Here is a 72,089-nt window from a genome sequence, read left to right as displayed (position 1 = left end):
GCAAAGACCGCCATGGCAAAGCACCGTTGAACAGGGCAAAGACCGCCATGGCAAAGCACCGCTGAACAGTCCTGAACCGGCATGTGAAAGCACCACTGAACAGGGCAAAGACCGCCATTGCAAAGCACCGCTGAACAGGGCAAAGACCGCCATGTCAAAGCACCGCTGAACAGGGCAAAGACCGCCATGGCAAAGCACCTCTGAACAGGGCAAAGACCGCCATGGCAAAGCACCGCTGAACAGGGCAAAGACCGCCATGGCAAAGCACCGCTGAACAGTCCTGAACCGCCATGTCAAAGCATCGCTGAACAGGGTAAGCACCGGGTAGGAATGAATGGACATCAGGCATCCTTATCACATGTGCAGCTGGGACAGTGACAGGACACGACCTTTCACGGGGAGACTCATCCAGTCTGGGCACCAGTCCCCCCCAGTACCAGTAGAGACCTGCATCAACTTGAGAGACTGTGGCTTTGCACTCCCCAGGATGGCACAGTGGGCAAACCACCCACTGTATAGACTTGAGAGACTGTGGCTTTGCACTCCCCAGGATGGCACAGTGGGCAAACCACCCACTGTAGAGACTTGAGAGACTGTGGCTTTGCACTCCCCAGGACGGCATAAATGGGCATGGAGCCCCGTCGTGGATCTGGCTTTGCAGTCATCCGGCTGAGGTGCCCCCCCTTCCTTTCCCCCTGAGGTGCCTGTAGTATTTCTATCTGATGCCCCGGCAGTGTTCTCTCTGATTGTGGTCAGGTATCGTTTGTGGGCCTCGCCCATGCATTTTTGGACTGATGGTGCATGGACATTGTTATGTACATATCTGCACTACTTCTAGTATTGTATATACTTATGACTGATTTTCAAATATGTATCTGTATATTTTTGTATGACATGTATATTGGCACATTACATTGTTTGACCGATTTTCGCTTTGTGTTTTCATTCTTCCGGGGGGATTGTGGGTTGTTACTGTGATTTTTTGTGAATGCATTGGTGTGTATGTCGTAATATGCGAGGGTGGGGGTGTTTGGTGGGTGTCACCCTAACTTTTGCCTCCCCCTTCCCCCGTGTCGTAGGTGCAGTACTCACCGTTGCCTTTGGCGCCTACGTAGCTGTTGGTCATAGAGGAGCAGAAACACAAGGGCAGGGAGTATTTGGAGTTCAGGCTCCATGGAGTCCTCGTTCCTCGTGGGATATGTTCAGGTTAGCGTTTTCCATTAGCAAAAGCTGTTTCCGCCGTGTTTTTATCCACGGTGAATCTGCCCCGGAAAAGGTGGCGGATTGGCGGGTTGTAATACTGTGGGCGGTACATTGTCTCCCGCCTGTCTGTTGGCGGTGGCCGCCGCGCTGCTTGTCTGTACCGCCGTGGTGGGTGCAGTGTTAAAGTGGCTGTCTTTGTTGGCGGTTTCTGCCACGGCCATAATTCCCTTTTTTTGTCCGACAGCCTGTTTGCGGTATTACCGCACCTTTAACACCGTCCGTCAGGGTTGGAATGACCCCTATAATCTTAGAAATAGAGAAAAATGCCTGCCAGACATCAATATACTGATACACGCCAATCTTGTTCCTTTCAGGACTCACCATAAAAATGCAGTTAGAGAGGTGGGCAGTCTGAGTAGCGAACAGAGTATGTGAAACTGAGAAAGGACTCACAACACTTGTCTGAAGTTTCTGTTAAGAAAGATACAAGATACTTCCCCAACAAAAACCCCAGTTTAAAAGGATAAAAAGCAGCAGTTGCAATACGACATGCGACTCAAGAAGATGGCTTTACAGAAGAACAGGAAGTGGGCACTAGCCCTGCTAGACAGTGCGGCAGAGGTCACAATAGTTTGCTCGGATCTTCAATAGCATCTGGAGGTGGAAGCAACTGATGACTTTTTACAAGTTGAGACGGCGGACATGCATATCTCCACATCCAAGGTGTGTAAAGTAACTATGTAGTTGAAGGGAGACATTGAACGCACAATAGACACTATGGCCCTCATTACAATTCTAGAGGTCGGTGATAAAGTGGCGGTAATACCGCCAACAGGCTGGCGGTAACTACCGCCAAATTATGACCATGGCGGTGAGAACGCAGATAGACTGCCACTTTACCACACCGACCGCCAGGGCGGAAACAACAGCCACCAGTCAATATTCTGACCACTGTATTAAGATACAGGAAACCGCCACCTTTTCCGGGGCGGTACCAATTACAACAAAAGCATGGTGGAAACACTGCACAGAAGAGAAAGGACTCACCTTTAGAGACACAGGGAAGAACCACAGCGCTGTGGAGCCCGAATTGCAAATATTTCCACCGATTTTCTACGTCCTGCTCCACCATGAACACCAACGGTGGCAGAGATGATGATGGTGAGTACAGCCGCCTAGCACAAGAGGAAGGGCGGGAAAGGAGAATGACACACACACGCAACACCCCTACCCTCACCATCACCCCCAACAACATGCACATAATCAAATGCAGTAATAAAACATATTTATCCCATACCCCTGAGGAATAATGCAAGGACAACAGGAATGCGATACAGGGAGTGTAATAATAACACAGTAGAAATACGACAATGCAATGTAATGGTATATACATATGTACAGTTCAATGGATACTGCCCTCATTGTGCGTGGGCCACAGGCCAAAGTCCAAGGCCCCACTTGCACCAACACGGAGAGAACACTGCAGGGGCATCATTAGGAAAATAGCAGGCTCCACAGGGGGACGGGGAACAGGGGGCAACTCAGCCTGCAGATGGAACAAGACCACTGGTTCTGGAGGGGGCAACATGCCCTGTGCTTGATCCTGGGAGTGCAAGGCCACAGTCTCTCAAGTGGGTGACTTGCCTACATGCACTGGAGGGGGCAACATGCCCTGAGCTTGATCCTGGGGAGTGCAAGGCCAAAGTCTCTGAAGTGGGTGACTTGCCCACATGCTCTGGAGGGGGCAACATGCCCTGTGCTTAGTCCTGGGGAGTGCAACATCACAGTCTCTCAAGTGGGTGACTTGCCTACATGCTCTGGAGAGGGCATCATGCCCTGTGCTCTTGATCCTGGGGAGGCTGGGGTTAGCGGGTGTCTTACCCACTGGTTCTGGAGGGGTCATCGTGCCCTGTGCTCTTGATCCTGGGAAGGATGGGGTTGGTGGGTATCTTACCCGCTGGTTCTGGAGGGGGCATTGTACCCTGTGCTCTTGATCCTGGGAAGGCTGGAGTTGGTGGGTGTCTTACTCACTGGTCCTGGAGGGGGCATCGTGCCCTGTGCTCGTGGTCCTTGGGAGGCTGGGGTTGGTGGGTGTCTTACCGACTGGTTCTGGAGGGAGCATTGTGCCCTGTGCTCTTGATCCTGGGGAGGCTGGGGTTGGTGAGTGTCTTACCCACTGGATCTGGAAGGGGCATCATGCCCTGTGCTCTTGATCCTGGTAGGCTGGGGTTGGTGGGTGTCTAACCCACTGGTTCTGGATGGGGCATCGTGCCCTGTGCTCTTGATCCTGGGGAGTGCAAGGTCACGATCTCTCAGGTGGGTGTCATACCCACTGGATTTGCAGTCCATGATGCAGGACTATGTACCATCCACCGGCGGTAATGGCTGCTCAGTGGTGGTAGTGGTGATGTGTGTGGGGAGGCTCCAGCCCATGCCCTGCAGCCTCAGATGGCTGCTCACTGGTGGTGGTGCTGCTGACGGTGGTGGTGGGGGGAGGCTCCAGCCCATCCCCTGCAGCCTCGGATGGCTGCTCACTGGTGGTAGTGCTGCTGCTGGTGCTGCTGGTGGTGGTTGGGGGAAGCTCCAGCCCATCTCCTGCAACCTCGGATGGCTGCCCACTGGTGGTGCTGCTGCTGCTGGTGGTGGTAGGGAGAAGGTCCAGCCTATCCTCTGCAGCCTCAGATGGTTGCCCACTGGTGGTGGCAATGCTGCTGGTGTTAGTGGGTGGCGGCTTCAGCCCATCCCCTGTAGCCTCGGACAGCTGCACATCCATGGTCGGTCATGGGGGCTCCGTCTGAGTCCCTGCACCAGGCCCCTTGTCATTCCTGTGTTCTGTTGTGGGCACCTTGCCCTTCCTGGCAGCAGCTGGGGCTGTCTCCTTGCCCTTCCTGGCAGCAGCTGCGTCAGGCACTCTTTCCTTGAGGCTGCCTGGTGCAGGCTCCTTTAACCTCTGGACAGTGGGTATGGAGGCTACTGGGTGCCTGGACTGGGTAGCAAAGGTGCTTGCCTGGGTTTTTGTCACCCTGGCCAGATGTGAAGAATGGGTGGAAGAGGTAGGGAAGAGGTCAATGGTGTATAGGAACAGTTTTTTAGGGACATTGGGGCAGGAAGAGGGAGAAGGTTTGGGAGTGGAGGAAGAGGGAGTGGTTGTAGGAGGTGTCTGTCTGCTGTGTTTGAGTGCAGGTGGATGGGCTGGATGCTGTTGTGAGGTGGATGGCTGTTGGGTGTCTGAGTGCTTGCGTTTGTGTACTTTGGGGTGGGGGCGACAGACACAGTGGGAGAGGACTCAGGGAACGTGCACATAGCTGTTGTGGAGGTGTCTGCCAGTGAGGTGTGTGTTCTGCTAGGTGTGGCTGTGATGCTGGTAGTGGATGAGGATATAGTGCATGCAGATATGAGTGTAGACACAACTGGGAGGGAGGCGGAGGAGGAGGAGGGGGGGGAGTGTGGAAATTGTGGATGTTGGTATGTCTGCATCTGGATGGTGTTTGTGTGAGTGCCTGTGGGATGATGTGCGGTGCTTATGTTTGCCTGTGCCACTCCTGTGTTGTCTTGTGTGTATGCTTGTCTGCCCGTGAGCTTGGGATAGGTTAGGGTTGAGGGGAATGGGATTGGGAAGAGGAAGTTGGAAGGGTAGAAAGGAAACAGGGACAATAGCTGCCATCAGAGAGGAGGCCAGAGCCTGGATTGATCTCTGTTGGGCAGCCAAGCCAGTGTGAATGCCCTCCAGGAATGCATTAGTCTGTTGCATCTGGGCTGCCAGTCTCTGGATGGCATTCACAAGGTTGTCTGCCCTACAGAGATGGATCTCAGAAGGTCAATACCCTCCTCACTCAGGGCAGCAGGGCTAACTGGGACAGGGCCTGAGGTGCCTGGGGTGAAGGAGATGCCCACCCTCCTGGGTAGACGGGCACGGGCAACTCGATGAGGGGCTGCTGGTAAGGAGGCGCTGGTACGGGAGTGGCGGCTGTAGCTGGGGAGGGCACAGAGGTGTCTGCCACCACCAGGGACCTTCCATCAGAGGCGGTATTTGTGTCTGAACTGTCCCCTCCAGTCTCCGCTGTGGTGCTCCCCTTGCCCTCTGTCCCACTGGTGCCCTCACCATCGGTGGACTTTGCCTCCTAGTTCCTGTGGGATGCAGCGCCCTCCGTCACCGTGCCTCTGATCCTCTGCCAGATGATGCTAATGCACATAAGGACAGAATGACAAAACAAGAAAGGGGGGAGAGACAAAGGATACACTGGGTCAATGGCTGCACCAACACCACCGTTGGCGTACACAGCACCATCACACACATGGAACAGCCCTACGCACTATGCATTGCACTACCAGTTATAAGGCTAGCCACCAAGGCATGGGGAGGGGCACATACCTGCAAATGCAGCACACCTGGGACAAACACAGCCCTGAGCAGTTGTGGATGCCTACAAGCTAGGTGGCAGAATTATCACTTCAGAACCCTGGCCAACATGGGACCTACTCTGCAATGTCTGGCCTGGTCTATGGGCACCCACTGACACACATCCCCCACCCGGGTATCCCCCACTATGCCTAGGTTGTAATGATGAGCACAGTACTCACCACCTTGTGGCTGCTGTGATGCTCTCAAGCATCCATCCAGCTCTGGATAGGCCACTGCCAGTATGCGGGCCATCAGGGGGTCAGGGTTTGACCGACACCCTTTCCTTGTTGGGAGCCCTTCCCCAGCTGGGCCTCCACCGTATACCGTGCCCAGTGTCTCAGGTCCTCACACTGTTTCAGACAGTGGGTCCTCCGCCTGCCATAGACCCCCAGGGTCTTGGCGATAGCATGCCATATACCCTTCTTTTGATGGGCGCTGACCTGCAGAGAAATACACACAGGAAATGGTATCAGTCAGATCGTCCTGCCTGTTACACTCATGATCCACCATACCCCTTCAAATCAGCATTTACACACACATGGCCCAGCACACAACCTGTACGGCGCCCAGGGGACATACACCCACCCCCCCTGCATGAGGCCTTCACACACACCACTCCGTGCATTCATGCCACATGCACTGTGCTCAATGTGTACTCACCTGTTGGTCTGGAGGCCCATAAAGCAGTCCGTATTGGGGTAGGACCCCATCCACCAGTCGCTCCATCTCCGCTGAGGTGAAGGCAGGGGCCCTTTCCCCAGTCACACGAGCCATGGTAGGTTCCAGACACAGGTCACAGAGGCACATGCAGTGTAGGTCCTCTTCTATGGAAGGTCAGGTAGCAAGTGAGTGATCAGATAGAAAATGGCAGTCATATCTGCGGCGGTGCATACCATCACCGCTGGCGTACATCACCATTGGCCACTGTACCCTATAGGGCCCATGTTAACCAATGTGGAGTCGCACAGCAGTTCCCAACCACCTACTGCAATGGTGCACAACGTCAGCAGAATTACCTCACTTCCACCTGTCCCTCCACACAGGACAGGCAGACGCCTTTTCATGGTGGTGGGGCAGGCCTTGGATAATAACTGCGTCACAGTTAAAAATAGGACATACAGGACAAATACCACCTAACCATTACAAATTAACAACATGCATTGTACTGTTGTGGCTCAGATGTTCAGTTTGTGACCGGCTCCTCTCTCTTTTGTCCCTTAGACTGCAACCGCTGCGGATGAATAGGCTATGAATAGGCTATGGAGACATATCCCTGTGTACAGACCCCTGGTGGACTTGGCAACACTGGAGGACAGGCACATTATCCTCACCTATAGACTCGACAGTGCCACAATCACAGAGCTGTGTGTCCAACTGGAGCCTGACCTAATATCTGCTATCCGTCACCCCACTGGCATCCCCCTCTTGTGCATGTTCTGTCAGTGATCCATTTCTTGGCAACTGGTTCTTTCCAAGTGACAGTGGGCTTCGCAAAAGGAATGTCACAGCCAATGTTCTCAATAGTGCTGACCAGAGTGTTGATGCCCTGATTAATCACATGTACAGCTACATTTCCCCCCATTTGGAGGATTTGGCCACAGTGAAGGCTAACTTCTATGCAATGGGACATAAACCCCAACATAAATGGGGCGATAGATGGAACTCATATTGCATTTGTCCCCCCCTGGCAAAATGAACAGGTGTTCAGAAATTGAAAGACTTTCCACTCCATGAATGTACAGATGGTGTGCTTGGCGGACCAGTACATCTCCCATGTCAATGCTAAGTATCTTAGGTCCATGCATGATGCCTTTATCCTGAGGAATAGCAGCATCCCAAATGTGATGGGCCAACTACAGAGCCACTGGGTGTGGCTAATAGGTGAGCCCTGGTTCCCACCCAGTATATGTTGGTGTATGGACAGGTGTGGGCCATATAGGATAGTGTGTTGCTAAATGTTGTCCCTCGATATTTGCAGGTGACTCAGGTTACCCCAATTTATCATAGTTACTGACCCCTGTAAGGAATGCCAGGACAAGGGCAGAAGAACGTTACAATGAGGAACAATGAGGCACATGGGCGAACAAAAAGATTAATCAACGACGTTTTGGACTCCTGAGGGCCAGGTTCAGGTGCCTCCATCTAACTATGGGATCCCTGTGCTACTCACCCAAGAAGGTCTGCCAGATAACAGTGGCATGCTGCATGTTGCACAACCTTGCCTTGAGAAGCCATGGGCCTTTTCTGCAGGAGGAGGAGGCTGGATATGGCCGTGTGGCAGCAGTGGATCCTGTGGACAGTGAGGATGATGAGGCAGAGGATGAGGGTGAGGACAACAGAACAGCAGTGATACGACAATGCTTCCAATGACACAAAGGTAAGACAGTGTTACTTCACATTTCATTGTCATTATTTAGATTATCTTTGGCACTGGCATGCTGTTATTTCCCTCTGCTATGTCCGCCACTGTACTCTTTGGCAACTCATTTTGCAGATGGTGGTGCCCCACTATCGCCTCTGGTGTGATCACTGCAGCCAACTACAGGTCTTTCCTGTGTGAACATTACTGTACAGTTGAATTGCAATGTTTAAACCTGGTTATACGAAAACATACTGAAAAAGATTGACATATTCCATACTTGTACTTTTTTTGGAGTGAGTTTATTGAAGTGTTAAGAAGAAGCGGGATAAGTGCATTGAAGTCCAGGGTATTGTTCCAGTCTATTTGTAGCACAGGTGCATTGTCTAAGGGGACATAGGAAGGGGAGCAATGGCAGTTCAAGGTGGACAGGATGACTGTGTAGGACACAAGGGTGACAATCAGGAGAGTCTCATTACCTGGTGGGGGTCTTGGCAATAGTCTCCGGCTTCTGCCTGGATCACAGGGAACGTTTACGTGGTGGCTCACCTTCTGCAGGGAGAGGGGTGCTGGTGGCCTAATGGTCCTATGGCGGGGCGTCCTGTCCACTAGCGGCCGTGGTGGGGGACACATTGCTGATTGATGTGTCCTGGGGACAGAGGTATGGGTGCTGTGGTGGTGTTTCCAGGTGGGGGTGGCTCTGTGGTGGTGTGTGACTCTGCCTGGGTAACCGACTGTCCAGAGGTCCCTGATGGGCCAGGTTGGTCATCCAGATCCAGGCGACCAGAGTTGCGGTCATCACTGTGGGCCTCTTCAGTTGGGGAACTGGAGAGTGCTGGCACCTCTTTTCCGCTGACATTGGGATACCTGTGGGGATGTAAATGCTGTGGTATTGTTTCTGTGTGTGACAAATTGTGCATTGGTGGGTGGCCCTCTTTGTTTCTATTTGCCCTGACAGCTTTCACTTGTGTATGTTGGTGTATGGTGGGATGATTAGTTCTCTCTAGTGTGCATGCTTTAGTGATAGGTGTCCATGCAGGGCTGTAAGTGGTGTCCATGCATTGATATGGCATACAGGGCTTGGGATGAGTGAGATGTGATGGTGGGGAGTGTGGGAGGTGGTGGAGTGATGGGAGTGAGGTTGAGGGTGGGGGTATGTGATAGTATGCAGGTAGGGGGGTGATAATAGTATAGAGTTGACTTACCAGGGTCCATTCCTCCTGCTACACTAGCCAGGTCCTCAGGATGCATGATTGCCAAGACTTGCTCCTCCCATGTTGTTAGTTGTGGGGGAGGAGGTGGGGGTCCACGGCCAGTCCTCTGTGCAGAAAGTTGGTGTCTTGCTGCAATGGAATGTAACTTCCCCCGTAGGTCATGCCACCTCTTCCTGATGTAATCCCTTGTTCTGGGGTGCTGTACCACGGTGTAGGGTGATGTGTTGGGGTGTGTGATGTGGGGTGTGTGGGTGGGTGGTGTATAGGTGTAGGTGGTGTGTGGCTTTGGTTTTGTCTGTGGTTGTGGTGTCTGTCTCTTGGATTTTTTTGTGTTTGGAAAGGGTTGTGGGTAATGTGGGTGTGTGTTTTATAGTGGTGTGGGTGTGGTGCATGTATTGGTGTCAGGTGTGTGTTATTTAAATTGACCAATGTAGTGTTGTTTTGTATGTGTGTGTGTATTTTGAGCACAGCGGTATATACTGGCAATGGTTTACCACCATTGAGTGTCCGCCGTGGTGATTCATGGGTCATAATGTAATGGGCATTGTTCTGTTGCCGTAACGGTATGGGTTTTGCTACTGCCAGTTTATCACTGACCTTTGGTGTAGTGGACTTGTGTCTGTGGCAGAATAGTGAAGGATTGGTGTGTGTGTCATGATATGGTGAACGTATATCCGCGGTGGCAGCGGTATGTTGGCGGCAGTCAGCATGGCAGTAAGTGGGATTTACCACCAATGTCATAATGAGGGCCTATATTTTACTGGCCGCAAAAGACTGGCCAGCAGAATTTGTCCCTGATCTCCCATATGGAGAAGAGGTTATTGACAAATCCTTCCCGCCCCTTGTTCCTATAAAGCTGATGGAAGTACACACCATTGATTGGATATAATGCAGGCACCTGCATTATATCACAACCACATAGAATGGGATAAAGATTGCCCCATCATGTAATACCAATCAAATCCCAACCTCAACCCTAATATCCCCAGAAATATGAAGCTAAAGCACCCATGAGGGAGATCCTCAAACAATTGAGGGCGTAACTGAACCCTGTGTCTCACCAATGAACAATCCATTGTTTCCTGTTGCTAAACCCAGCAATTCATATAGAATAGTCTTAGACTACAGATATTTAAACAGTCATACATGCACATTTGCTATACAAAATGCACACAGCACAACATTTATGAATACAAAACTACCCTGGATGTTTCCAATGGGTTCTTCTGCCAGAACAGCACCTTAAAGTAGGGACTTAACCATTTTCAGCACGTTAGGCTCTCAGGACAATTCTCCTGACTCCCACAAGGGTACAAGAACAGTGCAGGACTGTTCTCAGCTCTTGTTACATCTGTTTTACACAACAATAAACCTGACGCTTTGTCTGGAAAGTCGAACACTCATGCATTCTCCAAACATTACAAAAAGACATGCTTGAAGCAAAACATCTACATATAAGGGACAACAAAAAACACCTGGTCATCAGAGTAATTGCTGGTGCCATTGGTTTCACCTATGTAACCTTCAATGAGGGTGAGACCGTCCCAATAGCATACAAATCACATTTGTAACCCACAGCTGAACAACGATTTGCTCTCACTGCTCTTTAAATAGCTGTGTTTAAAGAGATACCCCTGGCCCGTGGGAAACCTATCATTGTGGTATCCCCCATCCCAGTCCTTGAGGTTGTCACCAAAGCTAGCATTCCTAAAACTAAAGCATTACATCCATGTTGTATCCAATGGCAACGTCTCTGATGGCCACTGATATAGACTATATTTTTGACTCAAAATTACCAACCCAAGAGTTTATGCAATATGAACTTGAACATTCAGTTCCTGCAAACATGTTGCCTATTGAACAATATCAGACAGTTTTGTAAATTGATGGTTCAGCCCACCCAGGTATAAACACCAAACATCAATATTTTCTGCCATTTGTGCAGTCGTGAGTGGATACACGAAAGATGGAAAGTTCCATCCACAACATACTTACACATAGACCCTAGGGGATTGCACTGCACAAGGTGCAGAGCTTAAGGCTCTGGTGATGACATTGGAACATATGGATCCTGAGCAGATGATGCTGGTTGTCTGTGATTCATACTATAGTGTCTAGTCCTTCAATGAATATCTGTATTATTGGCACCAGAATGGGTTCAGTGATTCAAAAGGAAACACAATTAAACACAGACTTCTGTGGGGGAAAGTAGCAGATCTGAAAGAAACGCTACCCAACGTCCATGTTGTAAATACACTAGGACATCAGTGTGTTGGAAAACACGTTTCAGGCAACACCTTGGCTGATGAAGCAATCAAATCAGCAGTAGCTGTAGCTTCTGTTGCTGCAGTAACTAGAAAAAAAATGAATGATGAAACACTGGCAGCTGTGACAGTTTCGGCTGACGACACGCCCTTATGAAAAGCATACCCTGCTAAATATTCCTACTGCATATCATGCCTCAATACAAACCTAGCAGTTATACCAGGGGTGGGATTCCCAACAAAGCCCAAAGACTAGTATTGATCAAAGCAGCGCATGAGGGAGTTACTTCTGCTCATGCTGGTGTGTGGTTCTAAAAATTCTGGACCCATGTAATTTACTTTGCCACAGCAGTACGATTTTAGTATCAAAAGACCGATAATGACTAGTACACTAAGCATGAGCATTTTAGCTCAATTCCAGCAGCGTTTTCACCTCGAAATCGCCATTTTCGTCCTGCACTCGTGGCTCCCATTTTATACACGGCAGCCATTTTAAAAGTTGCCCTCACATAGGCTTATAATACAGTCAGATTTGATTCCAAGGACACGTACACCTTGATTGACTTTTCTCTGACCTGGGCAGGCTGGAACCATTGCCTCAGGCCAACCCTGTTTGGTCAGTCCCTCTCCCAGTGGCCGAATCAGATAGCATCAAGGCACACCATGCCATAAAACCCTTATTATCGCTCACACACCCTGCCTAATCTTGCTCACACCTGCACCTGCTCTTTTCTTCTTCTTACTTTACGAGGGGGAGGTGCCCGTTTTTATTGGGGGTCCACACTTATCTGATGTGAAATTCTAGGCCTTGCCGGGTAATTTATTATGGGTTGGATGACATGAAATATGAGGTTTCATCATGACACTGTTTTTTCCTTTGTAGTGAAAACATGTGAATGACCAACCAAAATGTCAAGAATGTTTGCCTGAAGCTTAAAAAACTGTATATAAGGAAACCTGATTTTGCATTGACAGACAGTCTCCTGAGAACATACAAACCGTGCTGTTGTACTTCTAGGACGCTTGTTACTTGGTTGCAGCCAATAAATTCGATCTTTGACTTCACCTGGAAGACTCTGAGTTTCTGTGGTCTGAATCAGGAAAGTACCCGAGGTCTTTGGGTGTACCCTGGCACCACTAGGTTACCGGATCAGTACCGGTTCTGAAAAACCCAGTACCTCAGTTGGCGCCCAACGTGGGGCGATACCAGCGGTACCGGTCCAAGCCTGAGGTCCGTGAGGAGCTTCGTGTGAAAATTCTGGAGGAAGGCCGCCACTTCATCGACCCCTGCATGTCGACGTGGTCCGAAAGTCTTTGCTGCGAGGTTCCCCGCTTCCCGACGGCTACGAAGGACTGCTGCCCTGGCTATCGCCCTGATTTGGACCCTTGATGTTTGGTAGAGCGAAACGATAAGACGAGTCTTCTGGTGACGTCATCGATATTTTCAGTTAAGTATAAGTGTAGCGTCTCCCAGTCCTTAGTTGGACACTTGGTTTGGTCCTTAGTTGGACATTTGGTTTGGTATCCCTTCGGGATCACTTTGATTTGGAACTTGCAAGTACCAAAGCCGAAGGACTCGTGTATTCACGAGACTATCGTAAACGATAATCCTTTGAAGTTTGAAGCTAGACTAGTGAGCGAAGATGCCTGGTCTTAGCAGACTTGGAAATTTGTTTTGTATTGGTTGTAAAAGGGACTCCCGGTTGGAGGACTCATGTCCGGTTCCTCCGATTGGAACTCCAACCTATGAACTATATGTGAAGCACGGAGTAGGCCCCATCACATATAATGAAGTATGGATCCGTTACACCATAAAAGATGGTGTTTTAAAATGGCCCCAAAATGGTAGCTTTGACACAGAAATCTTAGATAACCTCAAAGTTAGACTTTTTAAGAAGAAAGCCCGGCCGGCAATGTTTGATTCTTTCCGCTTATGGCGTAAGGAAGCCAAGCAAAAGGAAATTAAATTAGCTAAGAAAAATAAGAGAGAAAAAGGTATTTCGATTATGCAAGCTGCTATACAGTTTAAAGATAACGAGGTAGAACAGTTGAATGAGCAGTTGCATAGGCGACATAAAATTACAATAGATAAATGCTATCCAGTTTTGCCGCCTCTTCAGCAAGATGCAGCAAAAGACTCTGAAAAAGATCCCCTAATGTCGCATTTGCTAAGTTCGCCACCACCCTATGCGCAGAATGCCACGGCACCTCCGCAACCTCTAGTTGCACAACCAGTGGTTGCATTGCCTCCTGCTCCTCCACAGCACCCACCAGCTATTCTTCAGTTGGTTCCTATTCCTCCGGTGCAGCCTCCTCAAGGGCCACCGGCTTTGACATCTGCTCTGCCTTTACTTCCTACCACTTTGACTACTATAGCGACTACCACTCCTGGTATTGTTTCTGACACTGCTTCTGTCTCTGCCTTGTCTCATTCTGTTTTTCCTCCTGTTCATTTGTCAACCTCTCCCTCTATCCGTCAGAGAATGACAAACACTGTGACTAGTCTTTTATCCCCTCTCTTTGGGTCATTAGCTACGACCCCAGTTTCAGAGCGTAAACAATTGCGTAGCCAATTGCCTGATGGTATGGAGAAAGAGACACTGAATTATTTGGCGCATAAATGGGTTACTGAACCAGCGAGATATGAACTAGAGTCTGTTATGGATGTCTTCCATCAGTGGGAAGAACCGAAACAGAGATACGTTTTTGAAAAAATGTGTACTTTTCTTTCTGAGGATTTAGAGGAAAATGGTTTGGAGCCCAATCCGCCTAAGTTGTGTCGTGTACGGTTCGATTTTTCGACAGGTTTGATTGTGGGTTCAGATGTCGAGAAAGCAGTTGCGATGTTATTGTCGTTTAGGACTGAAGGTGTTTCCAGGTTATTGTTTAAGTATGATTCTTCTGCTAAAAAGAAAGGGAAACAGTACCCCATGAGGGAAGTTCCCCCACAGTGGAGGGAAGGGGACCCAAATGCTAATCCAACTGTCCTGCCTCATTTCCAGCGTGTATGGGTACACGTTCCATGGAAGCGAGCTGAAGTTTTAGCCCTTAAGCAGACATTGCCTGATCCCCGTAAGAATCCTACAGGGTATTACAAGGAATTATCACAGACTGCGGGGTCTTGCATTATGAATTTAGCTGACATAGACATGTTGTTTGGGAATGTTGTTCCACAGCCTTTATGGGGAAAAGTTCGCCATACAGACCATGCTCAAGAGTTAGGTGACACATGGGCTAATATTGCTGCTGCAGATGCCCGACAAATTGGTGGTGCTAAACCTGAGCCTTTAGTGACAGATCTTCCTGGTAGGATTATTGATTACATGAAAACTATAATGCCTGCGATGCGTGTAAACTGGGATAAATTGTCTGCATGTAAGCAAAAGAAAGAAGAAACGGTATCAGATTTCTTCACCAGGTTTGAAGAAACGTTTGTGGACCACAGTGGTCAAGATATGAGCACGGAAGGTGGTCAACGTTTGTTCGTCGATAAATTTGTGCATAATCTGCTTCCTGAGTTGTGTAAAAAGTTAAAAGACTCAGAAAGTTCTTGGGCAGTTTCCTCTTCAGCACAGATATTGGCTACTGCACAGTACTACGAAAATAGAGATAAAGATGAGAGAGATAGAGTAGAGAAGAGAACAAAAGAATTGAAAACGAAGGTTCTGTTACAACAAGCGTACCCGCCACGTGGTGGTCAGAATAGTGGTGCACAGAACAACTATCAGAATAACTGTCAGCCCCAACCGTTTTAGAGAAACTCGCAAAGAACCGAGTATGCTCAACCACGTATCCCAGTAGGTCCCAATCAGTGTTCATATTGCAAGGAAGAGGGTCATTTCAAGTATAGTTGCCCTGCTTTGCTACAGCGCGCAAATGGTACTTCTGGTTTAAGAGGTCGAGGTGTTCCACAAGCACCTAGAGGAAGAGGACGTGGATATGTTCCCCAGAGCGCGCGCCTATTCCTCCCTCAAAACTCAATGAACAGATTTGATCAACAGGTTAATGCATCTGGTAGGACGGCTCAGTTCTATACTGATGATTACTATACAGAGGATGAGCATTTGGACAGTAATGATTGCTAGGACAGCCATAGACAAAGAGAGGGAGTTGTTTCAGTTCCAGTAGATCAGAGTGGGCCTTATGTTAAGGTGATTGCATCAGGTGTGTCAGAACCTTTTCTGTTGGATACTGGTGCTACCAAGAGTTCTATTATGCACTCAAAACTCCCTGGCGCACCTTTGTCTGGCGAAACAAATGTATCAGTAGGGTTTTCCGGCGACCCAGTTAGAAATCCGATTTCTAATCCTATATCTCTTTCTGTTGGACCTTGTAAATTTGAAACACCCCTTATTTTGACGACAGGTTGTGGCGAGAACTTGTTAGGATTAGATCTGTTAAAGAGATTGTATGCAACATTGTATTGCTCTCCTTCTGGAGTGCAACTCACATTGGGTAAGAAAGTGGTTTCACCAATGTATTTGTCAAAGGACAGATTTCCACCAGAATTTTCGTCTCTTCCTAATACTCTTTGGGCTACTGGACCTAATGATGTAGGTCTTTTGGAAATTCAGCCATATGTGATAACATTAATAGCCAATGTTAAAATGCCACGTATTCCCCAATACAAGATCTCTAGTGAAGGGGAAAAAGCGTTGTTGGCAATTATTCGTGATCTGATTGAGAAGGATGTAATTGAGGAGACAAGAGGCAACGTTTGCAATAGTCCTGTTTTGCCTGTCTTGAAGCATACTGACCCTACTCAGCCACCTGTTTATAGGTTTGTAATTGATCTTAGAGAGGTGAACAAAATAGTTGTGCCACAGTTTCCAGTCGTCCCCGATATCACTGCATTGTTGACAATGATTCCAGCTTCAGCCACTTGGTTTTCAGTAATAGACCTGAAAAATGCTTTCTTCAGCATCCCTATTGCAGAAGAGAGCATGGACATTTTTGGCTTCAATTTGGGAGGACGAAGCTTCAGATTTAAGAGAGCTCCTCAAGGCTATTGTGAAAGTCCATCTATCTATAGTCAGGCTTTGAAAGCACAACTTGACACTCTTACGTTACCTGATGGCGCCACTCTCATTCAATATGTAGATGATTTGCTAGTTGCCGCAGATACTAAGGAGATCTGCAAAGAAGCAACATTGTCATTATTGCGTCATTTGTCTGATTTACACCACAAAGTGTCCCTTTCAAAGTTACAGTATTGTCAAAAAGAAGTGACCTATTTAGGTCATCTCTTTTCGAAGGAGGGAAGGCAACTGACCCCAGAGAGAATCAGGGCTGTTGCAGCAATGAGTGTGCCAAGAACACAAAGAGAAGTGCGTGCTTTCTTGGGTATTACATCATATTGCAGACAATGGATACCTAATTTTTCGTTAATAGCCAAACCCTTGGTGGCATTAACTTGTAAAGATATACCAAATCCCGTCCCATGGTCTGAAGATTGTCAGAAAAGTTTTGTCGAATTACGTGATGCATTATGTTCAGCTCCTGTGTTGGGTACCCCCAACTACAGCAAGCCTTTTACATTGTATGTCCATGAGATAGAAGGTTGTGCGTTAGCAGTTTTGACACAACAGTTTGGAGACAGGGAGCGTCCATGCGCCTATTTCTCTTCAACCTTAGACCCAGTAGCTAAGGCACTACCGAGCTGCTTAAGAGCGGCAGCGGCAGCTGCTGTTTCTATCCGACAGTCTGCTTGTTTAGTGATGAATAACACATTAATCGTAATGGTTCCACATGCAGTGGACACGTTGTTAAACAGAACCAAGACACAGCATTTAACTCGTGCTCGATTGTCAGGTTACGAGTTGACATTGTTAGCAAGCCATGTACATATAAAAAGATGCACTACACTTAACCCAGCTACGTTATTGCCAATTGTGACGGAGTTAGATACTTCTGAACAACATGATTGTCTCCATAGAACAGAAGAAGAAACAAAAGGGAGAATAGACCTTCTGGACACTCCCATTGCAAAGAGTGATGGTACTTTGTGGGTGGATGGTTCATGCTTTAAGCTCCCGAATGGTGACACGACTGCGGCGTATGCTGTGACAACTTTGGGTACGATTGTTGAAGCTGCACGTATCCCACATAATTCAGCCCAAGCAGCTGAGTTAATAGCCCTAACAAGAGCATGTACAGTATCAAAAGGAATGAAAGTGACTATCTATACCGATAGCCAATATGCGTTTGGTGTGGCCCATAGTTTTGGGCGTTTGTGGAAGGAACGTGGGTTCCTGACCTCGCATGGAACTAAAATACAGCATGGTCAGTTGGTAAATGAGCTCCTTGATTCACTTACTTTACCGTTGCAAGTTGCGATTGTGAAGTGTAGCTCACATAAAAAGGTGACTGATGATGTTGGTCGTGGGAATGCATTTGCTGACGAGGTCGCAAAAGAAACGGCAAGGAATGTGATGAGCCGAACGTATGTCGCGGGCCCTGAAAGATGGATTGGTAATGTTGGAATGTGTGAAGACACGATAGAAAACGTGAAATCGATTCAAGCTGAAGCCACAGAGAGAGAATTGAGTGTGTGGAGAGAAAGTACGGGTAAATTGGATGCGAATGGTTGTTGGGTCGAGTTGTCAGAACATCAAAGATGGTTGCTACCCGATGCGTATGTGCTTGCAGTAGTTACAATGGCTCATGGAATGGCTCACATCAGTGTGAAAGGGATTTGTAAGTTGTTGGCCCCAGTATGGCAAAATGCAGGAATTCCCAAGTGCGCAGAAAATGTGGTTAAAATTTGCATGGTATGCCTGAAACACAACCCTGGTAGAGGAACCCCAACTCCAGCTGGTCATTTTGCACCTCCTACGTATCCGTTTGAGGTTTTGCAGCTAGATTTCATCCACATGGAGAGGTGCAACAACTTAAAATATGTACTCGTTGTTGTTTGTGCCTTTTCAAGATGGATGGAAGCCTATCCCCTAAAAGACAATACTGCGCTATCCACAGCCAAAGCCCTTGTGAAAGAGTTCTTCCCTAGATTCGGAATGCCAAGAATGATCTGGAGTGACAATGGAAGTGAATTTGTGGGTCAAGTGATGAAGAAAGTATGCGAAGGGCTAGGCATAAACCAAAAGTTTCACGCTGCAAATCACCCCCAATCAGCTGGATTAGTGGAGTGCTATAATGGCACTCTAAAGCTAAAATTGGCCAAGATACAAGCGAGCTCTGGTCTCAAATGGCCTGATGCTCTACCCTTAGCACTCCTATCAACCAGAATGACTGTGCATTCACGAGTGAAACTTAGTCCTTATGAAATAGTCTTCGACCGCCGGGCCAATATATGGGGAGTGCCTAGGCCCAAGAAGTTCAGCGAGATAGAGCATCCTGTTTTGCTTGACTATCTGTATGAATTGACGGCTAAATTGCGTGTCTTACATCAACAGGTCCACGACACCCTGCCTCCGGTCTCTGAATCTCCAGGTCATCCCATTGAGCCTGGATCCTGGGTTTTAATAAAGAACTTTCAGCGAACCAAAAACGAGCAGCCCAGGTGGACCGGACCGCACCTCGTTCTTCTCTCCACAAGATCAGCTGTTCGAGTAGAAGGGAAGAAACACTGGATCCATGGGACCCATTGCAAAAGGGTACCCCTACCTCTGCCATATGACCGGTGGGTCCAGGAAGGTGTCGCCGACTCAGAGACTGAAACCGTGCCACGTTTTCTGCCTTTCAGCGATGCACGAATAAAAGGAACACTCACTGAGAAAGAAAGTGATGACATTTTACAATCAGCAGTATCACCGTCAGTTCGATTGGACACTACAGAACCTGAACTCCTTTTTCAGGACCACACGATACCTGGGACTAACCGTTATAATCTACGACCAAGAATAAAGGACAAATAAAACAGTTTACTTTTCTTCCCTTTAGCAAAGTTCTCCAATATGGAAAATTATTTTTGAATGACTTTTTGCTTATTTTTTGTGTTTTTTTTTTAACCTCCATCCGGGTTCAGCTGTAGGATCGTGGCTGAAAAGACTTAGGGGGGTAGCCTGTGGACACAAGGTCTACAGGTCTGGTTTGTTCTAGGGCGGCCTGGAACATTCAGAACACTCCTAAGTGAAGTAAACCAACCGCCACGAACGGCAACGGTTAGAGGATGGAATCTTTCCAAAATGGAGAACATGTTGAAAAACTGAGTTTCAAGAAGAGAATATGTGAAACGATAACCAGGAAAAGGTTTTTGCTGCTGTGCATTTTTATATTATTTAGTATACTTATGTTTTTTATAGGATATATTTTATTCTGTTTTAACGTGATATTGGCACCCACTACCTCGTCTACACCTCCTCCTTCCACTGTTTCCCCACATTCTTTTCAACTCCTCCCTAAACATGAATCTGCTAGGAGACTAGAGTTCATTAATAACTCCTTCATCCAGCTTTTGCATCAACACCAACTAGTGATAAATACAACTAACTGTTGGGTGTGTGGCCTTATGCCTCACACAGCAGATAAAGGTATCCCTTATCTGATCCTGCCTTTCAGCCACAATGGTTCCGTGTGGGCATTCAGAACGATATTCATCTATGCACACTACCCCCTACGTTTTGCGGAAGACAACCCTAAGAAAAATGCTTTAGTTAAATGTATCATAGACATGATGAAGGACAATATCTTCTACGAGACTATCCCCAGAGATGAGACAATGGCATATATAGGATGGAACATGACCGGATATGAAGCCACAATGAGTGAGAAACAGCAAGCTAAGATATCTTCCCTGATTTGGGTTGTACCCCATCAGGGTCACCTGTGTCTGCAAGGTACTGGCAAGAATCCCAGAGCTCAGCTAGGGGAAAGCGTCTGCACTGAGACATATGTCTTCGCATCTCAGACCTCCCCTCCGCTCTTGGCAGCTAAGGGTACCTATTTCATCTGCCATGATAGAGCCTTTACATGGTTGCCCCCTGACTTTTCGGGCACATGCTTCGTTTTGTTCCTGTTGCCCCCTACCTACACAGCAGCGGCAGATTACCACAAGACAAGGATAGTTAGAGGCGTCTTCAGTGAAGAAGACACTGCAGGACAAGAATTTGGGGACTTCGTAAAGGGTTTTCTGCCGTTCTGGGGACAAATAAGTAACAGCAGGAGCATAAGGCAATTGATAAGAGTGGTTGAATCCACCGTGGCTGAAACCGCTGGTGCCCTTGGTAACTTGACTGCTGAGCTCCAGTCGGATCGTCTTATGACCCTTCAGAACAGGGTCGCATTAGATGTCATACTTGCAGACCGGGGTGGAGTATGTACATTGATCCAATCAAGTTGCTGTGTTTTTGTCCCAGATAACGCTCCAACAGTATACCAGGCCATCTCCAAACTGCATAGAATTTCTGAATCTATTCATTTAGATAAAGGAGATTGGTCATTAATGGGATGGCTCTGGGAACTGATATCAGCATGGGGATGGAAGATTCTGATGGTCATTGGGATGATCTTGGCCATTCTTTTTCTGTTCTGTCTATGCGTGCAGTGTGCTCCTGCGATATGTGGCCTCTGTGTTACATCATGCATAAGGAAACCTGCACCAAGAGACGAGCTAAATACTAGGATGATGTTACAGCAACATCTCAACGACTTTAGAAACATAGACCTGGACTCAGATTAGCATGAGAATAGGTTTATTGCCTATGTAAGGGCAAAAGGAGGGTTTGTGGTTCTAAAAATTCTGGACCCATGTAATTTACTTTGCCACAGCAGTACGATTTTAGTATCAAAAGACCGATAATGACTAGTACACTAAGCATGAGCATTTTCGCTCACTTCCAGCAGCGTTTTCACCTCGAAATCGCCATTTTCGTCCTGCACTCGTGGCTCCCATTTTATACACGGCAGCCATTTTAAAAGTTGCCCTCACATAGGCTTATAATACAGTCAGATTTGATTCCAAGGACACGTACACCTTGATTGACTTTTCTCTGACCTGGGCAGGCTGGAACCATTGCCTCAGGCCAACCCTGTTTGGTCAGTCCCTCTCCCAGTGGCCGAATCAGATAGCATCAAGGCACACCATGCCATAAAACCCTTATTATCGCTCACACACCCTGCCTAATCTTGCTCACACCTGCACCTGCTCTTTTCTTCTTCTTACTTTACGAGGGGGAGGTGCCAGTTTTTATTGGGGGTCCACACTTATCTGATGTGAAATTCTAGGCCTTGCCGGGTAATTTATTATGGGTTGGATGACATGAAATATGAGGTTTCATCATGACACTGTTTTTTCCTTTGTAGTGAAAACATGTGAATGACCAACCAAAATGTCAAGAATGTTTGCCTGAAGCTTAAAAAACTGTATATAAGGAAACCTGATTTTGCATTGACAGACAGTCTCCTGAGAACATACAAACCGTGCTGTTGTACTTCTAGGACGCTTGTTACTTGGTTGCAGCCAATAAATTCGATCTTTGACTTCACCTGGAAGACTCTGAGTTTCTGTGGTCTGAATCAGGAAAGTACCCGAGGTCTTTGGGTGTACCCTGGCACCACTGGGTTACCGGATCAGTACCGGTTCTGGAAAACCCAGTACCTCAGGTGGCGGATACAATCTAATTGTTACAAGCACGTTACTGGTGGCCAGGTCTCTACAAATAATCTAAGCAGTATGTCCTTGTTGTGACATCTGCCAACAAATAACAGGAACCACTGTCAAACGCCCACCACAGACACCCCTCGTAATATCCAAAAGACCATTACAATGTGTGCACTTGAACCATTGTGATCATCTGACACCTGATAGTGCATACAAATATATTTTAGTCGCTATTGACTCATGCTCCAGATTTCCAAGGGTTTGGCCAAATGCTTGGCTAACTCTTGAACTGCTATTAAAGATTTGCAAGTCTTTATCAGTACATATGCTGTTGCGGCTTTCAACTCGGATCAGGACCCTGCTTTTGCTGAAAGGGCTTTCAGGGATGCCATAGCTTTGTGAGGGGTCCAACTGCATTACTCACCTCCATTTGATCCTGAGGGAAATAGTGGTATGGAGCAATGAAACTGAGATTTAAAGCAATCCTTAACAGTCAGAGTAGTAGGCATGGGTTGTAGTTGGCTTACGCACTTTTACGGAGTCCAGAGAGCACTTAAAAATCTGGCCATAAGGTCCCTGGGATAGGGTATTTCATACGAATGCCTGTTCGGAACACAAATCTATGTTCAGGTCTTGGTGGTCCTGGGGTGTAAGCAGCAGATATACCTTTTGACATAAATGAATGTGTCACTGTCTTACAGAACTTACAACAGTTCCGTGATGACAACGCATCTGCCAGTCCCACATCCTTGGTATTAAAGGGATGTACCAATAACATCTACTGTCTGGATTCCAAAGTTGGGGATCTGGTGCGTGAAAATATTGCTATGAAAAAGGAGTTTGGTGCTGGGAATACACAGTACCAGAACTGTCATTTTACCACCACTGCCTGGTTCTAAAGAAAATTGCTTTGTCTCCATCGATAATGTCAAGCTACACCCTATGGCCGATCCTGCAAAGCAGACCTAGCGGATCATGGGTACTATCTGAATCCCTCTCAATACAGACCACTATGTTCCTCTACAGGTTTGAAGCAGCAACACTGACACCTCTCCGAGCTAGAGGAAGGTTGAAGATTAGTTTTCATTGGTTCCACTAACTTCTGCAACAAATAACACAAATAATATTGATAGATTTTATTTAAATTCTACACAAATGAATGACACATTCTACTATGAACCAAATTCTGGATATTTTGCCAACATAAATGACACTTTCACTGACTCATCTGTCTACTGCAACAGAACTGTTGAAAGCATGTACGGTGATAATTTGGCTCAAAATTAACTATTTCATTCTTCCATGGAACTATCTATGGCTCTTACTAATTTCACTTGCCTTTGTCCTTTGGATTGTGTTTGTCATTGTTTTCTTCTCACTTATACATGGCCATTGCCTTCCTGAATGCTCTACAGTTGAATTGGTGGATGAGGTCTTAAAACCACATTTTTCTTCTCACAAAGTCCACAGAGACTTGTCCCTAGTGAACATTTCTGCCATACCCATTCCTTATGGGATTGTTTGGGATACAATCCCTCATTACAACCCTGGTGGTCGGTGTTAAAGTAGCGGTAATACCGCAAACAGTACAGCGGATAAAAAATGGAATCGTGAACTTGGCGGAAACCGCCAACATAGACATCCACTTTAACACTCAGACTGCCACGGCGGTAGAAACAAACACCGCAGCGGTAACCACCAACAGGCAGGCGGAAGACAATGTACCGCCCACCGAAATACAACAGGCCTATCCGCCACCTTTTCCGGGGCGGAACCAACGTGTACAAAAACACGGCAGAACCAGTACACAGAAGTGAAAACACTCATCTCTCCACACCCCAAGAGGAACCAGGACACCATGGAGCCCGAATTGCAGATACTGCCGATGCTGTTCTTCCTTCTCTTCTATCAGGAGCACCAAAGATGGCGGTGACGACCACAGTGAGTACTGCACTTACAACACAGGGGAGGGAAAAGAGGGTGACACACACAAACGCAAATACATGCAGCAACATTACACATACCCCTCCTCCGCCCCCAGGAAGAACGCAAGGACAAAAGGAAATTATTTGAACAAATGTAATTATGTGAAATCTCATTATCAAAGTTCAAAATACAGTAAATACAATTATGTACACCAACTACACAAGTTCGGATAGTGCACCAATCATTGTGCGTGGACCACTGGGCTCAAAATGCATGGGCAAAGCCCACACTAGATACCGTACTGGAAACGGAGAGAACACTGCATGGGCATCAGATCGAAATTAAACAGGCACCTCTGGGGGAGGGGGGCACCTCTGCCAGATGAACGCACGACACCACTGCTGCACGAGGGGGCTCCATGCCCACTGCTTTATCCTGGGGAGTGCAAAGCCACAGTCTCTCAAGTCTCTCAAGTGTGTGGTTTGCCCACTGCTGAATCCTGGGGAGTGCAAAGCCATAGTCTCTCAAGTCTCTCAAGTGTGTGGTTTGCCCACTGCTTTATCATGGGGAGTACAAAGCCACAGTTTCTCAAGTATCTCTAGTGGGTGGTTTGCACACTGCATTATCCTGGGGAGTGCAAAGCCAGGGTCTCTCAAGTCTCTCAAGAGGGTGGTTTGCCCACTGCTAAATCCTGGGGAGTGCAAAGTCATAGTCTCTCAAGTCTCTCAAGTGGGTGGTTTGCCCATTGCTTTATCATGGGGAGTACAAAGCCATAGTCTCTCCAGTCTCTCAAGTGGGTGGTTTGCCCACTGCTTTATCATGGGGAGTACAAAGCCACAGTCTCTCAAGTATCTCCAGTGGGTGGTTTGCACGCTGCATTATCGTGGGGAGTGCAAAGCCAGGGTCTCTCAAGTCTCTCAAGTGGGTGGTTTGCCCACTGCTTAATCCTGGGGAGTACAAAGCCACAGTCTCTCAAGTCTCTCCAGTGGGTGGTTTGCCCACTGCTTTTTCCTGGGAAGTGCAAAGCCACAGTCTCTCAAGTGGATAACAGTCTCCACTGGTTCTGGAGGGGGCCTGGTGCCCAGAGTGCTTCATCCTGTTCATCCTGCCAAGGACTGAGGTAGTGGATGCATCTTTCCACTGGTTCTGGAGGGGGCCTGTTGCCCAGAGTGCTTCATCCTGCTAAGGACTGAGGTAGTGGATGTATTTTCCACTGGTTCTGGAGGGGGCCAGGTGCCCAGAGTGCGTCATCCTGTCAAGGACTGAGGTAGTGGATGTATCTCTCCACTGATTCTGGAAGGGGCCTGGTGTGCTCCACATGCAGTGTGGCCGGTACAATTCACTCACCTGGGTGTGTGTGGCACGACATTGGTGAGGTACAGGTAGCATGATACGCCATGGAGGCAGCAACATACCCCACACTGCTGCGGCTCCGCATTCCACCTGCAGGTGCCAACAGTGATGACAGTAACGCTTCATGGAAGCTGCCCAGTGTCCTGGAACTCACCACCAGCCTCGGACGACTGACCACTGGCGATGGTAGGCTTGTCATCGGTGGTGCCACTCTCCGAGGACGCTGTGGGACCGCTGTCGGTGCTTGCGGCGGTGTCTGTGGTGGCGGTGCTGGCGGCGGGGTCTGTGGTGGTGGCGGTGGGGCATGTGTCAGCACCTGCTGAAGGATAAAGCAGGATGTATCCTGCAGCCTCAGACGGCTGCCCACCGGGGAAGAGGCTGGGGACTGTCGCAGTGGCTGTAGACGTGCCGGAGGCGGTGCAGGTGGCGGTGCAGGTGGTGGTGCAGGTGGTGGTGCAGGTGGCGGTGATCGCCGCCGTACAGGTTGGCATGGACGATGACAGAAGGTATGACACTGGTCCGTCAGTCTGTGCCACCATGCCTTCTCCTGACCTGCCCTTCTGTTTTTGGCCCTTCCCCACCTTTGATGGTGGCGCAGTTGTCTTGCCACTATCCCCTTTCGTTTTCGCTGACCCCATGGTCATGGGGTGGCTGGTGGTTTTGGCTTCTCCCTCCGGGATATGGGCACCTTTTTCACCTTGGCAGGTGGCAGAATGTCCTTGCGCTTGCTACGTGGCACACTGGCAGACCTGATGGTTGGCACACTCCATGATCCCGCAGTTGCTGGCACCACTGTGCTTGGGGATGTGGTGGCTGAGGTGCTGGGCTGGGACCTGGAAAGCGTGGCCCTAGGGGAAGGATGGGGGAGGTGTAGGGAAGAGGTCAATGTTGGCCAGGAAAGGTTTTTTAGACACACTGGGACGAGTGGATGAAGGGGGTTTGGGAGTGGAGGAAGAGGTAGTGGTTGTAGGAGGTGTACGTCTGCTGAATTTGGGTGAAGGTGCATGGGCTGGAGGCTGTGGTGAGATGCATGGCTGTTGGGTGGGTGTGTGCCTGCGTTTGAGTACTTTGGGAGGAGGGATCACACACAGACTGGTAGAGGACACTGGGAATGTGTGAATGGTAGTAGGGGTGGTGATTGCACTGAACTGTGTGTGGCAATGGGCGTGCTGGTGATGGAGGTAGTGGTTGAGGATGTAGTGCATGCAGGTGTGAGTGGAGAAGAGACTGGGAGGGAGGAGGGAGAAGTGGAAGAGGGGGACACAGTGGAGGAAGTGGATGTTGGCCTGTGTGCATGGGTACGTTGCTTGTGTGAGTGCCTGTGGGATGTGTGGTGCTTATGTTTGCCTGAGCCACTCTTGTGTGTCAATGTGTGTGCATGCTGGTCTGATGGTGTGCTTGGGATAGGCAGAGGTACAGGGGGTTGGGTCTGGGTGGAGGAGGTTGGAGGGGGGAGGCTGGACACAGGGAAAATGGCTGCCATCAGTGCTGAGGCCAGAGCCTGAAATGCTCTCTGCTGGGCAACTTGGCCAGAATGAATGCCCTCCAGGTATGCATTTGTTTGTTGCAAATGCTTCTCAACACCCTGGATGGCATTCAGAATGGTAGACTGCCCTACAGTGAGGGATCTCAGGAGGTCAATAGCCTCCTCACTGAGGGCAGCAAGGCTGACTGAAGCAGGGCCTGAGGTGCTGGGGCGAAAGAGATGCCCACCCTCCTGGGTGAGCGGGCACAGGACACACGCTTTGGGGCTGCTGGGAGGGCGGTGCTAGTCGGGGGTGGTGGCTGTACCTGTTGATGCGGTGGGCACAGAGGGGCTCGCCACCGCAATGGAGCTCCCATCAGAGGAGGAGTCGCTGTCGTGGTCTCTGCTCCTGTCCCCGCTGTGGAGCTCCCCTCGCCCTCCATCCCACTGGTGGCTTCAGACTCCGTAGCTTCACCCTCCAGAGCCAAGTGAGATGCAGCTCCCTCATGCTCCGGTGCCAATGCTCTTCTGCCAGATGATGCTATTGCACACAAGAACAGGGAGACCACAAAAAGTGGGGGGAGACAGAAGAAAGACATGCTCAGTGAATGCAACACCACTACCGTTGGCGGAAACAACAGACAGTTAGCAGCCCTCTGCACTACGCCATGTACTTATAGTTCCTAGATTTTTCACATGCCCATGGGGTACGAGGCCTAAGCCCAATTACTGCACACCTGGAAGTCAAAGGAGCCTGACTGGGTGTAGATGGCTCTTACCACTAGTGGAGTTGGGTTGCCACATAGCCTGCCTCACAAGGGACCTTGCCTACCAAGATTTCCCTGGCCTAGGGGAACCCACTGCCCACCTCCCCACCCAGACACCTCGTAATGCGCACAGAGTCTGCTGAATGAGAGTGCACTCCCCCCCTTGTGGCTGCTGTGATGCCCTCAAGCGCCCATCCAACTCCGGGTACGCCACCGCCAGGATCCAGAACATCAGGGGGGTCATGGTGCGACAGGCACCCCTCCCACATTTGGAGGCCATCCCCAGCTGGGCCTCCGCCGTCTTCTTGCTCCAGACACGCAGGTCCTCCCATCTTTTAGGGCAGTGGGTGCTCCGTCTGTGGTAGACACCCAGGGTCCGGACGTCCTTGGCGATGGCACGCCAAAAAGCCTTCTTCTGGTGCACGCTGACCTAGAGGAATGGTACAGGGGGAATGGAAATTACTCACCTGGCCGGACCGTCATACTCATTGCCCACCAGTTCCCACCCATGCCATGACGCACATACACTCACCATCCGCACATGTAGGCCTCAGCCCCCCCATGTATCTTCCAGCCACACCACTCAAAGCAGACATTGCCCATTCAGCATGCTCACAGTGTACTCACCTGTTTGTCTGGAGGACCGTACAGTTGCGTGTACTGGGGGAGGATCCCAACCACTAGTTTCTCCAACTCCTCCGAAGTGAAGGCAGGGGCACTTTCCCCAGACACAGGTCACAGCAGCACTTGTAGTGTAGGTCCTCTCCTGTTGAAGGTCAGGCATCAAGTGAGTGAACAGACAGAAAATGCAGTCACATCTGCAGCAGTGCGTACCGTCACCGCCGGCGTACATCGTCATTGGCTCCTCAGACCCATAGGGCCCAATGTTAACCAATGCTGAATTGCGCTGCGGTCTTCGACTGCCCACCGCAACGGTGTACAATGCCAGCGCAGTTACCTCATATCCCCTTGTCCCACCTTACAGGTCAGGCAGCCGCCATTTCAGGGGGCCACATGGCATTAATAATAACTGCGTCACACCTATCTAGACCTGGAATACACACAGTTACAGGCAAATTCCGGATTATTACATTTCTGCAAATGACATTTTATGATACCTCAGTGTTTGCTGACTCTCTGCTCGCTGTTCTCCTCCATAGGACATGTCTGCTAGGTCAGGTGATGAGATGGTGGCATCCTCCGGTGTACAGACCCCTGGTGGACCTGTCGACAATGGAAGAGAGACACATCATAGTCACATACAGACTTGATTGTGCAACAATCCAGGAACTGTGTGCCCAGTTGGAGCCAGACCTGATTTCAGCTATCCGCCATGAATATGTGACAGAACAACTAGGTCCTAAACAACTATAGCCTAAACCACTACTGCTAAACAACTAAAAAGACTCTACAACTAAGTACTGAACAACTACTGTCTGAACAACTACTGTGTCTGAATAACAATTGCCTGAACAACTAATATATATATATATTCTAAACAACTAATAAACCATAAAAACCAAAAGGAAAACCTTACCTTAAAATTAGTTGTTCAGGCAATTGTTATTCAGACACAGTAGTTGTTCAGACAGTAGTTGTTCAGTACTTAGTTGTAGAGACTTTTTAGTTGTTTAGCAGTAGTGGTTCAGGCAAGTAGTGGTTTAGACCTAGTTGTTCAGGATGTTTCCCATCCGCCATCCCACAGGGATACCCCCTCTAGTGCAGGTCCTGTCAGTACTCCATTTCCTGGCAAGTGGTTCCTTTCAAACAACAATGGCCATTGCATCAGGGATGTCCCAGCCAATGTTCTCTAACGTGTTGTCCAGAGTGTTGTCTGCCCTGCTGAAACACATGTGCAGCTCCATCATGTTCCCTCAGGTGGAGGGTTTGCCCACAGTGAAAGGTGACTTTTATGCTCTGGGACATATCCCCAACATCATTGGTGTGATTGATGGGACACATGTGGCATTGGTACCCCCACACAGGAGTGAGCAGGTGTACAGAAACCGGAAGAGCTACCATTCGATGAATGTGCAGATAGTGTGTTTGGCAGACCAGTACATCTCCCATGTGAATGCCAAGTTTCCCGGCTCAGTGCATGATGCTTACATTTTGAGGAATAGCAGCATCCCTTATGTGATGGGGCAGCTCCAGAGGTACTGTGTGTGGCTAATAGGTGAGGCCAAGGACCCAATACAGTGTGAATAGGTGTCTGGCTATGGGGTTGTCCCCAAGGGTTAGTGTGTGTCTAACAGTTGTCCCTCGATATATTTGCAGGTGACTATGGTTACCCCAACCTGTCATGGCTACTGACCCCAGTGAGGAATCCCAGGACAAGGGCAGAGGAACACTACAATGAGACACATGGGCGAACTAGGAGGGTGATCGAATGCACCTTCGGCCTCCTGAAGTCCAGATTCCAGTGCCTCCATATGACAGGTGGTTCTCTATACTACTCACCAAAGAAAGTGTGCCAGATCATCGTGGCCTGCTGTATGCTGCACAACCTGGCTTTGCGACGGCAGGTGCCTTTTCTGCAGAAGGATGGGCCAGCTGGTGGTCTTGTGGCAGCTGTGGAGCTTGTGGAAAGTGAAGAAGAGGAGGCAGAAGAAGAGGATATGGACAACCGAAACAACATAATCATGCAATACTTCCAGTGAGACGCAGGTAAAAAGATGTCACTGCCTCCCACATCTCATGCTATCAATGGAGCTAGCATAAGTCTGTCATTTTCACTCAGTGTATGGACCCTGACTTGTCACTTTGCCTTTCCATTTCACACATGTGGGTCCCACTTTGTGCCCTCTGCTATATTTCCTCCTGTCTACAGCTGTGTTACATCGGTATGTGCACAAGTAAATTGACATTGCTATATTCCATGGTTATTGCAATTACACAATTGTGAAAGCACAGACTGACTCCAGATTGTTTTGAGATTGAATTGTGTTTATTTCAGTGCAAATAAGTGGAGGGGTTGTAAAATGGGCTGGGGGGATGGTGGGGGAATGTCCATGGCAGAGTCCAGTCTATTTGTTTCACAGGTGCATTGTCTAAACGGGCATAGTACCTGGAGCAATGGCAGTTTAAGGGTGGACAGGGTGACAAAGTAGGACAGAAGGGTGACATTCAGGGGGGTCTCATTTCCTGGTGGGGGTCTTGGCAATGTTCTCTGTCTTGTTCCTGGATCTCAGGGACCATTTGCGGGGTGGTTCTCCATCTTCAGGGGGTCGGTGCTGGTGTCGTGTTCCTGTGGCGGTGCCTCCTGTCCACTAGCGCCAGCAGAGGTGGACGGCTGTTCATCGTCCAGGCTAGTGTCAGGGGCCCCTTGTTGTGCCACTGTGTCCCTCCTGGTGTTGACAAGGTCTTGCAGCACCCCGGCAATGGTGACCAGGGTGTTGTTAATGGACTTCAAGTCCTCCCTGATCCCAAGGTAGTGTTCCTCCTGCAGCCGCTGGGTCTCCTGAAACTTGGCCAGTACCGTTGCCATCGTCTCCTGGGAATGATGGTAATCTTCTATGATGTTGGAGAGGGCCTCGTGGAGAGTGGGTTCCCTGGGCCTTTCCTCCCCCTGTTACACAGCAGTCCCCCCAGCTTCCCTGTTGTCCTGTGCCTCTGTCCCCTGAACCGTGTGCTCACTGCCACTGCCCCCAGGTCCCTGATCGTCCAGTGTTAGTGGGGTTGCCTGGGTTCCCTGTAGTGATGGACACACTGCTGATTGACGTGTCCTGGGGACAGAGGGATGGGCCCGCTGGGTGGGTGCTGTGCTGGTGTTTCCTGAGGGGGGAGGCTCTGTGGTGGCTTGTGACTGTGTCAGGGGAACTGACTGTCCCGAGATCCCTGATGGGCCGGGCTGGTCATCTTGATCCAGTTGTGCAGAGCTGTTGTCATCACTGTGGGTCTCTTCTGTGGGGGGACTGAATATGTCTGGCACCTCCTGTCCGGTGACGTTGGGTAGGGGTCCTGTAGGGGCGTAAAAGCATGATTATTGCGTTTGTGTGTGCCATTGTGTGCAATGGGTGAGTGACCCTCTACTCCAGTGCTTGCATTCTTGGCTTGGTCCTTGTGTGATAGTTGGTTTGGGGTCTGTGTGGGTATCTGTACTGGACATGCTTTGGTGATGGGTGTCCATGCATTGGTGTTACATGCAGGGCTTGTTTTTGGGATATGTGGGTTGTGTTGGTGGGGTATCTGTGGGTTGTTGGGGTGATGGGTGTGAGGGTAAGGGTGGGATATGTGATGGCATGCAGGTAGGGTGGGGAATAAAGTAGTAACGATTTGCCTTACCAGAGTCTAGTCCTCCTGCTACTCCTGCGAGGCCCTCAGGATGCAGTAGTGCCACGACTTGCTCCTCCCTTGTTGTTAGTTGTGGGGGAGGAGGTGCGGGTCCACCGCCAGTCCTCTGTACTGCAATCTGGTATCTGGAGATCACAGAATGTACCTTCCCCCGTAGGTTGTTCCACCTCTTCCTGATGTCATCCCGTGTTCTTGTATGCTGTCCCACTGCATTGACCTTGTCGACAATTCTCTGCCGTAGCTCCATCTACCTTGCAATGGAGGTGTGCTGCACCTGTGAGCCGAATACCTGTGGCTCTACCTGGATGATTTTCTCCACCATGACCCTGAGCTCCTCCTAACCTGGTGTGTCGTTGAGGTGCCATGATGTGGTGTGGGTGATGTGTGAGATGGTGTGTGTTGTGATGTGTGTGGGGATGTGTTGGTGTGTGTTGTTTGAGGTGCATGGATGTTGTGTAAGTGATGGTGTTGTGTGTCTGTGGATGCTGGTGTTGTTTAAGGTAGTGTGTCTCTCTGGCCTGCTTTCAAATTTCTGGTAGTAAGGGTTTGTGGGTAATGTGGGTATGTATTTTATATTGGATTTGGTGTGTGGATGTGATGTGTGTATTTTGAATTGTCCAATGTGGTGTTTTTTTGTATATGTGTGTGTATTTTGAGCGCGGCGGTGTGTACTGCCAATGGTTTACCACAGTTGAAAGTCCAGCGCGTTGATTCATGGGTCATGATAGAATGGGCGTATTCTTGTTGGCGTGACGGTGTCGGCTTGGTATCACCAGTTTATCACTGACCTTTGGTGTGGTGGACTTGTGTGGGTGTCTGTATTGTGGCGGATTCCGAACTGTGGGTCGTAATACCTGTAGTGGAATTCCGCTGCCGCAGCAGTATGTTGGCGGTCTTCTGCACAGCGGTAAGTGGGATTTACTGCTGGGGTTGTAATGACGGCCAAAGTCTTATTTGATATATGTGGGCCACCTGAGGTCACTCAAATTCCATTTGTATTCAAACTTTGCATGAATGATGTAATTATATCCAATTAGTTTTTGATGATTGGATGTGAAAACAGTTGATTCTATGATGTCTGATTTGAAGTTTTATACCGTATTAGAAAATGAGGATGTGTATCAATCCAAAGAAAATTATGAAGATATGTTCTGTTATAATTAATGTGGACATCATTTCATTCACAGAGCAAGTACCCCAAATACTCTTTTTTAATTACACACAGGGGGGACACTGTCTGACTCCACCAGTGGGGAGTTCTTAAACTATACTGAAAAAATTGCATATTTCTCTGGACACAATGTTAAAAATGCTGAGTCAAATTATTTTAAATTGCCAGTGATAGAAAGTCAACATATTTTTTTGACTGATGCAAAATGTATTTATTCTGATTCCTTTGTTTACCGTTTAGCGACTGATGACTATGATTACTGGTTGAAGTCGATAGACTTGAAAAGTATATTGGGAACAAAAAATTGGTAAATAAGGGGAAATTAAGCTTTATTTAGAGCATGTCCTATACCTGTTCAAATGATATTTTTAATGAAAATATACAACAAACAAGTTGTTTAGGCTTAGAAAAAAATAAGGAACTGAATGCTCCCAGTATTCCTGCCCATGCAATATTTTACAAATGGCAAAAGTATGTAAATGCATCTGAAGATCAGCATGATAAATGGGCCCAGAATGGAAAATTGAACACATCACTTTCACGTCTTGGTGGGTGGTTATTGTGACCTGTAGACACCAATGGGTACCATATACATTTTGCTACCTCCACGAGGGTTTTAGAACGAATAGGCTAAACCCTTGCTATGTGTCTTCTGAACACTTGGGTATAGTGACAACATATAGGTGGTCATTACAACCCTGGCGGACGGTGTTAAAGCTGCGGAAATACCGCAAACAGGCCGGCGGACAAAAAAAGGGAATTATGACCCTGGCGGAAACCACCAACAAAGACAGCCACTTTAACACTCTGCCCGCCACGGCGGTACAGACAAGCAGCGCGGCGGTTACCGCCAACAGACAGTCGGGATACAATGTACCACCCACACTATTACAACCCGCCAATCCGCCACCTTTTCCGGGGCGGATTCACTGTGGATAAAAACACGGCGGAAACAGCTTTTGCTATGGGAAAACACTCACCTGAACACATCCCACGAGGAACGACGACTCCATGGACCCGGAATTACAAATACTCCCTGCCCTTGTCTTTCTGCTCCTCTACGAACAACAGCTACGTAGGCGCAGAAGACAACGGTGAGTACTGCACCTACGAACCGGGGGAGGGGGGAGGCAAAAGTTAGGGGGACACCCACCAAACACCCCCACCCTCGCATATCACAACATACACACCAATGCATTCACAAAAATAACAGTAACAACCCACAATCCCCCCGGAAGAATGAAAAGACAATGCGAAATTCGGTCAAACATTATAATGTGCCAATATACATGTCATACAAAAATATACAGATATATATTAGAAAATCACTCATAATTATATACAATACGAGAAGTAGTGCAGATATGTACACAACAATTTCCGTCACCAACAGTCCAAAAATGCATGGGCGAGGCCCACAAACGACACCTGACCACAATCCGAGAGAACACTGCCGGGGCATCAGATAGAAATACTACAGGCACCTCAGGGGGAAGGGAAGGGGGCACCTCAGCAGAATGCGAAGCCAGATCCACGACGGGGCACCATGCCCATTGATGTATCCTGAGGAGTGCAAAGCCACAGTCTCTCATATCTCACAAGTGGGTGGCTTGCCCACTGTGCCATCCTGGGGAGTGCAAAGCCACAGTCTCTCAAGTCTATACAGTGGGTGGGTTGCCCACTGTGCCATCCTGGGGAGTGCAAAGCCACAGTCTCTCAAGTCTATACAGTGGGTGGGTTGCCCACTGTGCCATCCTGGGGAGTGCAAAGCTACAGTCTCTCAAGTAGTTGCAGTTCTCTACTGGTACTGGGGGGGACTGGTGCCCATACTGGATGAGTCTCCCCGTGAAAGTTCATGTCCTGTCACTGTCCCAGCTGCACATGGGATAAGGATGCCTGATGTGGCGGCCTTTTCATTCCTACACGGTGCTTGCCCTGTTCAGCGGTCTTCACCATGGCGGTCTTTGCCCTGTTCAGCGGTCTTCACCATGGCGGTCTTTGCCCTGTTCAGCGGTGCTTTGCCATGGCAGTCTTTGCCCTGTTCAGCGGTCTTCAACATGGCGGTCTTTGCCCTGTTCATCGGTGCTTTGCCATGGCGGTCTTTGCCCTGTTCAGCGGTGCTTTGCCATGGCGGTCTTTGCCCTGTTCAGCGGTCTTCACCATGGCGGTCTTTGCCCTGTTCATGGGCGCTTTGCCATGGCGGTCTTTGCCCTGTTCAGCGGTGCTTTGCCATGGCGGTCTTTGCCCTGTTCAGCGGTATTCACCATGGCGGTCTTTGCCCTGTTCAGCGGTCTTCACCATGGCGGTCTTTGCCCTGTTCAGAGGTGCTTTGACATGGCGGTTCTGGACTGTTCAGCGGTGCTTTGCCATGGCGGTTCTGGTACGGACATTGGTGTGTGGCATGACGTTCCCTACACTGGGCATTGGTGTGTGGCATGACGATCTCTACACTAGCCATTGGTGTGTGGCATGACGTTCCATCATTGCCCAGTGGGGCTGAGGCAGCCGGGGCCCTCCTGGGCTGTGACTCCGGTGGTGGTCTCTGGACCAGTGATGATACTTGGCCCTCCTGGGCTGTGACTCTGGCAGTGGACTCAGGACCAGTGACGATACTTGGGCCCTCCTGGGCTGTGACTCCGGCAGTGGTCTGTGGACCAGTGATGATACTTGGGCCCTCCTGGGCTGTGACTCTGGCGGTGGTCTCTGGACCAGTGACGATACTTGGGCCCTCCTGGGCTGTGACTCTGGCGGTGGACTCATGACCAGTGACAATACTTGGGCCCTCCTGGGCTGTGACTCCGGTGGTGGTCTCTGGACCAGTGACGATACATGGGCCCTCCTGGGCTGTGACTCTGGCGGTGGACTCAGGACCAGTGATGATACTTGTGCCCTCCTGGGCTGTGACTCCGGCGGTGGTCTCTGGACCAGTGACAATACTTGGGCCCTCCTGGGCTGTGACTCTGGCGGTGGTCTCTGGACCAGTGATGATACTTGGGCCCTCCTGGGCTGTGACTCTGCCGGTGGACTCTGGACCAGTGACGATACTTGGGCCCTCCTGGGCTGTGACTCTGACTGTGGTTTCTGGACCAGTGATGACGGTGCTGGCGGTTGTGTCTGGACCGCCAGAAATGATGGCGCACTTCTCCGCCGTGACACTCACAACAGGCTGGCAAGACTTCCTCTGGTGGAGTCACAGCTGACTCTCCAATCCCCTTTGAACCCAGGTCAGTTGTTGTCCCACCAGGAGTCTTAACACGGTCCCGTCGTCCACTCCCCCATTTTAGAGCCTTTACAGGGGATGGTCTGCCAGTGCCTTGGCTCCGGGTCCTTCTGCCTGCCCTAGTGGCTGGTGCACTCCACAATCCCTGAACACGCACCACTGGTATTGGAGGCTTTTTGGCTGAGGCGCTACGACGGGACTGATGAATTGGAGGGGGGAGTTGGGGGCAAAAAGGTCAATTTTACAGAGGGACAGTTTCTGACGAACACTGGGATGGGTAGCTGGAGGGGGTCTGGGAGTGGAGGAAGAGGAGGTGGTTGTCAGAGGTGTTACTTTAGCTGTTTTGGGTGCAGGTGCAGGTATAGGAGGCTGTCGTGAGGTGGATGGATGTTGGGTGAGTGATTGCCGGCGTTTGTGTACTTTGGGAGGGGGCGTCACAGACATACTGGGAGAGGACACAGGGGACGTGTAAATGGCAGTGGAGGTGGTGAGTGCAGGTGAGTGGCTTGTGGTGCTGGGTGTCCTGGTGCAATTCCTGGTGCCTGTAGATGTGGTGCATGCAGGTGTGTGTGTAGACGAGACTGGGAGGGAGGAGGGAGAAGAGGAGGAGGGGGACACAGTGGAGACAGTGGATGTTGCTGTGTCTGTATGGGTGTGATGCTTGTGTGAGTGTCTGTGGGATGTGTGGTGCCTATGTTTGCTTGAGCTACTTTTGGATGTTGACTTGTGTGCATGCTGGTCTGTAGGTGTGCTTGGGATGGGCTGGGGTACAGGGGATTGGGTCTGGGTGGAGGAAGTTGGAGGGGGGAGGCTCGACACAGGGACCATGGCTGCCATCAGTGCTGAGGCCAGAGATTGCAGGGTTCGCTGAAGGACAGCCTGACCAGAATGAATGCCCTCCAGGAATGCATTACCGTGTTGTAACTCTCGTTCTACACCCTGGATGGCATTCACAGTGGTAGACTGACCAACAGTGAGTGACATGAGGAGGTCAATGGCCTCCTCACTGAGGGCAGCAGGGGTGACTGGGGCAGGGCCTGAGGTGCCTGGGGCGAAGGTGATGCCCACCCTCCTGGGTGAGCGGGCACGGGGCGAAGGCTGAGGGGCTGCTGGGAGGGCGGTGCTGGTAGGGGAGGTGGCGGCTGTACCTGTAGAAGTGGTGCGCACAGATGGTGCCGCCACCACAGGGGAGCTCCCATCGGCGGACGAGTCCGTGTCGCTGGTTGGTGATCCAGTGGCCGACGTGAAGCTCCCCTCGCCCTCCGTCCCACTGGTGCATTCAGAGTCCGTGGTGTGACCCTCCATGGCCATGTGGGATGCAGCTCCCTCGTGCTCCGGTGCCACTGTACCTCCGCCTGTTGATGCTGATGTACAAAAGGACAGGGAGAGCAGGAAAAGGGGGGGAGACAGAAGAACGAGAGTTTTAGTGCATTGTATTCCGCTACCATTGGCGGACAAGACAGACGCAGCAGCCCCCTGCATTACGCCGTGCTCCTGCACTCTGCACACGCAATTTCTGGGTTATGGCCTACATGGCAATGGTGGACATCTGTGCACATGGATGCCACAGGGGCAAATATACCTCGATTTGGCACTCTGCTGAGGTGGGGTTGAGTGCCACATGGCCTACATTACAGATGGGCCTTGCCTACCTAACTCGCCCTGGCCTAGGGACACCCACAGCCCACCTCCCCCACCCAGACACCTCTACTGCACGCAAAGTCAGCAGAATGAGGTTGTACTCACCCCCTTGTGTCTGCTGTGATGTCCTCAAGTGCCCATCCAACTCCGGGTAGGCCACCGCCAGGATCCGGAACATCAGGGGGGTTATGGTGCGATGAGCACCCCTCCCACGTTGGGAGGCCATCCCCAGCTGAGCCTCCGCTGTCTTCTTGCTGCAGCGGCGAATGTCCTCCCATCTCTTCCGGCAGTGGGTGCCCCGTCTGTGGTGGGCCCCCAGGGTCCGGACCTCCTTGGCGATGGCACGCCAGATGTCCCTCTTCTGGTGGGCGCTGACCTACATGACATGCAGAAGGGAAGAGGAATAGTCATTACCAACTGCACCATTGTTGTAAGTGGCCCCCTCCCTACTCTGGCCATGTGGCCCATTCATTCCCATGCATTAATGTTCAATCAACTCTGCCCACTTCCCTCTTCCACCCAGCCCTCTCCACCCAGGCCCAGCCCATACAACGTGCTCCCTGTGTACTAACCTGTTGGTCTGGAGGACCGTAGAGTAGCGTGTGCTGGGGGAGGACCCCATCCACAAGTTTCTCCAACTCCTGTGCAGTGAAGGCAGGGGCCCTTTCCCCAGACGCAGCAGCCATTGTCGCTTCCAGACCGAGGTCACAGCAGCACTAGCAATGTAGGTCCTTTCCTGTCGAAGGTCAGGTATCTAGTGAGTGAACAGATAGAAAATGGCGGTGACGTCCGCGGCGGTGATGTCCGCAGCGGTACGCGTCATCACCGCCGGCGCACCTGTTCATTGGCTCCTGGGACCGTGTGCAACGCCAGCGCAGTTACCCCACAATCCCATTCTCCCAGTTTGGAGGTAAGGCAGCCGCCATTTCAGGGGCCCACATGGCTTCATTTACTACTGTGTCACACATAGCTAGGCCTACACTCAACACACATACAGGAAGGGTTTTGTGAGTGGTGTAGTCTTGTGTGTAACTGTGGGTACATACTGGAGGAATAGTGACTGGTTATTCGCTGTTGTCCTTCGTAGACACCGTCAGCTGGGACATATGAGAAGATGGCGGAATCCTCTGGTGTACCGACCGCTGGTGGACCTGTTGACAATGGAAGAAAGACATGTCATCGTCACCTACCGGTTTGACCGTGCCACTATCCAGGAACTATGTACCCAGTTGGAGCTAGACCTGATGTCACCGATCCGCCATCCGACTGGAATCCCCCCTGACGTGCAGGTGCTGTCAGTGCTCCATTTCCTTGCAAGTGGGTCTTTTCAGACAACAGTGGCCATGGCATCAGGGATGTCCCAGCCTATGTTTTCCAACGTGCTGTCCAGAGTGTTGTCTGCCCTGCTGAAACACGTAAGGAGATACATCATTTTCCCTCAGGTGGAGGATTTGCCTACAGTGAAGGGTGACTTCTATGCCCTTGGACATATCCCCAACGTCATAGGTGCCATTGATGGGACCCATATAGCTCTGGTCCCCCCCCACAGGAGTGAATAGGCGTACAGGAACAGGAAGAGTTATCATTCCATGAATGTCCAGATGGTCTGTTTGTCAGACCAGTACATCTCGCAGGTAAATGCTATGTTCCCTGGCTCAGTGCATGACGCCTACATCCTGCGGAATAGTAGCATCCCTGATATGATTGGTCAACTCCAGAGGCACTGTGTATGGCTATTGGGGGACTCCGGTTACCTCAACCTTTCCTGGCTATTGACCCCAGTGAGGAATCCCAGGGCAGAGGAACGGTACAATGATGCCCATGGGCGGATTAGGAGGGTGATCGAACGCACCTTCGGCCTCCTGAAAGCCAGGTTCAGGTGCCTCCATATGACAGGTGGATCCCTATTCTACTCACCGAAGAAGGTGTGCGACATCATCATCGCCTGCTCCATGCTCCATAATTTGGCTTTGCGATGCCAGGTGCCTTTTCTGCAGGAGGATGATCCAGATGACGGTGTTGTAGCAGCTGTGGAGTCTGTGGACAGTGATGAGGATGAAGCTGAGGAAGAAGAAAACGACAACAGGGAGTCAGTCATACAGCAATATTTCCAGTGACACACAGGTGAGAAAATTTTCTGGTTTGACATTACATTAACTTTCACACGTCTACGTCTATCCTGTTTTTTGATTTCAATCACTATTTGTTAACTGAGTTGTACCCTTCCATTACGGTTTCACAGGTGTGGTAACCTACGTGTCAACTGCTTGCATCCTTCAAGGGCTTGTGATGTGTGACATAGGTATGTTAGCCTTACAATGGTACAGCCATTATGACACTGTCATTGATACTACAAAGTACCAAATCATAAACTGACTCCAGATTGTTTTGTGTTTCAAGGGTGTTTATTTAAGTGCTCAAAAAATGAATGGGGGTTGTAAATTGGTGATGGGTGATGGTGGAGGAATGTCCATGGCAGAGTCCAGTCTATTAGTCTCACAGGTGCACTGCCCATCTGGGCATAGGACGTGGAGCTGGGGCACTTCGAATATGGACAGGGTAACAAAGTGGGACAGTGGGAGGACAATAAGGGTGGTCTTATTTCCTGGCGGGGGTCTTGCCATCTTGCTCTGTCCTGTTCCTGGATCTCAGGGACCGCTTGCGTGGTGGTTGTCCATCTGCAGGGGGTGGGGTGCTGGTGTGGTGGTCCTGTGGCGGGCGTCCTGTCCACTAGTGTCGGCGGAGGTGGTGGGCATTTCATCGTCCTGGCTAGCGTCAGGGGCCCCTTGGAGTGCCACAGTGTCCCTCAAGGTCTGCTGTATGTCCTCCAGCACCCCTACGATGGTGCCCTGGGTGGAGCTGATGGTTCTGAGCTCCTCCCTGAACCCCAAATACTGCTCCTCCTGCAGCCGCAGGGTCTCCTGCAACTTGTCCAGGACCGCCGCCATCGTCTCCTGGGAGTGGTGGTACGCTCCCATGATGTAGGAGAGGGCCTCGGGGAGAGTTGGTTCCCTTGGCCTGTCCTCCCTCTGTAGCACAGCAGCCCTCCCAGTTCCCCTATGTTCCTGTGCCTCCGTCCCCTGGACCGTGTGCCCACTACCCCCCCCCCCAGGTCCCTGTTGTTGTTGGGATGGTGGGTTACTCTGGGTGCCCTGTAGTGGTGGACACACCGCTGATTGACCTGTCCTGGGTAGGGAGGTTTGGGCCCGCTGGGTGGGTGCTGTGCTGGTGTTACCAGAGGGTGGAAGGTCGGCATTGGGCTGTGCCTGTGCAAGGGGAACCGACTGTCCTGAGGCCCACGATGGTCCGGGCTGGTCATCCAGATCCAGTAGGGCAGAGCTGTTCTCGTCACTGTGGGCCTCTTCTGGGGGTGGAGTGGTGTTGTCTGGACCCTCTGGTGTGGTGACAGTCCTTCGGGTTCCTGCAGGGGCATAAGAGCATGATTATTGCATGTGTGTGTGTAATGGTGTGCAATGGGTGGGTGTGCGTGAACCCCAGTGCAAGCATTCCTGTGTGGGGGCTTTTGTGATGATGGTTGGGGGGGTGTTCTGGGTATGTGCAGTGAGCATGCTTAGTTGTGTCATGCAGGGCTTGGTGTTGGGATGGGTGGTTTGTGTTATGGGTACATTAGTGATGAGTTGGAGTGATAGGGGAGGGTGTGAGGGTGGGGGTGTGTGATAGCATGGAGGTAGGGTGGGGGATCTGATAGTTAAGATTTGACTTACCAGTGTCCCATCCTCCACCGACTCCTCCGAGGCCCTCAGGATGCAGGATGGTCAAGACTTGCTCCTCCCATGTTGTTAGTTGTAGGGGAGGAGGTGGGGGTCCGCCGCCAGTCCGCTGTACCGCAATGTTGTGCCTGGAGACCGTGGAACGCACCTTCCCCCGTAGGTCGTTCCACCTTTTCCTGATGTCCTCCCTATTTCTTGGGTGCTGTCCCACGGCGTTGACCCTGTCCACTATTCTGCACCATAACTCCATCTTCCTGGCTATTGATGTGTGCTGTACCTGTGAGCCAAATAGCTGTGGCTCTACCCGGACGATTTCCTCCACCATGACCCTGAGCTCCTCCTCGGAGAAGCAGGGGTGTTTTTGGTGTGCCATGGGGTGGTGTGGGTGATGTGTGGGGTGGTGTATGTGTTGATGAGTGTGGTGAGTGTAGTGGTGTGCGGTGTTTTGTGCGTGGATGTTGTGTGGGTGATGGTGTTGTGTGCCTCTGTGTGATGGGGTTGTCAATTGCCCTGCTGTCTCTCTGTACTTCTTTCAGAATTTGTGGTTGTAGGGGTTTGTGGGTGATGTGGGTGTGTGTTTTATATTGTATTGGGTGTGTGGGAGTGTTGTTTGTATGTGTATCAGGTGTGTATATTTTAAATTGTCCAATGTGGCGGTGTTTTGTAGATGTGTGTGTAGTTTGAGCGCGGCGGTGTGTACCGCCAATGGAATACTGCGGTTGAAAGACCGCCGCATGGATTCATGGGTCGTAATAGCATGGGCGTGTTTCTGTTGCCGTGGAGGTGGAGGATTTGTTTCCGCATGTTTATCGCTGACCTTTGGTGTGGCGGTGTTGTGTGGGTGTCTGAATTTCAGCGGATTCCGAGATGTGTGTCATAATAGCTGTGGCGGTCTACCGCGGCCGCGGCGGTGTATTGGCGGTCTTCTGCACGGCGGTAAGCGACTTTTACCGCCAATGTTGTAATGACCCCCATAGTGTAGGAAAATTATGCCGGCAGTGGTTGAAAAGTTCCTCACTAGATGCTGCTGAAGAACATCTCAGTCTCCTGTCTATCAATATAGATTTTCAGGATTTCCTGTTAGGCCCCAGAAGACAACTCAGAAAACGCTTCTTATATACAGTTTATAATGAGATTTGGAAATTTTCCCCACAAGAAGTTGCTGCCCGGTTAGGGCAAATTGAGCAGGGTAATTTACAGCAAGCATTAGCCATTGCAGATAATGGGATTAACACCTTGTCTGACCAGATATACACTTTAAACAACATTGTATCATCTGCAATAGACTTAGTACAGAGTGACATGTCATCTTTACATCATGGACAAAGTCAGCTAAGGTTCATTATGCAATTAAATTGGACACTACAAACACTGAAGGCAGGTTGCGTTCCCTGGCAACAAGTTAGGGCAAGGGACAATTTTTCAACATTTAATTTAACGCAGCAACAACAAATAATGGCTAAGAAGGAAGTGACTTACATCATGCTAAACATCGAGAAATTAGAAAAGTTGACTTTTACTGTGGCTGAAATACCATCTATTGAATGCCTAATATACAGGGCTATGAACCTGCCTATTTCAACACTTCAGTTTACTTCCTGTCTAAAACACATCCCAGTAGACATATATGAAAGGCTGGGAGATAGTTATATACATGAGTTGTGGGAGCTTCCCTTTTTGTACAAATGCTTCAGTGGCATGAAAGAGGTCTTTGTTAGCGGTATTGAATGTGAGACTTCTGTGAGCAATTAGATGGTATGTAAATAATCGTCCTTGCACTGGGCATGTAATGCTTCAGAAACAAACTTGGCTTGTTATCTGAAGGCAGTTTCAGTCCCCTTGATTAGACCTGCGTTCCAGGTGCTCTCAAAGGCAGCTCTGTGCTCCTTAACAGTAAGAGATGTTCTGGAATGCAATAATGTTGTTTAAGTCTCCCAAATTGTTACATTGTTGCAGGAATGTCCCCTTTTACCCTACACAACAATGAGGAGTAGCAGATATTTGGCCTCATATTGCTACTTCAAATGTGAATTTTGACAAGTTGAGCGGACACAATGCTTTATTGTTTCAAAGGAAAGTGTCACTTACATCTGCGCTCAAGACCTATGTGCTTCAAACTGTGAGGTCATCGGCAGAGATTCAGGGGGTCATTCCAACCCTGGCGGTCGGTGATAAAGCGGCGGCCAACCCGCCAACAGGCAGGCGGTTCAAAAAATGCAATTCTGACCCTGGCGGGAACCGCCAACACAGCCCGCCACTTTAACACACCGACCGCCACGGCAGGACAGACAAACAGCGCGGCGGTCACCGCCAACAGGCAGGCGGCAGACAATGTACCGCCCACCCTATCACAACTCACCAATCCGCCACCTTTTCTGGGGCGGGAGCCCCGCCGATAAAAACACGGCGGAAACAGACTACGAACGGGAAAACGCTCACCTCCACACACTCCACGAGGAATCTGGACAGCATGGAACCCGAATTAAATATACTACCAGCTCTTGTCTACCTGCTCATCTGAACACTGCAGGGGCCTCAGATGATAAAACTACAGGCACCTCAGGGGGAAGGGAAAGGGGGGCACCTCAGCCACATGAGTCCACGACACCAGATCCACGAGGGGCCTCCATGCCCACTGTACCATCCTGGGGAGTGCAAAGCCACAGTCCATCAGATGGATAACCGACTCCACTGTGATTGGAGGAGGCATGGTGCCCAGAGTGCTTCGTGAACACCTGCTCGACACAGAACCGGCACTGTCAATGGACCAGCGGTGCTTGAGACGGTGGTGCCCAGCGGAGCGGTGCTTGAGACGGCGGTGCCCAGCGGAGCGGTGCTTGAGATGAAGGGCCCAGCGGAGCGGTGCTTGAGATGGCGGGGCCCAGCGGAACGGTGCTTGACAGGAAGGGCCCAGCGGAGCGGTGCTTGACAGGAAGGGCCCAGCGGAGTGGTGCTTGAGATGAAGGGCCCAGCGGAGCGGTGCTTGAGATGAAGGGCCCAGCGGAACGGTGCTTGACAGGAAGGGCCCAGCGGAGCGGTGCTTGAGACGGCGGGGCCCAGCGGAACGGTGCTTGACAGGAAGGGACCAGCGGAGCGGTGCTTGAGATGAAGGGCCCAGCGGAGCGGTGCTTGACAGGAAGGGCCCAGCGGAGCGGTGCTTGAGATGAAGGGCCCAGCGGAGCGGTGCTTGAGACGGCGGTGCCCAGCGGAGCGGTGCTTGAGATGAAGGGCCCAGCGGAGCGGTGCTTGAGACGGCGGGGCCCAGCGGAACGGTGCTTGACAGGAAGGGCCCAGCGGAGCGGTGCTTGAGATGAAGGGCCCAGCGGAGCGGTGCTTGAGATGAAGGGCCCAGCGGAGCGGTGCTTGACAGGAAGGGCCCAGCGGAGCGGTGCTTGAGATGAAGGGCCCTGTTCAGCGGTGCTTGAGACGGCGGGGCCCTGTTCAGCGGTGCCTGTCTTGGCGGGGCCCTGTTCAGCGGTGCTCCTCACGGTGGGGCCCTGTTCAGCGGTGCCTGTCTTGGCGGGGCCCTGTTCAGCGGTGCCTGTCTTGGCGGGGCCCTGTTCAGCGGTGCTCCTCACGGCGGGGCCCTGTTCAGCGGTGCCTGTCTTGGCGGGGCCCTGTTCAGCGGTGCCTGTCTTGGCGGGGCCCTGTTCAGTGGTGCCTGTCTTGGCGGGGCCCTGTTCAGCGGTGCTCCTCACGGCGGGGCCCTGTTCAGCGGTGCCCTTCACGGCGGGGCCTTGTTCAGCGGTGCCTATCTTGGCGGGGCCCTGTTCAGCGGTGCTCCTCACGGCGGGGCCCTGTTCAGCGGTGCTCTTCACAGCGGGGCCCTGTTCAGCAGTGCTCTTCACGGTGGGGCCCTGTTCAGCGGTGCCCTTCACGGCGGGGCCCTGTTCAGCGGTGCCTGTCTTGGCGGGGCCCTGTTCAGCGGTGCTCCTCACGACGGGGCCTTGTTCAGCAGTGCCCTTCACGGCGGGGCCCTGTTCAGCGGTGCCTGTCTTGGCGGGCCCTGTTCAGCGGTGCTTGTCCTGTCTTTCAAGGGACCCAGACCTGGCCAAGACTCCCCGCTTAGTGGCCCTCCGACCTTGCGGTAGCGGGGCCCTCCTGTGATGGAGTCTTGGGCCCGTGGGTGTCGTCCGTCCCACCCGGTATGGGGCTGGTGGGGCCCTCCTGGTGCGCTCGCCTGCTGCATGTCTTCTCCGCCCTGTTGCCCTTGCCCTCCTTCGCTGCAGCTCTCTGGCCCTTGCCTCCCTTAGATGATGTGGCAGGTGACGGGGCAAGGCCTCTCTCCTTGGTGGCAGCCGTCTCAGGCTTTTCGCGCCGGCCCTTAATTTTTCTTGTCCTCTTCCCAGGGGGTGGGCTGGCTGTCCCCTTGCTGCTGGCAGATGTTCCTTCCCTAGGAGCTGGTGGACTCCAATGGCCCTGCACTATGGTGATACTAGATGCAGGGCTGGTGGTGGCTGAGGTGCTCTTTGGACTCTTACCAGATGGAGGGGGTGGGTCAGGTGGTGCAAAGAGGTTAGTTTTGGAGAGGAAACGTTTTTTAGGAGCAATGGGAAGGGTAGGTGCAGTGGGTATGGGAGTGTAGGAAGAGGATGTGGTTGTAGGAGAGTCAAGTGTGCTGTCTTTGGGTGCAGGTGCTTGGGCTGGAGGCTGTCGTGAGGTGGATGGCTGTTGGGTGGGTGGGTGGCTGCGTTTGTCTGGTTTGGAAGAGGGGGTGACAGACACAGTGGGAGAGGACACAGGGGACGTGTAAATGGCAGTGGGGGTGGTGACTGCACGTGTGCTGACTGTAATGGAGGGTGTGCTGGTGATGGAAGTACTGGCTGATGGTGGTGTGCATGCAGGTGTGAGTGGAGACGTCACAGGGAGGGAGGAGGGAGACGAGGAGGAGGGGGACACAGAGGTGGTAGTGACTGTTGGCATGTCTGCATCTGGATGTTGTTTGTGTGAATGCTTGTGGGATCTGTGGTGCTTATGTCTGGATGAGCTGCCCTTGGGTGTTGAGGTGTGTGCAGGCTGGTCTGATGGTGTGGATGGGATAGGCAGAGGAACAGGAGACTGGGACTGGGTGGAGGGAGTTAGAAGAGGGAGGCTGGAAACAGGGACAATGGCTGCCGTCAGTGCTGAGGCCAGAGCGTTGAACGATCGCTGATGGGCAGCCTGACCCGAATGAATGCCCTGCAGGTATGCATTGCTCCGATGCACCTCCCTTTCCACCCCCTGGATGTCATTCAAAAGGGTAGACTGCCCAACAATGAGCGTCCTGAGGAGGTCAATGACCTCCTCACTGAGGGCAGCAGGGGTAACTGGGGCAGGGCCTGAGGTGCCTGGGGCGAAGGAGATGCCCGCCTTTCTGGGTGAGTGGGCACGGAGCGAAGGCCGAGGGGCTGCTGGGAGGGCGGGGCTGGTGCGCTGGGTGGCGGCTGTACCTGTTGTGGCGGTGGGCACGGATGTTGCCGCCACCGCAAGGGAGCTCCCTTCCGAGGACGTGTCGGTGTCGCTGACGTCTCCACGGGTCCCCGTTGTGGAGCTCCCCTCGCCCTCCGTCTCACTGGTGAACTCTGAGTCGGTTGCATGGCCCTCCGGGGCCATGTGAGATGCAGCTCCCTCGTGCGCCGATGCCACTTCTCCTCCGCCTGATGATGCTAATGCACACATGCACAGGAAGAAAAAGAAAATGGGTGGGGGGCAGAAATGAAGACAGGTTGAGTGCATGCATTGGCAACACCGTTGGCGGAGAGGACAGACACAGAAGCCCCCTGCACTACGCTGCGCAATCGGGGTACACTACTCAGTTCTTGTGACTAGGCCTACAGGTCTATGGACGACAAATGCACACATGGGTGATGCAGGACCATGGATAGCTGTACTTGGCACCCTACAGAGGTGGGGGGCGGGGACACAGGGCCATGCCTAACGGAGGGTACTAGGCTACAGAAAGCGCCCTGGCCTTGAGTTACCCACAGCCCTCCTCCCCAACCCAGACACCTCAACTGCGCGCAAAGATAGCAGCATGTGCTGATACTCACCCCCTTGTGTCTGCTGTGATGTCCTCACGCGCCCATCCAAATCGGGGTAGGCCACCGCCAGGATCCGGGACATCAGGGGGGTCAATTGGCGGCTGGCACCCCTCCTACGTTGGGAGGCCATCCCCAGCAAAGACTCGGTGGTCTTTCTGGTCCCGCGGCGGATGTCCTCCCACCTCTTTCGGCAGTGGGTGCCCCGTCTGTTGTGGACCCCCAGGGCCCGGACGTCCTTGGAGATGGCACGCCAAATCTCGATCTTCTGATGGGCGCTGACCTATGTGACATGTACAGGGTGGTAAAGGAAATCGCATCAGTTTTCTGCCTGGTCAATGTGAGTGGCCCCCCCTCCCCAACCTTGCCATGTGGCACATGCTCTCATCTTTCGTGCGTTGCACTCCTCATTCGCTCCCCTCCCCACCATCTTACATACACCCCACTCAACACAGGCATAGCCCATTCAAGGTGCACCCTGTGTACTAACCTGTTCGTCTGGAGGACCGTAGAGTAGCGCATACTGGGGGAGGACCCCATCAACAAGTTTCACCAATTCTTCGGCAGTGAAGGCAGGGGCCCTTTCCCCAGTCGCAGCAGCCATTGTATCTCCCAGACCGAGGTCACAGCAGCACTTGCAGTATAGGTCCTCTCCTGTGGATGATCAGGTCTCGAGTGATTAATCAGATAGAAAATGGCGGTCACGCCCGCAGCGGTGCGTACCGCGGCGGTGCGTACCGCGCCCGCTGGCGCACATCGTCATTGGCTCCTGAGAGCCATAGGGTTCAATGTTAACCAATGCTGCTTTGCGCCGCGGTCCTCGACCGCCTACCACCACGGTGTGCCACGCCAGCGCAGTGACCTCACATCCCACTGTCACACTTCACAGGTCAGGCAGCCGCTATTTCAAGGGCCCACATGGCATGATTTCAACTGCGTCACACAGGCCTAGGCCTTGCATAGCCACTCATACAAGCCGTGCCATGCATAGCGATTCGTGTACTGTGCAAGCTGTGTGAACTAACCTGTGGGTTGCTTGACTCTGTGCTCCATGTTGTCCTTCCTAGGCACCGTCCGCTGGGACTTGCAAGGAGAAGGATGAATCCTCCCGTGTACCGACCGCTGGTGGACCTGTCGACAATGGAAGAACAACATATCATACTTACATACTGGCTTGACAGAGCAACTATACATGAACTATGTGCCCAGCTGGAGCCTGACCTGATGTCCCCCATCCGCCAACCCACGGGGATTCCCCCTCTGGTGCAGGTTCTGTCAGTACTCCATTTTTTGTCAAGTGGGTCTTTTCAGACAACAGTGGCCATATCATCTGGGATGTCTCAGCCTATGTTTTCAAAGGTTTTGTCCAGGGTGTTGTCTGCCCTGATGAAATACATGCGAGCTACATTATTTTTCCTGAGGTGGGCGAATTGGCTACAGTGAAGGGTGATTTCTATGCCCTTGGACATATCCCTAACATCATTGGTGCCAATGATGGGACCCATGTGGCTTTGGTTCCCCCCAGTGGAAGTGAGCAGGTGTACAGGAACAGAAAAAGTTATCATTCGATGAATGTCCAGGTGGTCTGTTTGGCTGACCAGTACATCTCCCATGTAAATGCCAAGTTCCCTGGGTCAGTGCATGACGCGTATGTCATGCGAAATAGCAGCATACCTTATGTGATGGAACAGCTACAGAGACACCGTGTGTGGTTATTGGGTGACTCTGGTTACCCCAACCTCTCCTGGCTATTGACCCCAGTGAGGAATCCCAGGACCAGGGCAGAGGAACGGTACAATGAGGCCCATGGGCGAACTAGGAGGATCATAGAAAGGACCTTCGGACTCCTAAAAGCCAGGTTTAGGTGCTGACTGGTGGATCCCTAATGTACTCACCAAAGAAGGTGTGCCAGATCATCGTGGCCTGCTGTATGCTTCACAATCTTGCTTTGCGACGCCAGGTGCCTTTTGTGCAGGAGGATGGTCCAGATGGTGGTGTTGTTGCAGCTGTGGAGCCTGTGGAAAGTGAAGAGGAGGAAGACGACGGGGACGACACGGACAACAGGGATACAGTCATACAACAATACTTTCAGTAGCACACAGGTAAGAAACAGCCACCCCAATTTACATTTACTTAAGGCCTCCTGTGTCTGTACTGTCTGTGTTTCCCCCCAGTTCCTTTAAAGTTAATTGTGACTTTCCCTTCTCTTTTCAGAGCTGTATGACCGACTGCGTGACTACTGCTTTGTTTGCCCATGGACTAAAGCTTATTGACATTGGTATGTTGTCATCACAATGTTACTGAACATAATTGCACCGTTATGTGTAATACATTTGTGAAAAATAGAAGCAGACTCCTGTTATTTTAAGTGCAATGAGTGATTTATTTCAAGTGCTACATATAGGTAAATGATTGGGAAGCGGGGATGGGTGGGGGTGGAGTAATGTCCATGGCAGAGTCCAGTTCTCAGTCGCACAGGTACATTGTCCATATGCCTGTGGAAGGATGGAGCAGGGGCAATTGAAGGATGAACAGGGTGACTATGTGGGACAGTGGGATGACATCAGGGGGTATCATATGCTGGCGGGGGTCTTGCAATCCTACTCTGTCTTCTTGTGAGATCTCAGGTTCCACTTGCGGGGTGGTTCTTCTTCAGCAGGAGGTGGGGTTCTGGTGGACTGTCGTTGTGTGGGGGCCTCCTGTCCACTAGCGCCGGCGAATGTTGTAGCCTATTCCTGGTCCTGGCTAGTGACAGGGGCCCTTTGTGGTGCCACATGGTCCTGCAATGTGGTGACTATCTGGTTGAGGGCCAGGACGATGGTCCCCATTGCGGAACCGATGTTCCCCAGTTCCTCTCTGAACCCCATGTACCGTTCCTCCTGCTGTGCCTGGATCTCCTGGAACCTGGCCAGTACCGTCGCCATCGTCTCCTGGGAGTGGTGGTATGCTCCCATGATGGTGGAGAGGGCCTCTTGGAGAGTGGGTTCCCTGGGCCTGTCCCCCCCCTGTCGCACAGCAGCCCTCCCAGTTTCCCTGTGTTCCTGGGCCTCTGTCCCCTGGACGGTGTGCCCACTACCACTGCCCCCAGGTCCCTGTGGTTGTTGGGGTGGTGGGTCAACCTGGGTGCCCTGTAGTGGTAGACACACCGCTGATTGACGTGTCCTGGAGACAGAGACATGGGCCCGCTGGGTGGGAGCTGTGCTGGTGTTCCCAGAGGGGGTTGGGTCTGGTGTAGCCTGTGGCTGTCTGTGGGGAACCGACTGTCCAGAGGTCCCCGATGGGCCGGGCTGGTCGTCTGGGTCCAGGGAGACAGAGCTGCTGTCATCGCTGGGGGCCTCATCTGGGGGTGGGATGGACATCTCTGGACCCTCCGTGGCGGTGTGGTGGCGTTCGGGTCCTGCAGGGGTATTAAGGTATGGTTATAGCTTCTGTGTGTGGCATTTCGTGTGATGGGTGGGTGTCCGTGTACCCAAGTGCAGGCATTCCCTTGTGGGGGCTTTTGTGAGAGTGGCTTGTGGGGGTGATGTGTGTGTGCAGTGGGCATGCTTTGGTGATGCGTGTCCATGCTTTGTGGTCGCATGCAGGGCTTGGTGTTTGGATGGATGGGTTGTGATGGTGAGCCTTTTGCAAGGAGTTGGTGTGATGGGGGTGGGGGTGAGGGTGGGGGTATGATTTGGCATGCAGGTGGGGTGGGGGTGGGAAGTAGTAGTTCAGATTTGACCTACCAGAGTCCATTCCTCCAGCTACTCCTGCGAGGTCCTCAGGATGCAGAATGTGCAAGACTTCCTCCTCCCATGCTGTGAATTCTGGGGGAGTAGGTGGGGGTCCGCCGGCAGTCTTCTGCACCGCAATGTTGTGCCTTAATACCATGGAACGCACCTTCCCCCGTAGGTCGTTCCATCTCTTCCTGATGTCAACCCGATTGCGTGGATGCTGTCCCACCCCGTTGACCCTGTCCACTATCCTTTGCCAGAGCTCCATCTTCCTAGCTATTGTGGCGTGCTGCACCTGTGCCCCGAATAGCTGGGGCTCTACACGTACTATTTCCTCCACCATGACCCGGAGTTCTGCGTCAGAGAACCTGGGGTGTCTTTGGGGTGCCATGGGGTGGTGTGGATGAGGTGAGGGGTGGTGTATGTGTTGTGGAGTGTAATGTGTGTGGTGGTGTATGGTGTTTTGTGCGTGGTAATTGTGTGGGTGATGTTGTGATTTGCATTGGTGTGTTGGTCTACTCTAAGCAGTGCTGTCTCTCTCTGTCCTTGATTCGCAATTGTTGTCGTAGGGGTTTGTGGGTGATGTGGGTGTGTGTTTTATTCTGTATTGGGTGTGTGGTAGTGGTGTGTATATGTATCTCAGGTGTGTGTGTTTCAAATTGACCAATGTGGGGATGTTTTGTAAAGGTGTGTGTTTTTTGACCGCGGCGGTGTGTACCGCCAATAGAATACCGCGGATGAAAGACCGCCGCGTGGATTCGTGGGTCGTAATGGCATGGGCGTATTTCTGTTGGCGTGACGGTGGAGGTTTGGTCATCGCCATTTTTTCGCTGACCTTTGGTGTGGCGGACTTTTGTTGGTGTCTGGTTTTTGGCGGTTTGCCAGTTGCGGGTCAGAATGACCGTGGCGGTTTACCACGACCGCGGCGGTGTTATGGCGGGCTTCTGACCGGCGGTAAGCGCCTTTTACCGCCGAGGTCAGAATGACCCCCTCAGTCCCTTTTAAGCACAAACTTTCTGAGACACTTTAGTAAACTCGTGGGACAAACATTCAAAGCGTCCAGTACTACTGGAATTGTACATTTTTTTAAGGCTGTTCTGGTTTCATTCTCACCTTCTCCTCTACATTTGACTAACTAGCTTCATCCATAAACTCAATATTTTTGAGTATTTTGGGGGGATTTCTGATTTCTTTTACTATAATAGGTGGCATCTTGCTGTTGCTACTTTTCTGGCGCAATGGTTGTCCCTTCACAGCAGGGAGGAATTAAACCGCTTCCACCAGTGTAACTGTGTCATGAATGCATGATGTAGTATTTTGGAGCACCACTCCTGGAGCAATTGGAGTGTGACTGGTCTCTGTCATTCAGACTGGTTTTGGATTGTGTGCAGCTCATATTTCGATGCTATTGGTGCCCTTTCACATGTGCACAGAAAGTCTGTCTTTCTATGCAGTGCTTACTTCCATTGGATGCTGATCTGTTGATGTTCTTGAAGGGGGCTCTTTACCAGACATGCATGTTGAGAATGCGTTTGCTACGGGATGCTGCCTATGAGTTGACCTTTGTGGATAATGCAACTCTTAAATCAACACTGGACATAACACGGAATGCTGCTGCCTCAGCTGGCGCTCAGGCTTTGGAACAGGAGCTCTCTATGGTTTTCCTTGGAAACTATTTGGATATATTACCACTGCTGAAGTGGAACATTTCTTGGCTTCAAGTGTTCCAGACATGATTGGCAATTTAAAAAATGACACAGTCTTTTAATTTTGGTTTTAGTGGCACCAATACTAAAGTTTTAAATTGTCCCTTTTCTTCATGCTGAAGTGTCTTTTAACTGGCCATTATTGACATTCATGTTAATATGTTTTTATAAATAGATTTTATTAGGCTTTTATTTTGTATTAGGCTTTAAACCACATGTAAATCGGCAAGGGGAGGGTGTTTGTTAGACCTGACAGCCTTAGGGTAGTCACCCCTAACTTTTTGCCTGCCTCCCTCCACTTTTTGGATACTGTTTTTGCTGGTTTTTAGACTCTTTTGCACTTTACCACTGCTAACCAGTGCTAAAGTGCATATGCTCTCTCCCTTTAAACATGGTAACTTTGGATCATACCTGATTGAACTATTTAATCTACTTATGAGACCCTAGTAATGTGCACTACAGGTGCCTAGGGCCTGTAGATTAAATGCTACTAGTGGATCCGCAGCACTGGTTGTGCCACCCACTCAAGTAGCCCCCTTAACCTTGTCTCAGGCTTGCCATTGCAAGACCTGTGTGTGCAGTTTCACTGCCACCCCCACTTGGCATTTAACAGTACTTGCCAAGCCTAGAACTCCCCTTTTTCTACATATAAGTCACCCCTAATGTGTGCCCTAGGTAACCCCTAGAGCAGGGTGCTCAGTAGGAAAAAGGCAGGACATGTACCTATGTAGCTATATGTCCTGGTAGTGTAAAACTCCTAAATTCGTTTTTACACTACTGTGAGGCCTGCTCCCTTCATAGGCTAACATTGGGGCTGCCCTCATACACTGTTGAAGTTGCAGCTGCTGATCTGAAAGGAGCAGGAAGGTCATATTTAGTATGGCCAGAATGGTAATACAAAATCCTGCTGACTGGTGAAGTCGGATTTAATATTACTATTCTAGAAATGCCACTTTTAGAAAGTGAGCATTTCTTTGCACTTAAATCTTTCTGTGCCTTACAATCCACGTCTGACTGGGCTTGGTTGACAGCTCCTTGTGCATTCACTCAGACACACCCCAAACATAGGGTACTCAGCCTCACTTGCATACATCTGCATTTTTGAATGGGTCTTCCTGGGCTGGGAGGGTGGAGGGCCTGCTCTCACACAAAGGTCTGCCACACCCCCTACTGGGACCCTAGCAGACAGGATTGAACTGAAAGGGGACCTGGTACACTTCTTAGCCACTCTTTGAAGTCTCCCCCACTTCAAAGGCACATTTGGGTATAAAACAGGGCCTCTGCCTTACCTCAGCAGACACTTGCTGGAGAAGAAACCTGAACCAGAAACTACATCCTGCCAAGAAGAACTGCCTGGCTGCTCAAAGGACTCACCTGCCTGCTTTCTACAAAGGACTGCTGCCTTGCTGTTGCCCTGCTGCCTTGCTGAACTCTTGTCTGGCTGTGAAAGTGCTCTCCAAGGGCTTGGATAGAGCTTGCCTCCTGTTCTCTGAAGTCTCAGGACCAAAAAGACTTCTCTTTTTCACTTGGACGCTCCGCTTGTTCCGCAGCGAGAAAAACGCTGCACACCGAAGCTGATCGACGTGACGCTCTTGGGACGACTGAAAATCCGACGCACGGCTTCGCAAGGACAACGCCGCCCGACCTCTAGAGGAGAAAATCGATGCAACGCCTGCCGTGAGATCGTAATTTCAACGCGCAGCCCCGCAGACCGACGTCTAGAGGAGAAATCGACGCGACGCCTGCCATGAGATCGTAATTTCGACGCGCAGCCCCGCAGACCGACGCGCAGCCGGAGAACAAGAAGGAAAATCCACGCACAGACCCGGGACATCTGCTAATCCCCGCGATCCACAGAAAGAGACTGTCCGCGCACCGGAAAACGACGCACGACTTCCCCGCGTGGAAAATAACGACGCAAGTCCGTGTGTGCTGGGGAGAAATCGACGCACACACCCTTTTTCCACGCACCTCTTCCTTTGTGGCCCTCTGAGGAGATTTTTCCACTCCAAACCAGGTACTTGTGCTTGAAAGAGACTTTGTTTATATTCTAAAGACTTAAGACACTTTATATCACTTTTCAGTGATATCTCTACAATTTCCCATTGCAACTTTATTCTTTTTGACCTACAATTATCCTGATAAATATTATATATATTTTTCTAAACATTGTGTGGTGTAGTTTTTGTGGTGCTATATGGTGGTATTGTATGATTTATTGCACAAATACTTTACACATTGCCTTCTAAGTTAAGCCTGACTGCTCGTGCCAAGCTACCAGAGGGTGGGCACAGGATAATCTTGGATTGTGTGTGACTTACCCTGACTAGAGTGAGGGCTTTTGCTTGGACAGGGGGTAACCTGACTGCCAACCAAAAACCCAATTTCTAACATTGGTGATCAGCGGTGAGGATAGGACTTGTATTTGTGCAGTGACATACAGTAGCTAAGTATTTCACTACCTACCCACAGTTGAAGGTCAACTTTGTTTTTATCTCTTTTTGCAAATCCGTTTTTTTCCTGACAATTTTCAAAAACTAAATCCTCACTCAACATGTCTCTGACTGGGTTTCAGACAGGGGACTTTGACCTAGTCCAGTTGGATACATATACGGTCAAACAACTAAGAGGATTCTGCAGGGCATTGAGGGTACCCACCCAAGGGGCCTCCAGAAAGGAGGACTTTCAAGTGGCGCTGAGGGCCTGGGCAGAAGCCCATTTAGAGGATGATGAGGAAGAGGAGCCAGAAAATGGCCCCTCAGAGGATTTTTCACTATCTGTGGATGGTGTTACCACTGCAATTGTGCCCCCTTCCAGACCAGGGAGCAGTGTCTCTGTGCAAAGCCTGACCGCAGAGGAAAGGAGAGAAGAAAGGGAGTTCCAATTGCAAATGGCAAAACTGAAAATTGAGGCTCAACAGGAGGAGAGAAGGGCAGAAAGAGAAGCCAAGCAAGCTGAGGCTGAAAAAGCAGCCAAACAAATTGAAGCTGAAAGAGAAGCCAAACAAGCTGAAGCTGAAAGAGCAACCAAACAGGTGGAGGCTGAGAGAGCTTTGGCTGAAAAGAAACTATTGTTGGCTCATGAACTGAGTCTCAAGGAGCTGGAGCTCAAGGCGAGACAGTCTGAATACAGCAATAATGGTGGCAGCATACTGACAGGACCTGCTGGAGAAAAGAAGGTTCGTATACCCAAAAATGTGGTGCCCAGTTTTGTGGTGGGAGATGACATAGATAAATGGTTAGCTGCTTATGAAGTTGCACTAAGGGCTCATGAGGTTCCTGAAGGGCAATGGGGGGTAGCTATGTGGGGTTATGTACCGCCATTGGGGAGAGATACACTCCTCACATTGGATCCACCTGATCAAAACACATACCCACTTCAGAAAGCCACTTTACTTGCCAAGTTTGGGCTGACCCCGGAGGGATACCGTCAGAGGTTCAGGGACAGCACCAAACAAACCACACAAACATGGGTAGATTTCTTTGATTTCTCCAGTAAGGCACTGAATGGATGGGTGCGGGGCAACAAAGTAGCTGATTATAAAGGCTTATATGACTTGATTCTGAGAGAGCATATGCTTAATACTACTTATACAGAGTTGCGCCAGCACTTAGTGGATAGTAAGCTGACTGATCCCAGGAAGCTTGCTGAGGAGGCGGACCTCTGGGTTAGCACCAGAGTGTCCAAGAAGGTACCTGGGGGGGACTCCCACAAAGGTGGTCAGAGTTCCCAACAGAAGAAAGAGGGGGGAGATAAACTTGCAGATAAGGAACTCTCCAAAGGCCCCCAAAAGAATTCCCAGGGAGGGGGTGGCAACCCTTCCTTTTCCAGATTTGGGAAAAAGCCAGGGACATATGACAAGTCAGGGAAATCTAACCCCAAATGCATGGAGTGTTACCAGTATGGTCACTATAAAGGCGATCCCCAGTGTCCCAAGAGGGCACCGTCCACTACCGGACAGGCACCTGGGTTGACTAGTGTAGCGCTCGGGGGGGAGATGGACCCAGATAGCTTTGGGGAACAGGTAGAGATTTCCCTAGTGTCCCTGGGAGAAGGAGAAATGGTGCCCAAGGCCCACATGCCCAAAAATACTTCCAAGTACCGGCAGTGGGTCACCATTGATGGGCAGAAGGTGGAGGCTCTGTGTGACACAGGAGCCAGTATGACTACTATCAAGAGTCAGCTGGTGTCAACAGAGTAGATAGTCCCTAATACATTCCACCAGGTCATAGTCGCTGACAATCGCGAGAGTCACCTCCCGGTGGCTCTGGTTCCCTTTGAGTGGGGGGGGGTCTCTGGTACTCTGAAAGTAGCTGTGAGTCCTGCCATGCCTGTAGATTGTCTGTTACGCAATGATCTTGAGCATACTGTTTGGAAAGAAGTGGAGCTCAGGTCTCACCTGGAGATGTTAGGGTTACCTGAGTGGGTCTGCATGACCACACGGTCCATGGCTGACCGAGAGGGAAGTCAAGGGCATCTGGAGCCTGGAACGATGGCCCAGAGAGCTGCCAAGAGGAGGGACAAGGGGTGCGGGAAACCGGCCCCAGAAGTTCCCGCAGTGGCTGACGGGGCTTCTGAGGAGGAGACTCCCGAGCCAACTGGGGAAGACATTGCCACCCTAGGTGACTTACCTGAGCTTGCTGGCTGGCAAGTTGAGGGTGGACCCACCAGGGAGGAATTCTGCAAGGCGCAGAAAGAATGTCCCACTCTGGAAGGTTTGAGGAAACAAGCCTCAAACCAGGCAGCAGGCGACGCCTCTGGCAATCACCACCTATATTGGGAGAATGATCTCCTCTACAGTGAGCTTAAGGTTCTGGCCTTTTGGGCAGCACGTACGCTGGTGGTCCCCCAGTGTTACCGAACCTTCCTACTGGGTCTGACTCACGACATTCCCCTGGCAGGACATTTGGGGCAAGGCAAGACCTTTAACAGGCTTGTCACCCACTTTTATTGGCCCAAAATGAGGACACACTCAGATAAGTTCTGCAGATCTTGTCCTACCTGCCAGGCCAGTGGTAAAGCAGGAAAAAGGGTTAAAACCCCCCTGATTCCACATCCTGTCGTTGGCACCCCCTTTGAAAGGGTGGGCATCGACATTGTTGGTCCCTTGGACCACAAAACTGCCTTAGGCAACAGGTTCATCCTGGTTTTGGTGGACCATGCCACCCGTTACCCAGAGGCAATCCCTCTGAGGACCGTAACTGCACCGGTGGTGACCAGAACTCTGATGGGGATATTTACCCGTGTGGGATTCCCCAAGGAGATAGTGTCTGACAGAGGCACTAACTTCATGTCTGCATACATGAAGTCTCTGTGGGATGCGTGTGGTGTAACCTACAAGTTCACCACACCCTATCACCCCCAGTCTAATGGTCTTGTGGAGAGATTCAACAAGACCCTGAAAGGCATGATTGGTGGCCTCCCTGAGGCCATGAGGCGTAAGTGGGACGTCCTCTTACCATGCCTTCTCTTTGCTTACAGAGAGGTCCCCCAGAGGGGGGTAGGGTTCAGTCCCTTTGAGCTTCTCTATGGGTACCCTGTCAGGGGACCCTTAAGCATTGTCAAGGAGGGATTGGAGAAAGCTCCAAAGACACCCCCTCAGGACTTGGTCAGCTACATGTTGGCCCTCCGCAACCAGATGACCCGCTTCTGGAAAGAGGCCCAAAGTAACCTTGAGGCCAGTCAAGAGGTAATGAAACACTGGTATGACCAGAAGGCCATCCTGGTAGAGTTTCAACCTGGAGACAAAGTGTGGGTAATGGAGCCAGTAGAGCCCAGAGCTCTCCAGGACCGCTGGTCTGGCCCATTTGAAATAAAGGAGCGGAAAGGGGAGGCCACTTACCTAGTGGACCTCCAAACCCCTAGGAATCCCCTAAGGGTGCTCCATGTGAACCGACTAAAGGCTCATTTTGAGAGGTCGGAGATCAACATGCTTCTGGTCACAGATGAAGGAATGGAAGAGGAGAGTGAACCTCTCCCCGACCTCCTCTCTGCCCAAGAAGGTGATGGGTCAGTAAGCGGGGTCATTCTGTCTGACTCCCTGACTCTAAACCAGAAAGGAGACTGCTATGAGCTGTTGGAGCAGTTCTCCCCCCTGTTCTCCCTTACTCCTGGACTGACCCACCTCTGTGTTCATGATATTGACACCGGTGACAGTCTCCCTGTGAAGAACAAAATTTACAGGTTGTCGGATAAGGTGAAGGCCAGCATCAAGGAGGAGGTCTCCAAGAGGTTGACTCTAGGGGTTATCGAGAAATCCAGTAGTCCCTGGGCCAGTCCAGTGGTGTTGGTCCCTAAGGCTACTACCCCAGGTGCGAAGCCAGAACTCCGGTTCTGTGTGGACTACCGGGGTCTCAACTCAGTCACACGGACTGATGCTCACCCCATCCCCCGAGCTGATGAGCTCGTTGACAGGCTGGGTGCTGCCAAGTTCCTGAGTACGTTTGATCTTACTTCAGGGTACTGGCAGATCGCCCTGACTGAGGGGGCTAAGGAAAGATCCGCATTTTCAACCCCTGATGGCCATTACCAGTTCCGGGTGATGCCGTTTGGATTGAAAAATGCCCCCGCTACCTTCCAACGGTTGGTTAACGGGGTCCTAGCTGGCAAGGATGCCTTCTGTGCAGCCTACCTGGATGACATAGCTGTCTACAGTTCCAGCTGGGAGGAACACCTGCTTCACCTCAAGGAGGTGCTTCAGGCCCTGCAACAGGCAGGCCTGACCATCAAGGCTAGTAAGTGCCAGATTGGGCAGGGTTCTGTGGTGTACTTGGGACACCTAGTGGGTGGTGGCAAGGTGCAGCCACTCCAGGCCAAGATTGAAACTATCAAGGCCTGGCAACCACCTCAAACGCAGACTGAGGTGAGAGCCTTTATAGGCCTCACAGGATATTACCGCAGGTTTGTCAAGGGATATGGTACCATTGTGTCACCCTTGACAGAACTCACTTCCAAGAAACAACCTAGGTTGGTGAATTGGACAGAGGCTTGTCAGAAAGCCTTTGACGCCATGAAGGAAGCCATGTGCACGGCCCCCGTGCTCAAGGCCCCTGACTACTCCCAGGAATTTATCGTGCAGACGGACGCTTCAGAGCATGGCATAGGGGCAGTTCTAGCACAGCTAAATGAGGAGGGCCTAGACCAACCGGTAGACTTTATTGGCCGAAGGCTATTACCACGGGAACAGAGGTGGAGTGGTATTGAGAGAGAAGCTTTTGCTGTGGTCTGGGCACTGAAGAAGCTAAGACCCTACCTGTTTGGGACTCACTTCCGGGTTCAGACAGACCACAGGCCCCTCAGATGGCTCATGCAGATGAGGGGTGAGAATCCAAAACTCTTGAGGTGGTCCATTTCCCTACAGGGGATGGACTTTACGGTGGAACATCGCCCAGGGGTTGACCACGCCAATGCTGATGGTCTCTCCAGGTACTTCCGCCTTAGCGATGAGAGCTCCCAGGAGGTCGGGTAGCTCTCCCCACTTTCAGCTGGGGGGGACATATGTTAGACCTGACAGCCTTAGGGTAGTCACCCCTAACTTTTTGCCTGCCTCCCTCCACTTTTTGGATACTGTTTTTGCTGGTTTTTAGACTCTTTTGCACTTTACCACTGCTAACCAGTGCTAAAGTGCATATGCTCTCTCCCTTTAAACATGGTAACTTTGGATCATACCTGATTGAACTATTTAATCTACTTATGAGACCCTAGTAATGTGCACTACAGGTGCCTAGGGCCTGTAGATTAAATGCTACTAGTGGATCTGCAGCACTGGTTGTGCCACCCACTCAAGTAGCCCCCTTAACCTTGTCTCAGGCTTGCCATTGCAAGACCTGTGTGTGCAGTTTCACTGCCACCCGACTTGGCATTTAAAAATACTTGCCAAGCCTAGAACTCCCCTTTTTCTACATATAAGTCACCCCTAATGTGTGCCCTAGGTAACCCCTAGAGCAGGGTGCTGTGTAGGTAAAAGGCAGGACATGTACCTATGTAGCTATATGTCCTGGTAGTGTAAAACTCCTAAATTCGTTTTTACACTACTGTGAGGCCTGCTCCCTTCATAGGCTAACATTGGGGCTGCACTCATACACTGTTGAAGTGGCAGCTGCTGATCTGAAAGGAGCAGGAAGGTCATATTTAGTATGGCCAGAATGGTAATACAAAATCCTGCTGACTGGTGAAGTCGGATTTAATATTAATATTCTAGAAATGCCACTTTTAGAAAGTGAGCATTTCTTTGCACTTAAATCTTTCTGTGCCTTACAATCCACGTCTGGCTGGGCTTAGTTGACAGCTCCTTGTGCATTCACTCAGACACACCCCAAACACAGGGTACTCAGCATCACTTGCATACATCTGCATTTTTGAATGGGTCTTCCTGGGCTGGGAGGGTGGAGGGCCTGCTCTCACACAAAGGACTGCCACACCCCCTACTGGGACCCTGGCAGACAGGATTGAACTGAAAGGGGACCTGGTACACTTCTTAGCCACTCTTTGAAGTCTCCCCCACTTCAAAGGCACATTTGGGTATAAAACAGGGCCTCTGCCTTACCTCAGCAGACACTTGCTGGAGAAGAAACCTGAACCAGAAACTACATCCTGCCAAGAAGAACTGCCTGGCTGCTCAAAGGACTCACCTGCCTGCTTTCTACAAAGGACTGCTGCCTGCTGTTGCCCTGCTGCCTTGCTGAACTCTTGTCTGGCTGTGAAAGTGCTCTCCAAGGGCTTGGATAGAGCTTGCCTCCTGTTCTCTGAAGTCTCAGGACCAAAAAGACTTCTCTTTTTCACTTGGACACTCCGTGCGGCGAAAAATTTCAACGCACAGCTTGTTCCGCGGCGAGAAAAACGCCGCACACCGAAGCTGATCGACGCGACGCTCTTGGGACGACCGAAAATCCGACGCACGGCTTCGCAAGGACAACGCCGCCCGAACTCTAGAGGAGAAAATCGACGCAATGCCTGCCGTGAGATCGTAATTTCAACGCGCAGCCCCGCAGACCGACGTCTAGAGAAGAAATCGACGCGACGCCTGCCGTGAGATCGTAATTTCGACACGCAGCCCCGCAGACCGACGCGCAGCCGGAGAACAAGCAGGAAAATCCACGCACAGACCCGGGACATCTGGTAATCCCCGCGATCCACAGAAAGAGACTGTCCGCGCGCCGGAAAACGACGCACGACTTCCCCGCGTGGAAAATAACGATACGAGTCCATGTGTGCTGGGGAGAAATCGACGCACCCACCCTTTTTCCACGCACCTCTTCCTTTGTGGCCCTCTGAGGAGATTTTTCCACTCCAAACCAGGTACTTGTGCTTGAAAGAGACTTTGTTTATATTCTAAAGACTTAAGACACTTTATATCACTTTTCAGTGATATCTCTACAATTTCCCATTGCAACTTTATTCTTTTTGACCTACAATTATCCTGATAAATATTATATATATTTTTCTAAACACTGTGTGGTGTAGTTTTTGTGGTGCTATATGGTGGTATTGTATGATTTATTGCACAAATACTTTACACATTGCCTTCTAAGTTAAGCCTGACTGCTCGTGCCAAGCTACCAGAGGGTGGGCACAGGATAATCTTGGATTGTGTGTGACTTACCCTGACTAGAGTGAGGGCTTTTGCTTGGACAGGGGGTAACCTGACTGCCAACCAAAAACCCCATTTCTAACAGTGTTGTATAGCTATGTTAGCCATATTTTAGACATGTATAATAACGCAAACTAGGCCTCCCGCTGTGCATTTCAAACCAGTTAAATTTTATTCAGCATTGCTTTATTTTTCTAGCATTAGCCACATTTGCAGTGTTGTTTTACTTTCTCAATCTGTTTGTTGCTTCGCCTAGGAAAGCATCACATTCTTAGCTTTTCACTTTATGCTTTCCTCAAGGCTGCAGTCAGATAGGGTTGCTGACAAAAGGGGTACGCTGTGTCTCCAACATTCACAGAAACATACCTATTCCTACGTGGGTACCCTCTCTTAAAATGTCAACTGTTTTATTATAAAAAGACTCCTTTGTCCCATACACGTTTGAGGAAGATTACATCCAAATGACCACAACTACATGCTGATTGCTGACTGCTTTCGCTACAGATGCTTGCTTAGACTACCAAATCCCTGGCCTATATGGGGATGGTGTCGCTCTAGACTACACGCTTCCTTGCTCAGGTATGAGGGATGCTGTCTTTCCAAGGGGAAACCTTAAGGTTGGATTAGGGCTCATCACTCTGTGCTCTCACATAGCTTAGGTAGGAAAAATATATATCACTCCTACTGATGGTATGGTGGGACTGTTTTTATGTTTCGCACTCCCTGTCACCTTTTTGCTTTTAGTGTGTTTTATCATCCTAATTATTGCAATACATGCCATTTTATCTAGACACAGTTACTTCAATAAACCTTTATTGAACTATATTCTGCCTCTGTTTCTCTTTGCCTGTGCGAGACTAATGAATCTGCGAGAGAGGGAAGAGATCTGATTTATCATGATTCCCCTGAGGGATCTTTCTTGTCATGCGCCCAGTTGCCACAATCATCCCTGCTCTTGGGCAGAGATGAGGCATTGCTAGTTAGCCGGGAAACCTATATTAGACCGACAGGCGTCACATGGTGTGGAATTATACTACGTACCTCACAATCTATGTGATTCTGCCACTCAAATCCAGGAGCCTTATTAGGATAATGAGAACCTACACAACAATACCTAGAACCTGGGGTGGTGAAGAGGGCTGCAGCAAGAATTTCGCCACCCTAAGGGACCCCTCATCAAGCATGTGACAGGCTGCAATAACAGGCTGGGCATCATGGTGCAGGCCAAAGAGAAAACACAACATGGCACACAGACTGTGTACCATTTCCCCTAACACTACATATAATGTAAGTCACCCCTCTAGCATGCCTTACAGCCCTAAGGTAGGGTACATTATATTACATGTGAGGACATATCTGTAAACACAGATATGCCCCTGCTTTGTCTTTGATGATTCTCAGAAATAGTGAATACCCAGGGAAGCCACTTAAAATACATGTGCTGGACACTGGTCCCTATGAGTTCCCTAGCTACAAATTAGGTTCATTGAAGATTGGGATGTTTGGCATCAAACATCTTGTATTGGTGATCGCAAACTGTCAGTGTTGGATTCACCAATACATGTACCCAGAGGACACCTTAGAAGTGTCCCCCGAAAGCCTATCAGCTACTAGTGTGTTAACTCACTGGTCCTGACCAGTTCAGTAGCCTTAGCCACATTCTTGACTACCTAAGGTGACAGCCATTGCTGTCAGGGTCCAGAGACAAAAGCCTGGACTGGGAGGGGATGGTGAAACCTCCACCAGGCAGAATGGACCTTTCAGAGCGGGAAATTTCAAAAGCCTAGCCACCTTTGTAATGTGACCCAAACGGCAAAGATGACCAACCCCTCTGCCCTGACCCCAATTTTGGTGGCAAGGCAAGTGGAAAAAATAGGCAGATTAGAAGGTGTGCCCACTTCATGCCAGTCTCACCCCTAAGGTGGATGAGCTGAAGCGGACACACCTTTTTAAATTCCACCATATTCGTTTGGAAGGAATTAGCCCACTAGGGCCAGGGTTATGCCCACTTCCCAACGGCTGACTTTGGCTGCCACTGGGCACTCCCTGTAATACCCCTAAATTGAATATTTAGGTGGCACCCCTGAAACCCAGAACTCAGATTCTGATTACCTAAGAAGAAAGGAAAAAGAAGAGATGCACCCGCAGAAGAGGAGAAGAAGAAGCAGCTGACCTGTTACCAGCCCTGCAGGGCTGTCTGCACTCCTCGACACACTCTGCACCTGAAGATGCCTTGTCCTGCAGCTGAACCTCCAGAAATTTGGGAGTACTACCTGCCTTTGAAAAATACTCAAGTCTCCCATGAGTTGCAGACCTCTTCTCCAACCAACTCTAAGGAAAGGATACCACAGCCTCCAGAACCACATAGACCCGAAACCTAAAGTCATCACTGTACCCTATGTCAATGATCTGAATGGGAGTGGAGCTCCTGTGCCAGCAAGGTCCACCAGCTGTCCACATTCTGAGCCCATTGTGGCTTCATCTCTCCTAGACTCCCTGAAGTCACCTTCAACCTCTGCATGCAGACCTCTTCTCCTGCAGTCTCTCATGTGAGAGAAACTTGCTACCTAAAGCATTCATTGCACCCCACACCCCAATCCAAGTTGAAGAGAGACTCTAATGTCAACGATGTCTACGCAGCTCTCCTGAGCTTGAGTCCACTGTGGCTTCAGCCCTCCCGGACTCCACAATGACACCTATACACCCGATGCCAAAGGATACCCTTGCATCCATCACCCCTGGGCCCTGGTGCACCCACGTCCCTGAGCATCCCATATTTGTAACTTACCTGTTGGTTTTCCCCAACTAGCCTCCCAGCCTGAGTCTGCAGCCTAAATCCATGGAGACCAATCCCCATTGAAATAATTTGGGTACCCCACGCCTTACTACACCTCTGAACCCGGATGCCCAAGTGCTGCCCAGAGTGACCCATTGGTGTACTCCTGACCCTTGACCCTTGACCAGTACTCATCTTAAGTCTACAATTTGTTCCTGTGAGTCTTCCTAAAGTGCTTGTTTGTTGAATGCATTTTTCCCTCAACAGGCTAACATATGAAAATACATTGCATTTAATCCTACCTGCTTATCTTTTTGACAGGCTACAAATAGTACAGAATGTGGTGGCTCAAGTTATTCCCAATTTTCCTTGGAGAACTACTGTAAAAACCTTACTTTCCAAGCTCTACTGGCTACCTATTTGACACATGTATGTTTTTAAGACACTTTTAAAGCCATTATAGATAGTGGCACAGATTATTTTTTCACAAGGATCTATTTATATCTACCCACAGGCACTCTCCATTCTTCTGGAGGCAGATTTCTCCGGGATTCCAGTTTTAGGCATCATTGTGTTGGAGGGCTCTCTTTCTTTTACAGCACCACCAAATGTGGAATTCCCTGCCCACCACCCAGAAGCTGGCTTTTGATTACATTTTATTTTAAAGCTATTGGAAAGATGGCTGTTTCAGCAGTTACAAAGCACTCACTTGCTTTTTAGTTTACTGCACCAGGATGCACCATTTTTGTGATAATGATCCACCTTGGAAGTATAATTCATTCATCCTTTGAGTGAGCAGATCCAAAGACTCAGAAGGGTGAGTGTGATTTAATATACAAATATTGACACATACATCTGCTACCACTTTCAGATTCCTTTCAATAGTGTTATTTGCAATTTCAGAAACTGGGTTGTTCCCTGGTGACAGAACTGTGTGTTTTATTCTCTTTTTTTTCCTTTCCCTATTTGACTTGTTTTTCTGGCCCATGATTTCTTCTATATGTTCACAGGAACAGTGGGTCATATGTTACAGTGCGGAAGGTGGTAAATCTTTATCGCCCATGTTTGCCTCTAGCTAAATATTGTTTCAGACTCTGACCCCATAGTTGCTCCTCAAGATACACAAGAGCTACACAGAGAATTACAAACAGCTAGAGTTGAGGAAATCATTTTACTAGATAGAGAATCAGTTGCAGAGTCATACCTCTCCATCAACTACGTCACCTCAAATTAATACCTTTGATCCATGGGTCAGACAATCTCCACAAATCATTTTGGAAAGGCAGAAATCTTTCCAGTTATGTGTAGAACTTTCATCTTTTTAATAGCCCAGCTTTAAGGTTGAGGGAAACCCCAATGCCTTCCTTGGCTCAGTGTCAACTACGTTTTTAAAATGTCCTCATGATTTTCATTTGGGTTTTTCTTATGCTGTCTTACCTGATAAAATATGCTTTAGTTTAGACTACTGCAATCATACTGAAGAAAAAGCCTGTCTACACAGTTTCTATGTACTTTTACAAATTTCTAATCAGCTTTTGTATTGAAACCTACAGCATAACAAGCATAAATTGCCCGCTAATATCACATCTTTGTTTCCTTGTTCCTATGTTCCTCATCTTGTATACCTCTGCTTGAAACCTGCATGGAAGGATGAAGTTGAAGCCTTCTACAAGGGCATGCAAATTGAAAGAGACTGATAGCTCTCAGGCCAACTACATCAGTGGAATTCACAGAGCTAGTTTTACCACTGGATCCATAATATGTTAACAGAAGGAAAGAATGAGGCTACACATATGCAAAAATATACAAAACAATAGTTTTTCTTCTTGACCTACTACAGACGTGTCTGCTAGTACAGCGTCTGCTGAAGGGAATCTGCAACTAGGTAGTGCTATGAACAGTCTAACTTTAGTATTCAAAGACCAGAGGTGAAAAGGGAACTGTTCATACTGTGTGGCACCAAGACATTATTTTCCTCAAAGCCAACAACTGCCAGAAATCTCCAACACTAGCTTCTGTGTAATAGGAATGATCTGGACTCTGCCAATCAAAAAGCATACTAATAAATAAGACCATTTATACCTCCAAGTGCTTGTATCATTTCTATAATAACCCTTTTCTGTCACTGCTTTAATTGACTTTGAAACATTTAGTTTACTTGTTTCATCACACTTCACAGAGTACCTCTGTTTCAAAGGTGAAACCTATTTGTGCAGTTCATTATTCTCCAATAATGTATGCCGATGTCATGCAAGAAACTTAAAACTTCTTGATAGTAACTCTTTCTAGGCATACACAGGTAATCTCCCTTGACATCATTGATACACAATCATTCCCATTCACTTAAGATAGTACTTGCTTAAGAAAGCATAATCTCACAACAAAATGTGCCGTAAATGCAAACGTCATCTCCACAATGACAGCAAGTTAGCTTCCCGATCAAGTATTCTACAATACTCACTTTATTAGCCAAGATGATTGACATGTGTTCTTCAAACAAAGTGATCAGTTTTCCTCCAGACTATGCAGATGTTTTTAATGTTATATCTGAAAAAGGAGCTTTGCAACTTTCTCCCCATTGTCCATAAAATTGAGTCAGTTGATAACACAAAATATTACCCATTGGAGAATCTATGCTCCGATTCTGAAAAAGAACATGTGAATCACTTTTAATTGTTCAAAGTGTAATGGAGAATGACGGTACTGTATTGACAATAGAGAAATGAATTACTACAGAGTTGGTTTCATCTAATTTTGGTCATGTTAGACTTACTAGCACATAATAAGTTGTTAACTAAATTGAATTTAAGAGTTGCTTAAAATGTATTATGAATCAGAGAAAGTAATGAGTATAAAACATTCTTTTTTGCTTTTACTAAATGTGGGCTGTATGAATAATCTGTTATGACTTTAGGATTGGCCAATGCATTAGCAGCCTTTCAAAGTTTTATTAATGATGTCCTGTAAGATCTTCTGAGTTGCTTTATCATAGTCGAACTATAAGATAATTTTGATTAATAAACTACTATTGAAGTTTGAAGGACTCTTGTTTGAGGCATTTTATCCAGACTAGAAAAGCACTTTCCATTTGTCACAATAGAGTAATGCATATTTGAGGTCTAAGAAGTATTCTTCATAGGATATTACATATAATCTCAAGATAGCAGCAAGGTTAACTCAAAGGTTCAAGCAGTAATACAATGGACATCAAAGAACACCAAGGTAATACAATGTTTTATGGGTTTCACCAACTTTTATCATCAGTTTATTCTCCAGTGTATCAGAACCCACTGTATTTGCCAGTCAACTGGTAATGTCAGTGGAATGGTGGAGTCTAACATCTCTGTTTTCTCTCTTATCCCATTTCTCTGCCTCTGTTTCTTATACTGTGGCAGGGTCCAATGTTGCAACCCCTGTTGAAGTTCCAGCGGTCCCTGAGGCTGCTCTTTTTACCTGAACAGAGGGCCCAGGATTACAAGACAAAAACACATGTTGAAAAACAGGTAAAGGGAGTATGAGAGAAGTCCAAGAATGGAGCTCACTCTCCAAGATGTCACCTGTTTCTAGGGATGGCACCATTCTGCCTTAATGGTATGAATCTTTGGTATATCTGATCAACAGTAAGATAGAGGGCAAAAGGTCATTATGAATACCAGCTAGATGTAAAATACAGGTAATTGAGTCAAGGCATACCTGTTCTAGCAGTGGATGAAGCTATGAAGTGCTCAGAGCCAACCAGAAACCTGTCAAAGTCCCCAGTATGCTACTGGGCACCAACAGGTAAGACTGTACAAGTAAAGGCATACAAAGGTCAAACAACCAACAGAACAAAGATAAGGAAGAGACCAACGAAGGGATGAAGGGAACTGTCAGCTAAACAACATCATATGCAAAATGGGTGAAAACAATAGGATGATCAGAAAAGCCAATGTAAAAACGCAACTGATTGCCTTGCACAGAGCTAAGGACCCAGGAAATCTAAAATGAGCTCTAGCCCCCTTGGCAGTAAAGTGCTCCCACCCAACTAAGCTTCCACAGTCCTGTTCCCCAGCCCCTCCTGTCCCCCAGTGTCTGTTGTCTATCCTGACCTCTAATTCACTGACCCTCAGATTCTTGTCTAATTAGTCATTAGTGATGGCGGCAACAGGTGGACCCAGAGAACAAGATTAGTGCTTTCACCCTTCCTATTACACAGTTAAAAAATATAATAAACACTTGGCTCAAAAGAAAAAAAATGCAAAACACAAAAGCATAAATGTAAACATAAATTATGGCCAAATAGTTAAGGTCACTATCACAATAAGAGAGAAAGCATCTCCTAACATATTTCCTCCAAACAATTCCAAAGCACACCAAGGATAGGGTAGAGGGCTACACCACTAGCTCTAGTTGACTTTGTACTAACAAGACAATATTATAAGATTTGGACAGAAACACCACACCCACAGGATCGTTGGATGCTTCATACTTTGGTAGGGTCTTACCACCAATGTGGTTTTGACCTCAAACTGAGGGAGAACAGAGATGCTGCTCTTCATGGATAAGTATAGGGTTCAGATAACATTTTAAAACTCGTTCAAAGTAAACAGAAGATTGTTTCTTTGAGTAACGGGTTCACAGGACAGGATTAAAAGCAAACATTGTATTTAGTAGGAAATATGGTCTCCGCTGTCTTTCCTACCAACCTGTTTTGACTCTTTATGTAGCCAGAGAAGGTTAATTGGGATCCCTTTTCTGTCAATGCCACACTAGAGTCTGTGCATAAGTAATGGTAAGTCTAACTTTTACAATGAGTGCAGTGCTGTGAAGTCACCCTTTGAAAACAAGTTGATAAGTGAAATGCTGGAGAGGATCTTTTACCGCTCAAGCATTGCACTTATTAACTCATCTTGTAGCATCATGCTCATATGTATATACATGTGATAATCACATAGGGGGTCATTCTGACCTCGGCGGTAAAAGGCGCTTACCGCCGTCCAGAAGACCGCCATAACACCGCTGCGGCCGCGGTAGACCGCCACGGTCTTTCTGACCCGCAACTTGCAAACCGCCAAAAACCCGACATCCACAAAAGTCCGCCATACCAAAGGTCAGCGAAAAAATGGCGATGACCAAACCTCCACCGTCACGCCAACAGAAATACGCCCACACTATCACGACACACTAATCCACGCGGCGGTCTTTCAAACGCGGTATGCCATTGGCGGTACACACCGCTGCGGTCAAAATACACACACACATAGAAAACTCAGACACATTGGTCATTTTGAAACACACACACCCACACACCCAACACAATATAAAACACAGACCCACATCACCCACAAACCCCTACAACCCGAAATTATTGACGAAGGCTAGAGAGAGAGCACAGAATAGACAATCCCACAACACAGAGGCACACAACACCATCACCCACACAGAATCCACGCACCAAACACCACACACCACCACACGCACCACACTCATCACCACAAACGCCACCCCACACCTCATCCACACCACCCCATGGCACCCCAAAGACACCCCAGGTTCACTGACGCAGAACTCAGGGTCATGGTGGAGGAAATAGTCTGTGTAGAGCCCCAGCTCTCGGGGCACAGGTGCAGCATACCACAATTGCCAGGAAGATGGAGCTATGGCAAAGGATAGTGGACAGGGTCAACGCAGTGGGACAGCATCCACGCAATCGGGATGACATAAGGAAGCGCTGGAACGACCTACGGGGGAAGGTGCGTTCCATGGTATCAAGGCACAACATTGCGGTGCAGAAGACTGGCGGCGGACCCCCACCTACTCCCCCAGAATTCACAGCATGGGAGGAGGAAGTCTTGCACATCCTGCATCCTGAGGGCCTCGCAGGAGTAGGCGGAGGAATGGACTCTGGTAAGTCAAATCTTCACTACTTCATTCCCCCCACCCCACCTGCATGCCAAATCCTACCCCCACCCTCACCCCCACCCCCATCACACCAACTCCTTGCAAATGGCTCACCATCACAACCCACCCATCCCAACACCAAGCCCTGCATGCGACCACAAAGCATGGACACCCATCACCAAAGCATGCCCACTGCACACACACATCACCCCGACAAGCCACCCTCACAAAAGCCCCCACAAGGGAATGCCTGCACTTGGGTACACGGACACCCACCCATCACACGAAATGCCACACACAGAAGCAATAACCATACCTTTATACCCCTGCAGGACCCGAACGCCACCACACCGCCACGGAGGGTCCAGAGATGTCCATCCCACCCCCAGAAGAGGCCCCCAGCGATGACAGCAGCTCTGTCTCCCTGGACCCAGATGACCAGCCCGCCCATCGGGGACCTCTGGACAGTCGGTTCCCCACAGACAGCCACAGGCTACACCAGACCCAAACCCCTATGGGAACACCAGTACAGCTCCCACCCAGCGGGCCCATGCCTCTGTCTCCAGGACACGTCAATCAGCGGTGTGTCCACCACTACAGGGCACCCAGGTTGACCCACCACCCCAACAACAACAGGGACCTGGGGGCAGTGGTAGTGGGCACACCGTCCAGGGGACAGAGGCCCAGGAACACAGGGGAACTGGGAGGGGTGCTGTGCGACAGGGGGGGACAGGCCCAGGGAACCGACTCTCCAAGAGGCCCTCTCCTCCATCATGGGAGCTTACCACCACTCCCAGGAGACGATGCCGACGGTACTGGCCAGGTTCCAGGAGATCCAGGC

Source organism: Pleurodeles waltl, chromosome 5, assembly GCF_031143425.1.
Source record: "Pleurodeles waltl isolate 20211129_DDA chromosome 5, aPleWal1.hap1.20221129, whole genome shotgun sequence".
In the NCBI taxonomy this organism is placed as follows: domain Eukaryota; kingdom Metazoa; phylum Chordata; class Amphibia; order Caudata; family Salamandridae; genus Pleurodeles; species Pleurodeles waltl.
The sequence above is the reverse complement of the archived record's forward strand: the minus strand, read 5'-3'. Positions refer to the sequence as shown.